General features: G+C 46.7%; 1 protein-coding gene across 1 annotated transcript; it reads right to left on the reverse strand.

Moving 5' to 3' along the window:
• Window positions 1-25673: 25673 nt before the first annotated feature.
• DMRT3 (doublesex and mab-3 related transcription factor 3) lies at window positions 25674-44532 on the reverse strand (the record flags this gene model as incomplete). The annotated part of the gene is made up of 2 exons (XM_081894433.1): window positions 25674-27321; window positions 44034-44532. 2 exons carry the CDS (start codon window positions 44530-44532, stop codon window positions 26357-26359), a joined length of 1464 nt encoding a protein of 487 aa, XP_081750559.1. The 3' UTR covers window positions 25674-26356.
• Window positions 44533-52561: the final 8029 nt, after the last annotated feature.

The raw sequence follows: 52561 nt of genomic DNA on the forward strand, positions 1-52561 counted from the left end.
GGGAGCTTTTTCTGTGGTTCATCTCATATGTGGAGTAGAGGGGGGTGTCTCTCCATATATCAAGGATGGTGATCCTTTGGACACCAGCGCCTATCATGCCTGATCATGCTGGTTGAGTTCTTAGAGTCTTTCCGCTTCTGGAGGACCACAGACTCCCCATCCCTGCTGTACATTGGAAGGTCCAAAAGATGCAATCAGTAGAAGAAAGAAAAAGTATGGACAAGCTGAATGGACCTTGATTTTCTGTGTAATACCCTAACCCTTTAGAACGCTGTTTTTATTGTGTTATGTGAGCTGGTCTTTGACCCTAATAAATTATCTATCTATCTATTATCTATCATCTATCTATCTATCATCCATCTATCTATCTATCTATCTATCTATCTATCTATCTATCTATCTATCTATCTATCATCTATCTAATCTATCTATATCTATCTATCTATCTATCTATCTATCTATCTATCTATCATCTATCTATATCTATCTATCATCTATCTATCTATCATCTATCTATCTATCTATCTATCTATCTATCTATCTATCATCTATCTATCTATCTATCTATCTATCTATCTATCTATATCTATTATCTAGATCTTTCCCTCCATGGATTTCTTATCCTTTTAAAGAATGAAGTATGGAAAAGCTGAATGGAAATTAATTTTCTGTGTAATACCCTAACCCTTTATGAGCGTTGTTTTTATTGTGTTATGTGAGCTGGTCTTTGACCGTAATAAATTATCTTTCATCTATCTATATCTATCATCTATATCTATCTATCTATCTATCTATCATCTATCTATCTATCTATATCTATCTATCTATCTATCTATCATCTATCTATATCTATCTATCTATCTATCATCTATCTATCTATCTATCTATCATCTATCTATCATCTATCTATCTATCTATCTATCATCTATCTATCTATCATCTATCTATATCTATCTATCATCTATCTATATCTATCTATCATCTATCTATCTATCTATCTATCTATCTATCATCTATCTATCTATCATCTATCTATATCTATCTATCATCTATCTATCTATAATCTATATCTATCTATCATCTATATCTATCTATCTATATCTATCTATCTATCTATCTATCTATCTATCATCTATCTATCTATCTATCTATCTACTATCTATCTATCTATCTATCTATCATCCATCATCTATCTATCTATCATCTATCTATAATCTATCTATCTATCTATCTATCATCTATCTATCTATCTATCTATCTATCATCTATCTATCTATCTATCTATCATCTATCATCTATCTATCTTTCCCTCCATGGATTTCTTATACTTTTGAAGAATGAAGTATGGAAAAGCTGAATGGAAATTTATTTTCTGTTTAATACCAAGAAATAGTAATTACTTTATCAAATGACGATGGTGTTGAATGACTACGCCTGTTCCACCAGAAGTAGGCTTAGTTAGTGGGACCAAAGAAGGGTGTGAACTGGACTGTCTGTGAATCTTCCCGAATGCAGAAGAGAGCATGGACATGTGGAGCCTCAGAATACAAGATTTCGGTGCCCAGCGTTGCTACGAACGCTGAACCCCATCTCCACTTTGCAAGGAAGTTTGCAGGGAAGTTTCTCTGTATTCAAATGAATACAGGAAAATGAATATCGAAAATGGGCATGTCAGAGAGAAGAGTTCTGGCCTAGCCTTCTCTCTGACACAGTGGCGTAGTGTGGGTTGTCAGCACCCGGGGCAAGGCAAATAATTTGCGCCCCCTAACCCGTGGATTTTAGTAGGGGCAGAGAGCTGCGAGTGCAAGCGCGCCCCCCCCAGATGTTGCGCCCGGTGCGGCTGGCCCCCCCCTGCACCCTCCACACTACGCCACTGCTCTGACATGCTGTGGGATGTCAAGTACAACACTTCCTGTTTGCCCAGAGTGGACACGCAGGGGGGTGTTTCAGGTTAAGAACAGTTTCAGGTTAAGAACGGATCTCCGGAACGAATTAAGTACTTAACCCGAGGTACCACTGTATCTTTATTCTTTTTAAGAGGGATAAAAGGGGTCTTACCAGGAATATACGCCAATCTGAACAATGCCAGATTGGATTGCTTAAGTAAAGAGATTCAAACAAATCTACCCAATAGCTTCCTGATATATATTGGGGAATGCACTCTGCTGCTGGCTCACAAGCTTGAGTTAGGAAGGATACTATTTAAATCAATATAGCCTTGGCTAGTATCTACAGCATTCCCACACATGCTACTTTCTTTATTCATAGATGTTTGTTCATAAACTATTATTATTATTATTATTATTATTATTATTATTATTAGCTGTGATTTCCCCCACACACAGTCTGAAACGGAATACCCACGCAAGAAGAAGAAGAAGAAGAAGAGGAGGAGGAGGAGGAGGAGGAGGAGGAGGAGGAGGAGGAGGAGGAGTTTGGATTTGATATCCCGCTTTATCACTACCTGAAGGAGTCTCAAAGCGGCTAACATTCTCCTTTCCCTTCCTCCCCCACAACAAACACTCTGAGAGGTGAGTGGCGCTGAGAGACTTCAAAGAAGTGTGACTAGCCCAAGGTCACCCAGCAGCTGCATGTGGAGGAGCGGGGGAAGCGAACCCAGTTCACCAGATTACGAGTCTACCGCTCTTAACCACTACACCACACTGGCTCTCAAGAGCTGCAAGGCATGATCCTTCTGGTCATGCAGCTCTGCTCCAATAGCTGACAGCATCCGATGGGCTCATCAACAATGCTGATCTTTTATTTGCTCGCATTTAACGTCTTCCGCTGATTCCCTGCCAGCCTCTTGCTTAGGGCCAGCCTGCTCTCCATGTGAGTATTAGAACTTCGGTTTCTGAGCGCTGAACCAGGCAATATGTCAAGTCAGCAATAAATGTAGTTCCTTATAATCTCCACAAATGTCTTAAGTAGTTTGGCAAGTCTCTGGTGCAATAAATTTCCAGCCCAGCCATTTTTAGCATATGGCTTTTTAAAGTAACTCTGCCGTGAGTACTCTGCTGAGTTTGCTCAACGTGCTTCCTCAGGAACTCAGGATGAATGAGATAAAGGTTGCAAAGCCTTTGTGCAGACTGTGGAAGACACACTAGCCTCAGTGAAGTGAAACAGAACATTCATTCATTCATTCAAAACTTTTCTGTCCTCTCTTTCCCAGTGCTTGGAGTTGCTTATAGCAGCTCAATTCATAAAACAATTCAATTAACAAGTGTCTGGAGCTGACTTCCCTTTCAATATGTTTTGCATTATAAAGGTAATAGGAGCTTCTGGGGGTGGTTGATGGAAGAAGTGGTTTTTTTAAAAGCCCTGCCTCTGCTCAGTGTTAATGGTCCAATCTAATTTAGAGCTCCCACTAAAGAGTTGGCTAGTCCTGTCATGGCCTGATGGTCTTTGTCTTATGATGAGGTGGCAGGGCCTTTTCCCTGGTGGCACCAATGCTACAGAATGCTGAACTAGGAGAAGCTGCCTCTGTAATGGCATTCTGCTGACTTTTGAAGATGCACCTTTTACACACACACACACACACGCATATTCCCTCAATCTCTCTACCTGAGTCCTAATTACTGTGTTGGGATTGTTTCATTGCATATTATAATTAGGGATGTTGATATTTTATTCTATTAAACTGCATAGAAGCCTATTCTGGCATTAATTGGCACATTAATAATAATAATAATAATAATAATAATAATAATAATAATAATAATACGATGATGATGATGGTGGTGGTGGTGGTGATGTTGGTGATGGAGAAGAAGAAGAAGAAGAAGAAGAAGAAGAAGAAGAAGAAGAAGAAGAAGAAGAAGAAGAAGAAGAAGAAGAAGAAGAAGAAGAAGAAGAAGAAGAAGAATTGGGAAATCCGTCATAGATTTCCCTTACCTTGAGTGCTTTGGAAAGAATGAATTAACATTTAAAATTCAGCTACAGGATTACTAACACTCCCTGGAGAATGCTTTTGCCAGGAGTTTTTCATATATACAAATCTAATGTGTGAAGGATGAATTGGAGCCGTTTGCTCCAAAGGCAACGTGTGACAGTGTCTGTTTGCAGCGCTCAGTGATCTGGATTCTGTATGTTGGTCTGGGGAGAAGGCGACAGTTGGGTAAATGATGTTGCCTTTGCAGCACGGATTCAGGTGAGTCCACCTTCTGATTCTTTTCCTTTCCATGGCAGTTTGCAGGGCTGTGTTTTTTGGACATCCATTAGGGACAGAGGCTGAGCAAGCAAGTAACCAAAGGGTTTATTCCTGGCAGCTCCCCAAAGGTGGCTGCTTTCCTTGCCAATCCCCCATGATGGAAAACCAGTCCCTTAAGGAATAGCAGAGAGGGACTGTCAGTGCCTTTCGCTGCATCTTCCCTCTTGGGAGTGTGGACAAAGGTGGAGAAGGTGTATCAGGAGAGATGTTGATCTCAAGGGCCAGGCCAGCTGAAGAAAGTGGCTTCTCGGCCCAGGATTGTAGTCCCTGCTATGTTAATTAGTAGCTGGAGCTTGATGGATTGCCAACACGTGTAGTTTGGAAGACTTGAAACAGCCCTGGGTGTTTAGAGCTCCATTCGCTACACCCAGAGACCTGAAGGGTGTGTTTACTTGCAAATGTATCACTTTCCAAGAAGGAAATATTCCCTGTTCCCTCCTGAGATGTCCTGCGGAGAAGGCCTCTCCTGCAAGCACTGAACGCTTTGGCACGAAAGTTTAAGGGATGTGCAGCAGATGAGGAAAACAGATGACTTTGAAAGAAAGGTACAAACACCCGCTGGCCAGTTCCCATCATAACGTTTCGGGAGGGAAGCGCTGGACTAAGTTCTTTGTAAGCACAAACTGGCTTTGCCTTGTTTATTTATTACTTCTCGCTGAGTTTCTGTTGCTGACATCTTTGCGGAGGGCAATGATTAAAGGAACAGGAGCCCCACCCCTCCAAAAAAAAATGCAACTTTTCCTAGGATTACCAGCTTCATTTGTTGACCTTGCTCCTGCGACTTTACCAAAGGGCCGAAAAGAAGAAATTATTCAGGTTAAGTTTAACACACACACCCATCACTTTACTTACTTACTTACTTACAGTCATACCTCGGGTTAAATATGCTTTGAGTTGAGCGCGTTCGAGTTGTGTTCCTCAGAGCACGTTACTTCTGGGTTTCGCCGCTTGCGCATGCGCAGAAGCGGCGAAAAGCGACGTGCGTGTGCACAGACGTGCCGTCGCTAGTTACGTTTACCTCTAGATGCGAACGGGGCTCTGGAATGGATCCCGTTCATATCTAGAGGTACCACTGTACTTTATAAACTGCTTATATGCTTTTAAGCAGTTTACAACTATGAAATCAATACATGATTAAAATGAACAGGAATATATCCATTGGGGCATTAAAAGACCCTTCATTGAAAAATGCAATGAAACAGTTAGAAAATAGTTAAAGCAGTCAAATCGGAAGTTCAGTTCGGGGGAAGGCTTCCCAGCAATAACCGGTCCTTGCTATTTTAGCTACTGTTTTCAATTCCATAACCTTGCTGAAAACTTGGTGCATAAGGAAGTGTGAAAATTATTGGTGTTTGTGCTTTTGGAAGAAAAATTCCCAAATCCATATTAGGGCTTTTATTAGGCGAGTCAGAATGAAACAAAATAGCACAGGCAGATTTTCAGAACTCCTTTTGAGTCCAGATGGTAAACAGAACTGGAGAACTAGTGGGGCTGGGGAGCAAGATAAAAAGTTGGTTGGTGGTGAAGCCGTGAGTTTGTATCTTGTAAGTGTCTTAAGACGGGATGTGGAAGGAGGTAGCAGACATTCGAATGAGGCCGTGCAAATTTGAGGGTGCAAATTTGAGGGTCTTAAGCCTACGTGGTGCAGGGGTGCAAAGGTCCGCCTGGTGCCCCTCACCAGTTGCCCAGTCCCAGGCATGCAGGAGGGCAGAGCCGTCCGGCCGCCTCAGCATCTCACTGGCTCGGTCACCCCCGAACTCATGGCACAGAGCTGCCCGCAGCAGAAGAGCCCGTCGCAGCACTCCAACCGATGCGCGGGCTCTTCCGTGGAGTCAACTCTCGGGCCGCGGACTCTCGGCCTGGTCCCCTGAGAGCCCGGCGCCCAGGTGCCCCACACCCCTCGCACCTATGGGTAAGGTGCCCCTGATTGATGCCATCACTGTGGCAGCGCTGCAAGGCAAAAACGGACACCGACTCTCATGGCCATGATTCAAAGAGACAGGCTACCTGTGATCATTCAAAGGAAATGGCTTTTAAAGGCGTATCCACTGACAGAACCTGCAGTAGATTACCCACCATGTGGCCCATCCAGCTCCCTTGGCTGTTGCACCAAGTCAACATCTGAGCTGTCATAAATAACGCCTAGGCAAAACCAGATGTGATCCCGTGTGCATTTCATGGGGGACGCATTTGTTATTGCTACAGAAATGATGGATCAGCAAGTGATTGTGATGAACGGCAACCTGGTGTATCTCCTCAAGCTATGATGGGGTCTCAGCAGAAAAAGAATTCAAGATGAAGAGGTACAGTGGAAGGCTCAACTTCTCCACTCCGGACCGCATTCCTCCCACCCCCCCAGGGTCAGATCAATGCTCCAGGGTTATTTCCACAGAGCAACAGTGACCTCAAGTGTCCAGGTTTCCATTACCTTTCAGAGCTCTCCTCTGTTTACATTTGCATGTTCTGAAGACACAAGCTGAAGGCCTATTGCTGACATCGGATGTCTGTGGCACCTCTTTGCTGACTGGACTGGAGGAAACTGAGGTCTTATCTACATGGGCAGCAAAACAAACTTGTGGAAAGTGGAGTTGGTAAGGATGGACTGCACCACGTCAAAAAGAAGCCGATATATTTCAGAAAAAAGACCTTCAAGCTACTTAATGTAATGATGGCTTGCTTTCTTGTTACATTCCTGAGCAACATTGATTCACCTAGAGCATGGGTAGGCAAACTAAGGCCTGGGGGCCGGATCTGGCCCAATCGCCTTCTAAATCCGGCCCACAGACGGTCCAGGAATCAGGGTGTTTTTACATGAGGAGAATGAAGAGTCCTTCTGGTTGCGGACTCTTCCGGTTAGGTCGGCAAGCTCCGAAAAATCTATTGTTGGTAATTCTTGGTTTTGCCACTTTTTAGCTAACAAAATACGAGCAGCAAAAATCTGATATTAACAATCCAGACATCTGAAAGGGCACATGCTCAAAATAGGAACTCCTTGGCTTCCTGACTATGCAAACCTTTTCATTTATTTATTTTAAAGCTAATCTTGAATAGCTTAGCTCAAGTAATATAAGAGCAAAACAAAAAGGATGAGGAATTCTCTGGGCATCCTTCCAGGGATGTACTAATAAAATATCCTAAAACCTCAGCTTGAGGTATTGACATTTAAGGCAATTCTGGAAACCATACAGTTACAAGCTTATATATATATTATATATTATATATATATATACAAGCTTGGGGAGCGGGTGGTGCTGTGGTCTAAACCACTGAGCCTCTTGGGCTTGCTGATCAGAAGGTCGGCAGTTCGAATCCCTGCAACGGAATGAGCTCCCATTGCTCTGTCCCAGCTTCTGCCGACCTAGCAGTTTGAAAGCACGCCAGTGCAAGTAGATAAATAGGTACCACTGCGGCGGGAAGGTAAATGGCATTTCCGTGTGCTCTGGTTCCCGTAACGGTGTCCCATTGTGCCAGCTGTCTGCGGACAAACGCCGGCTCCCTTGGGCTGAAAGCAAGATGGCCACACCCCATAGTTGCCTTTGACTGGACTTAACTGTCATGGGGTCCTTTACCTTCTTTTTTAAAAATCTTATATACAAAAGCAAAGCAAGGAGATGATCTCAGCTGCATTCTACATGTTTCTTCCACTAGATGGAGTTAGAAATTCTTCCATCCTTATTTATTATTCCAAACCAAAATATACTGGAATAGAGAGAGTAGCAGTGGAGGAGTAGGAGGAAGGCAGCTTAGCTGTGCAAATATTCCGCAGTTGCTCAGTGGAATTCCCCGTGCTGCCTTCTGCCAGGGAAGGGCGGTTAGGATGGCTGCCTAACATATTCTGCTCACAAAGCATTGGAACCATCAAAGACCCCTATTTATTTGATAAGACCCCTATTTATTTAGACCTTGGTGCTGCTGCTAATATAGGGAGAAAATCCATGTCACATAGCTAACTGCTTCATTAAAGCTGTCTTAGTTTACTATAAACTCCTGGTATTTCAAGTGACATTGCCAAGTTAAGAAAGTGCATACTCACTATTAAATATTCAGCACTATTTTTATGCAACAACAACAGCAAGAATACTTATTGCAAAGTATTGGAAGACACAAGATCTACCCACCCTGGAAGAGTGGCAGATGAAGGTGATGGACTATATGGAATTGGCGGAAATGACTGGCAGAATCCGAGACCAGGGAGAAGAGTTGGTGGAGGAAGACTGGAAGAAATTTAAAGACTATCTGCAGAAACACTGTAAAATTAATGAATGTTAAAATGATGTTGGATTGAAAATAAGTGGCATTAGCAACAAAGTTAATAAGAATATGCAAAAATGAATTGATAATGGATAGAAATATAGAGTTATAATATGTTAAGATATAGAGTTAAGATGAATGAAGAGGGTAAGGATTTGCTGATTTGATTATGTAAATGGGATACAAAAAGGGGAGGTGAGAGGAGGTCAAGGAAACAAGCAAATGAGTTTAAAGTTATAAAAAATGGATTTGTTTTTAATTTTTTCTTATTTTCTTTTTGTCTTTTGTATGTTGCATTTTTATTTTTATTTTTATTTTTCATGTATTTTTGTACTTATGTTTTTGTAAAACTTTAATAAATATTTCTTTAAAAATAAATAAATATTCAGCACTATTTTAAAGTAACCAGATAAACTTGTGCACTTAAATAGAATCATAGAGTGGGAAGGGCAGGGATCTCAACCAAAACATCCATGACAGATATTTGCTTAAAAACCTCCACTGAAGGAGAGTCCAATGAATATTGCAATAAATAAGTGTGAATACTGTTATTAAATATAATATCTCAATTTGGCAAGCTTTGCACCATGCCTGCAGCCCACAGATCCCAGGTTCCTGATGAGTTAAGGATTCAGAAGGAATAAGAGAGACTGAAAGGTGGAAGGCTTAGAGGAGATCCATTGGAGAAGGAGATGGACTCCCTTGTTTTAGAATAAGCCAGTGATTTTTTTTTCTAAAAAAATAATTGTTTAGGGGTACTCTCATTTTCCTACTCATATTGAAATACTGCCCCTCAATGAGGCCAAACTTAGATTCACAAAATGTTTAGGGGTATGTGTACCCCTGTGTCCCCCAGAAAAAAACACTGGAGTAAGCAAATACCCATCTTCCCTCCATGAACACTAATTATATGCTTATATCCTTTCTCAGTATGTGTAATATAATCTTAAAAGGTAAAGGGACCCCTGACCATTAGGTCCAGTCGTGACCGACTCTGGGGTTGCGGTGCTCATCTCGCTTTATTGGCCAAGGGAGCCGGCGTACAGCCTCTGGGTCATGTGGCCAGCATGACTAAGCCGCTTCTGGAGAACCAGAGCAGCGCACGGAAACACTGTTTACCTTCCCACCAGAGTGGTACCTATTTATCTACTTGCACTTTGACGTCCTTTTGAACTGCTAGGTTGGCAGGAGCAGGGACCAAGTAACGGGAGCTCACTCTGTCATGGGGATTCGAACCGCTGACGATCTGATCGGCAAGTCCTAGGCTCTGTGGTTTAACCCACAGCGCCACCCATGTATTTCTTTGTCTAGCATATATATTAGTTACCTGAGTTGCCACCTTTTCTTTCCAGCCAAACTTTGTTAAATGGACATGTTTGTCAAGAGGCTTTGCTTTACAGAGAAGAATCCAGCATTCCTCTATACAGAGGATTCCCCAATTCTGTATCCTGCCTTGCAGGCAGATGTAAAATTCCACTACATTCATTCATTCCAGAGAAGTGAAGAGAACAGGAAGCACAAGTCCTTGTGCTTCCTGTCCTCACACAAACACCTTCATATGTCTAGAGCTAGTGCCAGCCTGCAAACACCCCCTGGAAATTCCAAGTCCTTTATCAGTCTCATTTCTAGAGGATAACAAGTTCCAGATGAACTCAAATGTCAGTTGTATTTTCTTTGAATGCAAGTTTCCTTTATGTGAACCTGGGCTGTGGCATTTCCAAATAATCAGTTCTGATTTATGTCTGATCTTCCAGGAGGATCCCTTCCTAGGGAACTGTGTCTCTATTTCCCTGGTTCAGAATAATAGGGCAGAGAGATTATTGCAAATTGCTCTTAGCCTTTAAAGAAAAGCATGGGCATCCTCTGTAAGTTGGGAAATAAATTACTGGGTGATAAAGGATAGACTCATAAAAGAGCCCCCAAAATGTATGGGTACATTTTTAATGACTTCTGCTGTGCCTTCAATACTTGTCAATACAGTGGTACCTCGGGTTACATACGCTTCAGGTTACATACGCTTCAGCTTACAGACTCTGCTACCCCAGAAATATTACCTTGGGTTAAGAACTTTGCTTCAGGATGAGAACAGAAGTCATGCTCCAGTGGCATGGTGGCAGCAGGAGGCCCCATTAGCTAAAGTGGTGCTTCAGGTTAAGAACAGTTTCTTTTTTTATTAATAATATTTATTAAAGTTTTAAAGGTTACAAAAAGAAAAAAACAAGAAAACACCAAATTAAACAGAAACAAGACAACATATCACAATAAGGAAAAAGAGAGAGAAGAAAAAAAAAGAAAAAGAGAAAAAAACAGAAAAATAAAGTCAATTAAAAAAAACCACAACGAACCTTCCCATAACTTATCTTTCATTTGCTTGTTTCCTTGACCTCCTCACACCTCCCTTTTTTGTATTCTAGTTTGGTTAGCTGTTTCAGCAAATCCTTTCCATCTTTCCCAGTTTTTGTCCTATAATTTATCTTAATATAATGTAACTTTTCTTTCCCTCCTTTCACCAATTAACAGTCTATTTTTTCTTAATCCTCTATAACATTTCTGCTAAAACCAAATAACTTCATTCCAACATCCTTCTAACAAGGTTAAGAACAGTTTCAGGTTAAGAACGGACCTCCGGAACAAATTAAGTACTTAACCCGAGGTACCACTGTATTAGCAAGGAAAACTTTTCACGCCTCTTTGTTTTATGTGCTGGGAAAAGCTTCACATTATATGCGTCTCCATGCAAAGTAGTTGTTAAAGGCACAGGAGTACTGCTAGTACAAAAAGTTGGCAACCTCACTATCTACGTATTGACTCATCGTAAAGTTTAAATATTTTGCTAACAACTGTTGAAAAGCACAACGATGGTCTAGATCAGGGGTCAGCAATTCTTACCGGGCATTGGCCAGATCACTCCCGTGGAGATCCTCTGTGGGCCTGACTGGCACAGTGCAACGCCAAAAACCGTGTCTGTGCATGCCCAAACGCTGGAAATCACGCCTGCGCTGAAGCGATTTTCAGCATCTGGGCATGCGCAGAAGAGATTTTCGGCACTGTGGACATGCGCAGACACGATTTCCAGCATCTGGGCATGTGCAAACACGATTTTCAGCTTCTGGGCATGCACAGAAGTGATTTCTAGAGCCGTGGAAGAGAATACCCGCACCGTGCTGTGCCAGTTTAGCACAGCACGGGGGACTCACCGAGTGGGCAGCTTGGTTTGGGGGCGGTTAAGCGACCCTCATGGGCCACTTCTGGCCCATGGGCCTCAGGTTGCTGACCTCTGGTCTAGATCCCAGAAAAAGGCAAACACTACTATTAGTGTTACCACCAGAGTAGCCCTGGAGTCGGAACAGTTTATTAGTCTTTAGTCTCCATTGGCCATAACGAAATCATAATATGCAATAGCCGCATAGAAAACTTTAAGAGAACCACTTGTCATCGAAACAATCCGCACCAGAAACACTGTACAGTGGTACCTCGGGTTACATACGCTTCAGGTTACAGACTCCGCTAATCCAGAAATAGTGCTTCAGGTTAAGAACTTTGCTTCAGGATGAGAACAGAAATTGGGGGGCAGCAGCGCGGCAGCAGCAGGAGGCCCCATTAGCTAAAGTGGTGCTTCAGGATAAGAAGAGTTTCAGGTTAAGTACGGATGTCCGGAACGAATTAAGTACTTAACCCGAGGTACCACTATTTGCAGCAAGGAACAAAACAGACCTCCTTGGGAGGCTGTGGACTCTCCTTCCTGGAGGTTTTTAAGCAGACACCTGTTATGTATGATCTAGGTGAGATTTCTACATTGCACAGGGTTGGACTGGGTCCCTTCCAACGCTATGATTCTATTATTCTGAACCTTGCTGAAACTAAACTGATCTAAACTAAACTGAAGAATGGCAGATGAAGATGATGGAATTTTCAGAGCTAGCCGACCTAACCGGAAGACTCCACGCCCAGAAGGAGGAGGAGTATCAGGAAGAGTGGATTAAATTTAATGATTACTTAGTTAAATTAACTGAAAACAGCTTGCAGATACTTAATTGGCTTAGGATTTTATTTATGTTAAGTGATGAATTAATATGTTTAATTTCGTAATGTGAAGGTCTAAAGATGTTAATGTTTAAGTTAAATTTTATAAGAACTGTGATTTGGAAAACCTTTAAAGGGATATGCAATGAAATTCAACCAAGAGGAAGCGAGGAAGTCACTTAACAATGTTAATAAGTGTAATTTTCAATAAGGCTATGATTTATGTTTGTTTGTCTTATGTGTTTGTTTGTTTGTTTATAATGTTGTGAAAACCAAAAAAAATTGGGGGGGGACTAAACTGATCTGGGTGTGGTCAATGCCTGGAGAGGAGGCTCCAAAGAATCCTATGTATATCCCCTTCAGTTCCAGCAGGGACTAAAGAGAGAATTTTTTTTAAAAAAATTATTTTTATTAAAGATTTTCTTGATTTACAAAAGTGTGTGCAATGCCTCTCTCTCGTATTTTTTCCCATGTAACATTTTTACAAATCAGTTTCATTTGTTGAGACATTAGAAAGAAAGGGGGGGAAGAGGTGGAGGGGGGAGAGATGAGTGGGGGTGGGGTTAGGTGACAATGTTTCTATTTTACTTAATATATGTAGGGACAAACCTAGACAGTATCTTTAAAAGCAGAGATATCACCTTGCCAACAAAGGTCCGTATAGTTAAAGCTATGGTCTTCCCAGTAGTGATGTATGGAAGTGAGAGCTGGACCATAAAGAAGGCTGATCACTGAAGAATTGATGCTTTTGAATTATGGTGCTGGAGGAGACTCTTGAGAGTCCCATGGACTGCAAGAAGATCAAACCTATCCATTCTGAAGGAAATCAGCCCTGACTGCTCACTGGAAGGAGAGATCCTGAAGCTGAGGCTCCAATACTTTGGCCACCTCATGAGAAGAGAAGACTCCCTGGAAAAGACCCTGATGTTGGGAAAGATGGAGGGCACAAGGAGAAGGGGACGACAGAGGACGAGAGGGTTGGACAGTGTTCTCGAAGCTACCAGCATGAGTTTGACCATGCTGCAGGAGGCAGTGGAAGACAGGAGTGCCTGGCATGCTCTGGTCCATGGGGTCACAAAGAGTCGGACACGACTAAACGACGAAACAACAACAACATGTAGGGTTTGGTGTCAGCATTGCTTGTGCAGGTTCTTTGCTGTTTACTTATGTTCATTTGGTGGTGAGCAAGGTTGTGGTTGGCCCTAGGGTGTGGTTGATCATTTTATTTTATTTTAAACCACCCTGTGCATTAGCCACAGATAAACCTTTTGGTTGGGCCTCATCGAGAATTGCATTCTGATGTGCCACACCACATCCAAATCTCTGCCTTATCCACTTTCACAGTGTAGAAGTCCCACATTATTCTGTTGTAGGGGGAAAAGAATGTCAGGAATATCTCAGGAATACGTAAACTGCTTGCTGCCAAGTTGAGGAGTTTCTGAATTCTTTCCACTGGCTATTTATTCAAGGGTGTTTCTAGCAATCCATTTGTGATCTACACTCTAACTGCCATAGCTTAGGGGATATTAGTGGCGTAGGCAGGGGAAAAACATCTGCACATAAAAAGTAAAGCGCTCATACTGTATCTGAAGTATATTTGAAGCTCTATCTTCCCCAATAAAGTAAAGGTAAAGGGACCCCTGACCATTAGGTCCAGTCGTGGCCGACTCTGGGGTTGCGGCGCTCATCTCGCTTTATTGGCTGAGGGAGCCGGCGTACAGCTTCCAGGTCATGTGGCCAGCATGACTAAGCCGCTTCTGGTGAACCAGAGCAGTGCACAGAAACGCCGTTTACCTTCCCGCCAGAGCGGTACCTATTTATCCACGTGCACTTTGATGTGCTTTCGAACTGCTAGGTTGGCAGGAGCAGGGACCGAGCAACAGGAGCTCACCCCGTCGTGGGGATTCGAACCACCAACCTTCTGATCGGAAAAAGTCCTAGGCTCTGTGGTTTAGCCCACAGCGCCACAGAGCCACCCATCTTCCCCAGTAACATACCCTTATTCCTCTGTGACTTCAGCTGCTCTGGTTAAATAGTAGCAGAAACTGCTGCCATTATTGTGTGATCACTAGGTGGAGCCATTGTCTCAAGATTATTCATAGAAAGTGCAGCAGAGTTTCCTTCTGTTTGTCCTAGAAGAACAAAATGTTTTCACTTCCAGATGATTGTAGCTTTTTGCCTAAGGTTTTTCAGTTTGCCCAAATCAAGTCCATTTAATGTACCCAAGCTGGGATTTATTTTAGGTCTATGTTGCATTCATTTGTGTTTGGTATTCTTTTCAAACTTCGCCAGGGACGTAGTAAGGTATTCTTTCTATTCCAGATTTTGGATGGGGATTCTGTAGCAGAATTTTTACCCAGCATTCTCAAGCACACATTATTTCTTTCTGGGACTGTAATCTTCAGTGTCCAAAAGAGCAAGTTTGGGAGCATGTCAGTTTCACTTTAGTATTGTGAAAGAATACAAATTGTGAAGCAAGGTTTCGAGCGACCACAATATCCAGAACTCATTATCTGGAATAAATAATGTTGAATTCCATATATATATATTCAAAAAAAATTATTGGTTTTCCACAAATTTTTAAACACAAACAAATAAACAAACAACCATAAATCCTAACCTTATTAAAACTAATCTTATTAATATTGTTAATCGACTCCCTCGTATCCCCTTGGTTGAATTTCAGTGTATATCATTTTAACAGTTTTCCAAAACCTATATTCTCATAAAATTAACTTAGTCACTTAACATCTTTCTTTCTTTCCTAATCTAAATTTCAACATACTAATTTATCACATTACATATTTAAATCCCAAGCCTATCTGGTATTTGCAAGCTTTTCCAATTAATTTAACTTAACATATTTAACTAAATAATCTTTAAATTTCATCCATTCTTCCTGGTAATCCTCCTCCTTCTGATCACAGACTCTTCCGGTTAGGTCGGCTAGCTCCAAAAAGTCCATCATCTTCATCTGCCAGTCTTCCATTGTTGGTATTTCTTGTGTTTTCCAATTCTTAGCTAATAAAATTCAAACAGCAGTTGTGGCATACAAAAATAATTTGGCATCTTTCTTGGGCAATTCTAAACCTGTTATTCCAAGAAGAAAGGCCTCTGGTTTCTTAATAAATGTATATTTCAGCATTTTTTTCAATTCATTATAGATCTTCTCCCAGAAGTCTTTCACCTTGGGGCAGGTCCACCACATATGATAGAAAGTACAATGTTGAATTCCTTATAATCAGGGCCGAATGCTGGAAAAATACCAGTTGCTGGAAACCACAGGGGAGGATGTTTCTCTTGTGCTCATGTTCTACTTGTGAGTTTCCCATAATAAGCATCTGGTTGGTCACTGTGAGAACAGGGTGCTGAAGTAGACAGGCCATTTGCCTGATCTAGCAAGCTATTCTTATGGTCTTATGAAACATGAAATATCTGTCTGAAAATAGCACCGAGTATTGCTCTGATCTCTCCTGTTTGAGGACTCTCTGTAGGGTGAAGGAAAGCAATTCTGCAGCTGCTCAGAGACACTGTGATGGCTTGGGAATCTGATTCAGAGGCTGAACCTGAGGAATCCTAGCCTGCACAGGAGTCCCCGCCTCCAGGGCTGGCTGAGCCGGGGCAGGGGCTTGAACCTGAAGGGGCCTCACCTGTGCCGGATCCTCAGGAGCAGACACCAGCTGAATCCGCTCTGGCTCCGAAGGTGATGGAGGACCCATTGCCTGCAGGTGCTCCTCTCCCAGCCCTGTCAGGGGAAGGTGAGGTTGCCTCTGGGTCCAGTAACCCTCCAGCCTCTCCTGAGCCGCAGAGGCTCAGGGCAGAGAGGCAGAGGAAACTAAGTTCTCGCAGGAGGAGTGCTCACCTCCAGGCCAGGAGAGGTGAGTCACCTGTGGACTGGTGCCACCCTATGCCTCAGAGGAGATAAAGGCCAACCCACCCAGTCCCAGGTTGCGGGAGCAACATCGTTGGTTACCTGTTCCTGCCGGCACCCTGTCCTGCTTTCTGACAGAGTTCCTGACCAGGCCCGACTCCCTGCCTTGGACCCCGCTTCAGCCTTGGACTGGACACGGACCACGGCGCACGGTAACCCGCCCCCCTGGACCAGCACAGACACTTTCATCTATCCATACTTAATACATCCTAAGAATATTTATCACCCACCATCTGCCTAGAGGCAGGTTTCCTTCTGCACTCAAGACCGCACATGTGGCGATCCTTCCTGAATGTTGTCGTTCCCGTACACACATCCCCTAATGCAGCGGTTGCCAACATCTTTGGATCAATGGGCACATTGCAGATTTTGAGGGCACCAGTAAAATGCTATAGTTACACAGTGGTCATAGTCTATTTCAACTGGGGGCACATGGGGGCACTTGCTGCTATGTGCTGGTGTGGCATAACACAAATAGCTGCCATCAGGATCATGGCATAACACAACATTAGAAGGACAGCCACCCAGTGGCGTAGCATGGTGGGGGGTGCAGGGGGGGCCGGCCGCACCGGGCGCAACATCTGGGGGGGCGCTCGCACTCGCAGCTCTCTGCCCCCTGCTAAAATCCTAAAATCCACGGGTTTGGGGGCGCAAATTACTTGCCTTGTCCCGGGTGCTGACAACCCACGCTACGCCACTGCAGCCACCCCCAACAATTTTATGTTTAGGGTGGGACGTCTGTGCTGCTGCTCAGGCTGGTTTTGTGAGGGCTTAGCAGCAGGAAGGTTCAAGAAAGGAGCAAAGACTCCTATTGCAAGCCCTGGTCTGAAGTTTGGGCCAAGGCTTCATAAGACTCCAGCCAACGTACTTGTAGGGAGACCAGTTGACGTCTGAGGGCATTCCTCTGTAAGCATGCACAGTCTCGTGTTTAAGAATAGAGGCCTACACTTTGAGTTACCCCTGAATTGTGGTGGTTGTGGTTTCTTCCGTCTTGGTTAATCAGGAGGCAGGTGCTCAGCTAAGAAAGGGAAGACTCCCACTTTCACTGCTTCCAAGGGGTTCAACAACCCTTAGATCTTGCACCAGGTCCTGGGCGCCACAAGATTAAGTCTAGAGTCACTGTCCCTCACAGTTGGCTCCATGATCAGCTCTTCTAGGGCACAGTCATTTAAGGAAGTTGGAAATTGTGGGAATGTTCAGGGATGCAGGAGAGGATATATTGTTTGATTACAGCCTTCCCAACTTGTGTAAACAAGTTCACAATTTAGCAGAGTAACATTCCCCTTTCTAAACTCACAGCTGATGAGTTTGCTCAGGCTCACTAAAGCCTCTATAATAACTATTCTGGTATTTTCCCCTTATTACCTCATAAAAGATAAGACACGACATAGTCTTCTATAAAAGTATAAAAAGCGTTTACTCACTCACAATCGGATCCCAGAAGGCAGACTTAGCTTAGAAAAGTAATGTACACCTGGAAACTAACTCATAAAGAGACAGTTCCTTTGTCCTCTCTTGGCTGGAGGCCAAGAGAGCATCTTTGGCTAAGCAGATGTTGCTTCTTCAATGCATGTGGTCAAAGAGAAAGAGATGGCTGCCTTGCCCTATGCTTTTGTCATTACCTGCACAGGTGAGGCCACGCCTACCTCTAGGCACATGCAGAGAAAGTCTGTCCCAGCCCAGAAGGAAACAGGAAGTTTACCTGCTGGCTGGACAAACATTCCTCCCCATGTGTAAACATGTTCACTCTAGGAATGTTGTACTTGACTGCTCTTGTGTTTCACATCTCACAGGCGCCGCACAGGGGCGCTGCAGCGATCCGCCCAGGGGGGACACAGGTGGCCACCGAGTCTCTTTGGTTTGCTGATCAGAAGGTCAGCGGTTCGAATCCCTGTGATGGGGTGAGTTCCCATTGCTCTGCCTCAGCTTCTGCCAACCTAAAGTTCAAAGGCAAAACAGTGCATGTAGATAAATAGGTACCACAGTGGCGGGAAGTTAAACAGCATTTCCGTGCGCTCTGGTTTCTATCACGGTGTCTCGTTGCACCAGAAGCAGTTTAGTCCTGCTGCCCACATGACCCGGAAAGCTGTCTGGACAAACGCCGGCTCCCTCAGCCTGAAAGCAAGATGAGTGCTGCAACCCCATAGTCGCCTTTGACTGGACTTAACCATCCAAGAGTCCCTTACTGTTTTACCTTTAAACTTGAGGACCCTCTTGACTGAATGTGGCTTCAGATTGGAATGTTGCATTAACAGGATGCTGTAACCTTAAGCCACATTCAGCCATCATTCATCAGCACATTTGAGAAACATTGGACTGGTTGCTGGGGAAAAGTCCCTCTCCTCCATAACCAAGCACTCACAACTCAAGATCAAGTCATAAAACTTTCAGGGCCAAGCAATAAGCAAGTCAGTTTTTGGATATAGCTTATAGCCTCCATAGTCGTTATGGAAACAATTGACATTCACTTATCACAGCATTGGCAGGGACTGTCGCATTGCCTCTGACCCATCATCCTTCAAGCAGATGTCAAGTCATGGTCCTTCCCAAGTCTCAGCACAACAAACACCTTCCAGAGCCAGAGAAACAAATAAATACCTCGCCCATATAAAGGTCAAGGTGCCAGTCACAATATTTCCCAATGGCCAAGAGTCCTGGGATAATGCTAACACGCCATATCAAGTAAGTACATTATAAGGAAGGTTATAAGGAAGTAAGTACATTATAAGGAAGGGGAGTTATGTTATATTATAAGGAAGGGGAGAATATTTGAGGGAGTTATGTGTCCGCTAGAATTGGAGTTTGGGGTAGCTTGCATTCAGAAATAATTTTATTTCCCCGTAATGACAATCTCCAGCACGCCATAAGAAATGAAATTGAAGAATTGATCTTATTTTTCAAACACGGGATGGCTTCAGTATTAAAATTAACATATAAATTTAGCATCCATCTTATTTCTCCTCTCACGTCTGCCAAGCAAAGGCATATAAAGTATGAATCACTGAAACAGTGTAATGGGATGGGAGGAATCAAACTCATTTTTCAGAAATGTTGAGACAAATGCAAACCGAACGTGTTTACCATGAATGCAACAGATGTTCTGGAGGTGCCCCTGGGGGCGTCTTGGGAGGACTTGCTCTGAGGCTTGTGGTCAGATAGGAAAGCCAGACGCACCAAGTGGCAGGTCCTGGAAGAAGGAGAGTGAGAAATGTGGGAATTTGCTCTTTCCAGTCAAACTATTTGTCCATCTAGCTTGGTGTTGCCTCCTCTGAGTTGTTCTCAACATCTCAAGCATCAAATCTCTCTTAACTCCTTATACTTCAGGCATAGGCAAACTCAGCCCTCCAGATGTTTGAGACTACAGTTCCCATCTGTCAGCTTCGCCTTTGAGCCAATGCCACCGACTGGGCTCAACCTCTTCAGCCCCGACTGGGCCAGGCGAGCTGGAAAGCACTTCCAGAGACCTTCCACGCAGGAAGCAGGTCTAAGTGCTGTGGACTCACAACTCAGAGCTGTGAGCACCAAACTCACTTCCAGTAGTCAGCGGAGCACAGCAGAGCATGAACCACACGAACAACAGCTTCTGTAGAATAACTTCTTTTATTCTCTACAGCTACTATACAAACTAACTACAGACTAAATGGAGACGCTGGACTGCACTGAGTGTTACAGCTGCATGAGCAGCGACCTTATCTATACACAGATAACACTCAGACTCCCTTTGAAGTCAGGCTGGAGCTGAATAAGTAATGAGCAAAATCCGCCCCCTCCTTTCTGAAACATCAGCAGATTCTTGCAATGGGAGGGGTGAAATATCCTCACCATCATCCTTGACCACTGGTCCTATTAGCTAGGGATGATGGGAGTTGTAGTCCCAAAACATCTGGAGGGCCGAGTTTGCCTGTACCTGTTCTAACTGGTCCTTCTTAAACTAGAGATGCCAGGGGCACTGAACCCAAGACCATCTTCACCTTGTGACTGAGCAAGGTTGCTTCCCCAAGCTAATTTTTAACAAGGGGATTCTCTAGAGTTGAGTCAAGGTTCTGCCTACTCCTGACTCCCTCCCACAGGCACTGAGAAAGAGGCAAAAGTCTCTTTCAATCCTACCTCCCACAGCACTGGGCATCTCAGCTAAAAGACAACAGGAAAGGGCACTTTCATTCTCACTAGCTCTCTGTGCAGCTCTCATGCATGAGGCAAATGAGAAGGAGCAGCTGAAACGCAGAGATGGAGGACTCTGAGGGCCAAACTTTGCATTACGATGAACACATTTTAGGAGCAAAAAAACTGTGCTTAAACCAGTATGTTTTTGGCAATTTTGGATGCTTCCCAGCCCAGATTCAGGGTCCTGTGCTGCTTTCCTGCCCCAAATCTTTGCCAGTTTGTATTGCCCCAATAGTGACAGCAGCCACGAAATTAAAAGATGCCTGCTTCTTGGGAGAAAAGCAATGACAAACCTAGACAGCATCTTAAAAAGCAGAGACATCACCTTGCCAACAAAGGTCCATATAGTTCAAGCTACAGTTCTACCAGTAGTGATGTATGGAAGTGAGAGCTGGACCATAAAGAAGGCTGATCGCCAAAGTATTGATGCTTTTGAATTATGGTGCTGGAGGAGACTCTTGAGAGTCCCATGGACTGCAAGAAGATCAAACCTCTCCATTCTGAAGGAAATCAGCCCTGAGTGCTCACTGGAAGGACAGATCCTGAAGCTGAGGCTCCAAGACTTTGGCCACCTCATGAGAAGAGAAGACTCCCTGGAAAAGACCCTGATGTTGGGAAAGATGGAGGGCACAAGGAGAAGGGGACGACAGAGGATGAGATGGTTGGACAGTGTTCTCCAAGCTACAAACATGAGTCTGACCAAACTGTGGGAGGCAGTGGAAGACAGGAGTGCCTGGTGTGCTCTGGTCCATGTGGTAATGAAGAGTCGGACACAACAAAATGACTAAACAACAACAATTGCCCCAATATGTGCTGCTTAGTGACGCCACCTTCAGATCACCGCCACCATCTGTAAAGGGTAATTGGGAACCTTGTCAGAAAGGAATCAGGCAGCACAACTTTATGTGGCGAAATGGCTGTGGTTGTTTCTCATTTCAGCATCTGAAAGAGTTGGAGGCAGCGCTTTTGGTTTGTTTGGTCATTAATTTGCAAAGATCCAAACTGCACTTACAAATAATTCTGCCCCTGGCTCCAGAGAAGGTGAGATGCAAGCTTTTGCCAGCATGTGTGAGAGATTTGTATAGACTAATATGAAGGACATTTTTATTATAGGGATTAATCTGTGTTTATTGTTTTCATCACTGTCTGTTGAAGTCTTCTGAAATGGAATATTTTATGAGTCAAAGCCACACTTTGTTGATAAGGCAAAATATAAACGGACTAATCCAAACTATGTGTCATGTGCTGGTTTTAAGGCATCCCATATGGTATAAAAAGTAGCATAAGCAGAAAAACCTGCTTATCTGGGGCCCAGTCGCCAAGTATGTCAGGGATATTGCTTATCAGTGGCAAAACCCCCAAATCTTTACATATGTTAAAACCTTATGCCAGCCCCTTGCTTAGCATCGTATTTTAATTAACAAAAGCATTCACCAGGCCATGCCTTATTTATCATAGGCCTAATAACAAGCTTTATTTGCAGGTAGGACCGTAATTTTATTTCCTGTGCTCATATTTTTTCTCTGATTATTTTATGCAAATTCACATTGATTTTATTACCATTCATACATCGTTGTTTTTTGTGGTGGGAGAATTTCATGCGGAGATTTGTTTAAAATTCTTTAGAAACAAAAAGTTCCTTTAAGTAGGTTCCATTGCACAATATTGACATTTAGGCTACTGTCATGCTCATGAGGATGAACCTAAGCAAATGAATGGGGAATTTCCCCTCATGACAGTAGGGAGGTTTATATAGCCATAGAGCGTGGTCCCTTACTGTGCTGCAGAAGACAGTCGTGAGATACATTGCACTTCCCCCCAGGAACATTCCAGTCATGGCTAGGAGCCAGCAAGCATGCAACCCAGTGGATGCGCTCTTTACAGCAACACTGCTGCATTACAGAGGAACACTTCCAACAAGTTAAAGGGAAAGGGACCCCTTACCATTAGGTCCAGTTGTAACTGACTCTGGGGTTGCGGCACTCATCTCTCTTTATTGGCTGAGGGAGCCGGCGTACAGCTTCCGGGTCATGTGGCCAGCATGACTAAGCTGCTTCTGGTGTACCAGAGCAGCGCACAGAAACGCCGTTTACCTTCCCGCCAGAGCAGTACCTATTTATCTACTTGCACTTTGACGTGCTTTCGAACTGCTAGGTTGGCAGGAGCAGGGACCGGGCAACGGGTTAGTCTGTGTTAGTCCCTTGCATAGGGTTACCAGACATCCCCGGTTTCTGGGGACAGTCCCCGGATTTGCAAATCTGTCCCCGGACAAATTCCATCCCCAGGATGTCCCTAGATTTGCAAATCTGTCCCCGGGAAACGTGGCAGCCTCAGCAGCCCAGAGCCAGCCTGGTAGCGCAGTTGGCTCTGGCTGGCTTCAGGAGCTGCTAGCTGCTGGGCCATCCACCAGTTTTCCTCTCCGGAAGTCCCCATATGATGTGTCATGGGCGCAACAGGCTGCTGAGGCTGCCACTGCTGAAGGGGAACCGGGGATGTCCGGTGGTATAGATCTTCTGCCCCCTTCCCCCTTTGTTTTGACTGATCAGGGGAGGCTCAGGAGTCGCAGATAGCTGGCCGTTGCCCAGTTTAAAAAAAACAGCACATTTATGTTTCACAGGGTGCGAAAGAAGGGCTCTGCACCTTTATACAATATGCATATGTGCTTGGGCCCAGGGTCTTTTGCCTCACCATCCCCACTACTGACTGTTGCTACTCAGCTTCCAAAAAAAGTGTCCCCAGATTCATTGAAAAAATCTGGTAACCATACCCTTGCAGCAAAGGGACGGCATTCTGATGCAGCACGCATTTGCCACCGGAAGCTCATCTGCCGCAACAGCTGCCAGCCAAGGCATGTTGGTGCTGAATTCCTGCACTGAGCAGTTGCAAGTGCACCAGTGAAACAGCGCAGCAAAAGTGCCCTGCAGTGTTCTGGCAACAGGGCTGAATGACAACAAAACAAGATGGGGTGACATTTGGTGTGGCGTGTGCGCCTTTGCCCCCACTCCCCACTGGAGGAGGCAGGCATGCAGGCAGGCAAGCAAGAGAACGAGCTGCCTGGCTCCTCCCCCTAACGGCTTGGGGTATGCTTGGGAGTCACGGGGGGGCCGCCAGGGCACCATTGCCCCCGCTTCTGGCTGGAGGAGGCAGGCAGGCAGGTAGGGGATAGGACGGGTGTCTTCCCTGAAGGGGGGTGACATTTGGCACACCCACTGCCCGTGACTCCCAAACCTACAGTGAGCAGTGGCCCATCAGGGCCGCCAGCAAAGCGGCAAAACTCCCTTCCCCCAGCTCGCTGTAGGCTTGTGAGTCACAGGTTGGGGGGGTGACAAAAAAAAAATTCCACACTGGGTACCACCTGACCTTGCTACGCCTCAGTATGCTTGATTGGTTTCACTTGAATTTAAATCAACTCTTTAGTCCTGAGAAAGTTGCTATCATCAGAAGGTTCCAAGAAGCAAAGATGCCATGGAAAACACTTGGGGTTGGTTCTCTGGCCCCCAGACTCAAATGCTGAATATTGTATGGTTCTAAGGATACAGAAGGGACGTGGGTGGCGCTGTGGGTTAAACCACAGAGCCTAGGACTTGCCGATCAGAAGGTCGGTGGTTCGAATCCCCGTAATGGGGTGAGCTCCCGTTGCTTGGACCCTGGCACCTGCCAACGTAGCAGTTCGAAAGCACGTCAAAGTGCAAATAGATAAATAGGTACCGCTCCAGCGAGAAGATAAACGGCGTTTCCGTGCGCTGCTCTGGTTCACCAGAAGTGGCTTAGTCATGCTGGCCACATGACCTGGAAGCTGTATGCTGGCTCCCACGGCCAATAAAGCGAGATGAGCGCCGCAACCCCAGAGTCGGTCATGACTGGACCTAATGGTCAGGGGTCCTTTTACCTTTACCTTTAAGGATAGAGAGCTGCCACTTCCTAGTCCCCTGACTTCACAAACCAAGAGGGAATAACTTAGTGACCTCATTTGACTGTGCCCAAATCACCTTATATTGAGGAAGGACATGTCACATTTCAAAAGTTGGAGTCCCCTCCGACAATAAGACAGATTAATAGGCCATTTGAGATCTCCCCATGAGAATTGCCTAGTTGGATCAGTCTCCAAGTAGATCTTGTCCATGGTATCGGTATCAACGGTCACCTGAAGTAACCTGCCAGGTGCCCCCAGGAAACACAAGATCTCCTGACCAAGGCAGACCCAACTATCTACTGCTCCCGGCTGCCCTGCGTCATATGGCTACTTCCACCCCCTACTCTATAAAGTACTTATAAGCAGTGGCGTAGCATGGGGGTGCAGGGGGGCCGGCCGCACCGGGCGCAACATCTGGGGGTTAGGGTTAGGGGGTGCAAATCCACGGGTTAGGGGGCACAAATTACTTGCCTTGCCCCGGGTGCTGACAACCCACGCTACGCCACTGCTTATAAGAGAACGATGTGTAAAGGTCCAAGGCATCATGGCAGCAAAGGAAAAGAAGGGAGAGGCTGGCTCCTTTGCCATACACACAAGCCCTCTTTTCTCCCCACATTGCAGTTGGGTAGCATCATCTGTAGTTTAGACTTGTGGTTGCACAGAAGGTCCCTTCTGCCCTTATCTTGTCAGTTTTGCAAGGCTTTATCTGATACACTAAAGGGAGACTCCCACATCTGGAGTGGTGGGTAATTTCAGACAAGCAGAGCCCACAAGAAAATCAGATAATAAAAGAATGGCACGAGGGGTTTTTAACAATTCAGGCAGACGTGTGAAACTTCCCTTAGAAACCCTGCATTGTAACTACATAAACTTACTGGTATTAAAGGCCGCCAAGATATTAAACTGCAGCAATGCAAACATAGTGACGACATTGTGAATTCTCTACCACACTCAGCTAGACCCCAGTCCTTTGTCTCCACATCTCTTCTCATTTGACCCTATCAGTTTATGTACGCACCCAGTTCTCAGTTCAGCAGGCTGAAACTTCAGCTCAGAATGGTCTGTCAATAAAACCAGACTCGTTTATATGCTGTCCACACGTGCCATCTCTCTCCCAAATATAAATGACATGGTTTATAAAAATAAAAAAATTGAGATCATCATCCAAGTTTATTTCCCCCCCTAGAATCCTTAGCATGCTACAATACCCCAACAAATGTTAATCATGAGCTCATTTCTCACAAGACATTTTCATGCAACTCACAGCTGTATTTGACTTTCCATTGACATTATACAGGTTTCTATCTAAGCCATGTGAATCGTGTTGAAGGTGTCTCCAAAAAGTGTGCACACTTCCATTGCACGGGAGCGGCAGACTCTTGGCCAGTCTTTCATGAATCTTGGTTTTAAAACCAGGATGATTGTTGTCATAAAGTCAACAAGGTCCTTCTTAAGTCCATTTGCCAATGAATTATTTGCTTTTGATATCTTATGTCCTGAGGAGTCCTCTTCTCAAACACTGCATTCAAGTACAATATCAACATTCCCAACTGTCTGCAAGGCAAGGCTTATTTGCTCCACTCTAAAATGTTCTGCAATCCCTGGTTCCTCATATCTATGCTTAAAATTAATCTTTCCCCCCCTTTTTTCTGCAATAAACATTCAGCACTAAAGCCATGAAGTGGTAGCTATTTGGCATTTTCCAGTGAAGTGCAAGAAATAAAATAAGTTATGTCTTTATTGCTAAAGGATAGTAACAAGCAAAATCGCCTTTTTTTATAATACAGTAACAAGGGCCGTCATTCCCTCCTCTTGATAACCAGTAGTTCTGCCACATTGCTAAATATCATTGTAAATTGTCGTTCTAAGAGGATGTGTTTAGTATTCTAGAGTCTGAGGAGTCCGATCTTTCATCATAGTCGTCTTCTGTATAAATAGGCTGCTTGGAGACAATTGGGCATCCATCGTCAGGGATGGAGATCCTGGGATCTTCTGACGGCCGCGTAGGAAGCACTGGAGAACTTCGGAAGACGCTGGTGGTATTGGTGGAGAAAGGGCTGACATACTGAGACCTCAGCTGGTACTGCTGCTGGAGCGTCATGGTGTTCCACAAAGTGACATCGTTGGGCAGAAACGGGCTGGATTGGTTTCTTGCCAAAGTATTCCTCAGCATCAGCGGGTACCGAGGTGGCTGTGGGAACGGGTGCTGTAAGGGGACAGCCAGTGGATTGGGCACAACATTACTAGCGTCAGCAGAAAACCTCAGTGTGTCTGGAACTCTGAAGGCAGACCCTACAGACCACTTGGAGGAAGAAATGGGATACGAACCCAACGTGTGTTCAAAGAGGTGACCATTTGAAGGCAAAACCAGACCTTCTGATTCTGCAGAAGTTCGGTCCCCCCCAGCTATGGAGGACCTGCTTGAGAGAAGAACCTCAACCGCACTCACCAAGTCACCCCCACAGCCCTTCAAGATTAATTCAAGCACTGTTGGCTTTTGGTTGGGAAATATCTTTTTTAACACCTCAAGGGGTGGCCGGTTGGCTTTCAAGCCAAAAGGCAGAGAAACTGTCCCTGACGGACCTTCGATCAGGAGGTGGTTTGGCTCTGGCTGGTACTTGGGGCTCTCAGGCCTGCTGTCGGCGCTGCCGCTGTTTTTCTGGACGGCGTAGCCTCCTTCATCCACGGACACAATCTCTGGGCTCTCTGGAGCGAAACCGCTCTTGGCTTTTGTCAAGTCTGGGGTGCTCCTTTGGTCGGCGTCTTTGTCACTGTAGGTCTCGGCACTGTCCACTCCGCTGGCATCTCCCAGTCGATCTTCGGTCATGTCTGTAAAACAGAGGGCAGATTTGTTATGCCAGGAACAGCTCTTAAAAGGAAGGGGAAGTTCCAGTAAGTATTAAAGGAGGCGCTTGATAATAAAGTCAGACTGCCGGTTCATCGACTCTGGGTCCTTCCCCATATCTGCTACCTTGAGGGTTGTTATGAGCACAGCAAATCAGAGATGGACCATTTTATAGTTCAGATCGGGGGAAATAGATACAGTAAATCAACCAAAGTACAAAATTCACAAAATGTTTAGGGGTATGCGTACCCCCAGGGAAAAAAGCACTGGAGATTGACATAACAAAGCTATTCTGTCTGTCTCTGTGTCTCCCTAAAACAATTATTGCAGATTATGCGGAACTAGCAAAACTGACTTGCAGAATCCAAAATCAGGAGGAAGCAAAATTCCAAAAGGATTGGAGTAAATTTATGGAGTACATAAATAATAACTGTAGGAATTTGAAGACTCTGGCAGGACTGAAATAAATCTTACGATGTAGATAGGATTGGATACAATAAGAAAGTGTGGGAAAGTAACTGACATAAGAAAACCTGTTGAAGGGAAGGAAGGAAGTCAATGATCAGCATAGTGTGGGGAAAGAATATGAGTAAATAAGTGTTGAGTTTTACTGTATTTTGTTTGTTTGTTTGTTTGTTTGTTTGTTTGTTTGTTTGTATTAAATGAAACAGCAATAAAAAACAATTTTTTAAAAAACAATTATTTCAGACCAAAACCCCTCGCGCTATGGCAGTACCCTTTCATAGAATCAAAGGGCTGAGATGTACCCAATTGCAAGACTGATTTGCTGCTCAAGATAACGTCAAAATGAAGTACCCCCTTGTCAGCCACACTGGAAGAGAAATTTGAAAAATCAGGCCACTGATCAGGAGTCTAAGAATATGGAAAACCTTCATGCCATCGGTCTCAGTTTTAAACTGTTGTATATCTTAACCTCACCACACTTAACCATCTCTTTGACTCTGTTTTCTGCTCCATTCAGCTTCACCCATATATTTGTGGTAAAAAGGTAAAGGGACCCCTGACCATTAGGTCCAGTTGTGGCCAACTCTGGGGTTGCGGCGCTCATCTCACTTTATTGGCCGAGGGAGCCGGTGTACAGCTTCCAGGTCATGTGGCCAGCATAACTAAGCCGCTTCTGGTGAACCAGAGCAGCGCACGGAAACGCCGTTTACCTTCCCGCCGGAATGGTACCTATTTATCTACTTGCACTTTGACGTGCTTTCGAACTGCTAGGTTGGCAGGAGATATTTGTGGTACATGGCCAAAAAAGCCACACCCACAATATAGGGAGGGAGGACACAGCTTCTGTACCTCCCAAGCAGTGCAGAAAAGGATATTGCAGTAGCCTGCACTCTGAGTGAAACCTGCTGAAATCCCCCATCTTCTTGTTGGCATTCATCTGTCTCGAGAAACATTGGAGTGCACTTCCGGGTGTGAAGTTAAACCGCTGTGTGTTAGCAACACTGAAGTGACCTCCCCGGGGTGCAAGCCTGGGCAATGTGCATGGAGGCTCTGGGATCCAAAAGAAAGCAGAGCAAGATAATAAATAATAATAATAATAATAATAATAATAATAATAATAATAATAATAATTTATTTATTTATATCCCGCCCTCCCCAGCCGAAGCCGGGTTCAGAGTGGCCAACAACAATAAAAGCAACACAGTTCACATAAAATCACAATCAATCAATTGAAATGCATTCTAAAATCAATTCAAAATCAAATTACAGTGGTACCTCGGGTTACATACACTTCAGGTTACAGACGCCACTAACCCAGAAATAGTGCTTCAGTTTAAGAACTTTGCTTCAGGATGAGAACAAAAATCGTGCTCCAGCGGCGTGGCAGCAGTGGGAGGCCCCATTAGCTAAAGTGGTGCTTCAGGTTAAGAACAGTTTCAGGTTAAGAACGGACCTCTGGAACGAATTAAGTACTTAATTAGAGGTACCACTGTAATGGCAACCATTGGGCTAGAATTCTGTGAGGATTACCAAAGGAAGGGGTCAGACTGTGCCTTGGCCAAAGGCCTGGGGGAACAGCTCTGTCTTGCAGGCCCTGTGGAAAGATGTCAAGTCCCACAGGGCCCTAGTCTCTTGTGACAGAGCGTTCCACCAGATCGGGACCACAGCCGAAAAAGCCCTGGCTCTGGTTGATGCCAGCCTAACCTCTCTGTGGCCCGGGACCTCCAAGATATTTTTATTTAGAATCATAGAATCATAGAGTTGGAAGAGACCACAAGGGCCATCGAGTCCAACCCCCTGCCAAGCAGGAAACACCATCAGAGCACTCCTGACATATGGTTGTCAAGCCTCTGCTTAAAGACTTCCAAAGAAGGAGACTCCACCACACTCCTTGGCAGCAAATTCCACTGTAGAACAGCTCTTACTGTCAGGAAGTTCTTCCTAAGGTTAGGTGGAATTTTCTTTCTTGTAGTTTGGATCCATTGCTCCATGTCCGCTTCTCTGGAGCAGCAGAAAACAACCTTTCTCCCTCCTCTATGTGACATCCTTTTATATATTTGAACATGGCTATCATATTACCCCTTAACCTCCTCTTCTCCAGGCTAAACATGCCCAGCTCCCTTAGCCATTCCTCATAAGGCATCGTTTCCAGGCCTTTGACCATTTTGGTTGCCCTCCTCTGGACACGTTCCAGTTTGTCAGTGTCCTTCTTGAACTGTGGTGCCCAGAACTGGACACAGTACTCCAGGTGAGGTCTGACCAGAGCAGAATACAGTGGCACTATTTGAAGACCGTAAGGTCCTCCGTGGGACATACCAGGAGAGGCAGCCCCGTAGGTACAAGGGTCCTAGGCCGTATAGGGCACCAGCTTGGCTGCAGGAGTTGTTGGAAGGAGTCATACAAGGCGCCGTCCGAATGTCTTAGGGGCTCAACTCAGGATTTGTGTTGGGCTTACTCCTTAGCCTTTTCTTCTCCCGAAGATGTCCCACAAGGTAGCAGAGGTTTAGGACCAGAGTTTTCCTTCTCCTAGATGGCCTCCCTTCCCAGGTGGATGAGCCCCATCTGCCCCTCACTTCCCTCTACAGCAGCCTTTCTCAAGCCATGGGTCCCCAGATGTTGTTGCACTACAACTCCCATCACCCCTAGCTAGCAAGGCCAGAGCTCAGGGATGATGGGAGTTGTAGTCCAACAACATCTGGGGACTCACAGGTTGAGAACCACTGCTCTACAGCATGTGCAGAAACCGCCTTCTTGACCCTTAGACCCATTCTTGGTCTCGTCCACTCAAACAGCCAAAGTCTGTCTTTGCATGCAGGGGAAACCCCTAACTTACCTGGTCTGGCTAACTCACCTGCACACAGCTCTTAAAGGTACAGCAGTCCTTCCTTCTCTCTCTCTCTCTCTCTCTCTCTCCTGCATCTGACCAGCCTGAATATATTGACTACATAAGTTACTACTATATGCTAATCCTGTCCTTTTCCTTCATTTGATAATAAAGGAACAACAAGCCACACCTTTCCACAGGGCCTTGCAGAGCCAGCCCCCCCCCTTTTTTTTTACCCTGGGGATAACTGAAGTCTTATAAATAAGTATGAATAATTTTCATAAAAGTTATGCTGACAAATAATTTTGGTTCAAGGCTTGAACTGTATCAGCATATAAAGACAAAATGGAATATATAGATAAATATGCTGGCGGAGGCCCCCTTTGGAATCGGAGGCCCGGGCCAAGTGGCCCATATGCCCCCCCCCCTCTGTCTGGGCCTGCCTTTCCATGACAAAAACCACAGACGTGCAGAATGAGCTTGACAAAGGGGATGTTCTCTTTTTCTCCTCTCCAACTTTCCTTCATTTAGGCAAATTCTGTGGAGCTCATATCTCGAGGCAAAACTCAGTTTAAATAACCAGGCAGCAGCAGCAAAGAACCTGTGAACACTCATGCCTTATGTTCTAACACACTGAACTCTATACCTACCCCAGCACAAAAATGTTTATTTCCAAGTTTGTAAAATATGTACTCTTATTTAAGCTCATGTACCCTGGGACTCTCCCAACCACCAAATTTCTGGGGACTGGAGGGTGAAGACTCATAAAACTATGAATCACAATGGTGAATCATTATTAGGTCTGGAACATTTTCAGTGTGGTTTGAAAGAAATGCTTTATGTTAAAAATTCTGCTAATATTTTGGCTGTCCTTGAAATTACACATCCAGTGCTTTGATATTAAGTGGGGCGTGATTAGGGATGCGGGTGGCGCTGTGGGTTAAACCACAGAGCCTAGGGCTTGCCAATCAGAAGGTCAGCGGTTTGAATCCCCACAACGGGGTGAGCTCCCGTTGCTCGGTCCCTGCTCCTGCCAACCTAGCAGTTTGAAAGCACGTCAAAGTGCAAGCAGATAAATAGGTACCGCTCTGGCAGGAAGGTAAACAGCGTTTCCGTGCGCTGCTCTGGTTCACCAGAAGCGGCTTAGTCATGCTGGCCACATGACCCAGAAGCTGTACGCCAGCTCCCTTGGCCAATAAAGCGAGATGAGCGCCGCAACCCCAGAGTCATCCGCAACTGGACCTAATGGTCAGGGGTCCCTTTACCTTTACTTTTTACAAACCATTTGCTGCACCCCTGCAGGCCAATGCATTGTGTGTGTGTGTGTGTGTGTGTGTGTGTGTGTGTGAGAGAGAGAGAGAGAGAGAGAGAGAGAGAGAGAGAGAGAGAGAGAGAGAGAGAGTGTCTTACGTACCAGAAATAGTTTTGATAAGATTAGTTAAGATTTACAAGGTTGGTAAAATAAAATACCGGTAACAGTTTTTATTAGAGCCAGTCAGTATTCAGAATGCACTCTGCAAGTTTCCATGTTGCATAAAACACTTTCATATAGATGTTTCCGAAAGAAAGTGCGTATTCCACACTTCCATGAGTCCCGTGTGTAAATCGGAACAAGGGACAATCCACAGAAAACTTGATTGCCATTTGTTCCAACTTAGCACAGGGCAAATGCAAAACCACTCAGACACACGCCTAGAAAACAAGGGGCATTTTTGCCATTATTTACAGGGAAATCAAGGAAGTTCCTACAGGTCAAGTTGGGAACTTACATAGTGACTGAAAGCATTTGCATGCCTATATGATTCTATTCTGTCTTATACCTGATAAATCTATACACCTTAACTCTCTGGATAGCAGTTCTAGCTGAAGGACTTAATGTTTAGTTACGATTTATTGCTCCGTTATTCATTTTTATGTTGCCTTGCATATATCAAACCGTATCCTAGTTAATTCTTCATTGAAACTAGAAGTCATCCAGAGTATAAGTTGAAACCTAACTTTGCTTAGAGGTCAAGCTGATTAAAATATATTTTGTTTTTTATGAAATGAAACTGCTTTGCACCTGGGATTCCACACATGCCTCTAATGGCTGTGCCGGCACACTTCAGTTTTGCATTTTCTAAAACTGAACGCTTGAAAAATAGCAAGTTTGTTATTGGACTTGAGGCAGGTTTGGAGTCAAGTCCACAAGCAGTTTCCTCAAAAGTAGTGGAGCATCTCCTTTAGCTAAAATCATGTTAATAATAACTTGGACAGATTAGACCCTAACAATAAAACATTGTGCAATGTTATTTATGAGCAACAGAAAGAGCAAAGACATCTACTGATTTCCACTATCACTTTTTATTTTAAAACATTGCACTTGATCGCTTTCTTTCTTTTAACATTTTACGCATGTCAGCCTCAAATTGTTGTTTCTCATTGAGGTGACAGTTCTTTGACACTGTGCATACTCCTGGATCTGCCAATGAAGCACAAACGATTTCTGGCTGAATGAATAGCTGAATTTATCCCAAATGAATTTATTCATTTTGTTTGTATTGGCTGTCGCTTTTCTGGTAAACAATTTGCAGCCTTCATTGTTGCTTTCCACCGTTCAGGGACTCACCTTCTATGCAGCTTCCTATTGTAGTTTAGAATATGGATATATTCACACTCACCCATAAAACAGCCTGTGCAGATTTGACGCCACGTGCCAAAGTCACGTAATACTTTGATGGTTCTGAATCTGCCTCAGAGAGGCAGACCTCCAGAGCGGCTCCTCTTTTCAAGAAACAACAGTCTAGTTGGAGGGAGTTCTCCAGGACATTTGATGGATGAAGATTTCCCCCTCCCCTCACCTCAAAGCCGTTAAGCAGAAAGTGCTGACTAGCTGGCAGGGAAGAATTTCTCATCAATGCTCTTTGATTGTATTTTGCAAACAAAATGCCTGCTGCCTGGTAACATTTCACTTGAGCCTGACCTTCCCCAAAAGTTATTGCTATCAGATTCGATTTACACTGTCCTCCCATGATTACTGTAATCTTTTAAACTGGGGAGTTCATTTATCAGGGAGGCAGGGAGTGCGAGTCAATTGTGCTTCTATCCATCAGATTTATAAGCTTCTTGCAGCTCAGAGGAGCTTCTGTTCTCAGGCCACGTCCCTCCCCAAAACAGCTGGATATGCCGAACCACCTCTGGACTTCAGCAGTACTTTTTCCTGTGGGAATGTTCAGGGAGGCAGGAGAGGATATATTGTTTATTGATATCCTTCCTAACTTGCACTAGCAAGTTCCTTTACTGAGCAGAGTTTACATTCCCCTTTTTAAGTGCACAGCAGGTAGCTGGTTGCAGGCTTATGTGAGCCTCTCACTATCATACAATTCAGTACAGTCATACCTCGGGATAAATGTGCTTCAAGTTAAGTATTTTCGGGTTGCGCTCGCAGTGACCCGGAAGTAACGGAGCACATTACTTCCAGGTTTCACCACGCGCACATGTGCAGGTAGTCAAAATGAAGTCACCACATGTGCGGAAGCGGCGAAACGCAACATGCACACGCACAGGCGCAGGTTGCGTTCGCTTCAGGGTGTGAACGGGGCTCCAGAACAGATCCCGTTCGCATCCCGAGGTACCACTGTATTGAATTGTATTGTTCCTGGTAAGTTCCCTTTCATCCCTCTTAAAAGAATAAACACACCACAATCTTGTATAAAGTATATAAAAGTAGTTTACTCACATTCTGTTCACAGTTGGATCCCAGAAGGCAGGCTTAGTTATAAAGTATATACATGTGGATCTATCCCAGGCTTCCTCAACCTCGGCCCTCCAGATGTTTTTGGCCTACAACTCCCATGATCCCTAGCTAGCAGGACCAGTGGTCAGGGATGATGGGAATTGTAGTCTTAAAACATCTGGAAGGCTGAGGTTAAGGAAGCCTGATCTATCCCATATGAGAGTAATCCCAGGGTCCTGGGATTTTTAGCATATCTAGGTAGAAAACTGCTACAACAACAGAGGAAGTCAAAAAGGGAGAGAGTGCAGCGTGCCCTGTACTTTTGTTACCTGGACAGGTAAGGTCACGCCCACCTCTGAAAGGTAAAGGGACCCTTGACCATTAGGTCCGGTCATGGTCGACTCTGGGGTTGCGGCGCTCACCTCGCTTTATTGGCTGAGGGAGCTGGCGTATAGCTTCCGGGTCATGTGGCCAGCATGACTAAGCCTCTTCTGGTGAACCAGAGCAGCACACGGAAACACCGTTTATCTACTTGCACTTCGTGCTTTTGAACTGCTAGTTTGGCAGGAGCAGGGACCAAGCAACGGAAGCTCACCCCATCGCAGGGATTCAAACTACCGACCTTCTGATCGGCAAGCCCTAGGCTCTGTGGTTTAACCCACAGCACCACCCGCGTCTAGTCACATGCAAAAGAAGTATGTCCCAGCCAGGAGGAAACAGGAAGTTTTGACTGGCTGGACCAAACTTTCCCCTGCATGTCCACTCTAGGAAAACAAGGGATGTGGTACTTGACTGCTACTTAGGTATCACATCCCACGTTTCCAAAGTGAAGGAGGGGCCAATGAAGCCCTCCAGGGTTGTGTTGCCTGGAATGCAGGACACAAATCTCAGAGGATGCTTAGGGACTCACGAATGCAGGGCTGGGGACCGTTCAGTCCCAGAAAGCATGGCCAATGGCCAAGGGAAGTATAGCAAAGGTGGATCTAAGGGAGCATGGCCGGTTTGGTTGCACCAGGTGCAAAGCTTCTGGGGTGCTGCAGGAGACGAGAGGCAGGGGTGCCAGATTTTTGTGCTGTACATGGCGCCACTGGCATTTGAAATGCCAAGGTCCGCCACTGGTTGTAGTCCCACACCGATGGGTAGTGGGGCAGGCAGGGACAAAATACCACCACTTTTTCCACAACATGATGTCATCTCATGGGACACTAGTTGCCAGTCCTCTGCACTGCAAATAAACAAGCTTTTCTCTGGGAGAAACCCACCAAATCACTTAAGCAGAAGAAGAGGAAGGTTACATTAGAAGAGGGATTAAAGTGCTACTTTTATTTGGGAAAATCCCCAAGTCATTTTACCATGACCAACCAAATTGCCAACTGATTTTGTTGGGACTAAAAAAAGAAAGAAAAATGACTAAGGTTTTCTTTCAGCTGCAGAGTTTATAATGATAACTCATCGAAGCAATTCTATTTTTTCCCCAGAGACAGATGCTATCCATACTGTTTAAGTAAGATACTGTTTAAGTAAGTTAAGGGACCAGCTTTCATTTAAGCAGATGTCGGCATTACATGTTATGAATTCTGCCTTGCGATCTGTTGGAGGAAGATGGTAGTCATTGCTTCTTTAGCCCAGAATCCTGAATGTGTAACCTGTTATCAGTAGTACCTGTGGGCGGGGGGTGGGGAGCACTTGCTCAGATATCCTTAAATTTCCAGGAGGGAAAAAAGAGATTTATTCAGCCTTCAATCGGCCCATAAGGCAAATGAGTCCAGAAGCTGACTTCGTGGCTGCAACATCTGCTTAATTTTTTGTACACATACACTCCTCCTGACTCCCTGCTTTGTGTTAACATCTTGCCCAATGAAGATTTCTGAAGAATTTGAAAGCTTGCCACACTTTTATGATATTTTGGTTGGTTCGAATGAAGGAATTGCCCAGCTGTTGATTTCACAGGCCTTCAGTTTCAAAGAACTTACGCAGGACAAAATTGGCTTAATTGTAAAACAAAAAAATTGTCCAAGAATAATTCTAATTACAGCACTGACACTTTTTTTGTAAAAGCAAGGCACTGAACGGAACGTCACTTGCAAGAGCACAACTTTCTTCTGAATTTCGCTCCTTCTCTTTAAGCCCACAGAACAAGGGGTGCTGCAGATGATGTTTTGTTATATAAACCAAACCAGGGCAACAGAAAGCCTCTACCACTCCACAATAAAGGATTTATTACATTGTTTTAAATCTTTAGATGGATGTTCAGGACAAGAATATAACAAATATAAAACCTCAGAACACGTAAAAATCGTTTAAGTATTATATTTCCATTCATTCTCGCTGGAAAAAAATAGAATAAAAATAGTAAACACATATCTGAAGAAGGATGCAAGCAATCTCTGGAATCCTTCTCCCTCTTCTAAGACTTTTGGATTGAATTTAAATGTTTAAACATACCTCTCCCTTTTCAGGGAGAGCGACTACATTGAGACGTCTGTGCAAGCACAAATCAACCCCCTTCGATTAAACTGTTTTCTTCTTCTTCTTCTGTTTTATTAAATTTTTATTTAAAGTCAGCACCAAAATACTGGAGGGGTGGGGGAGAATTGTGGGTCCCATCGCAGAAAGAAGGGAATCAATATATCATGGGTCCTAAAATACTCAGCGGAGGACTTAGAAGCAGGAACCACATATAATAGAGAAGAAAATCTTTAAAACAGCCATGTGTCTGAGTTATGTACGTGTAGATTCGTACTCCAGAACTTTGCACACATCGTTTAGAACCGGACTGGAGCAGCAGGAATCGCGCTAAGGCGAAATATGCAGGTAGCAAGTTTTCTTTCTATCTACAGGTCTCGCTATTTCATTCTCCCCACACCTTAGCCGCTTGTCGGCTACCTTGTTGACAATTGACAATTTGACAACTGACAATTTCTCAGTGAGAAATCCCATTTAAATCAAGAGGTCTTCGTCCCAAGCAAACTGGGACCGGATAATTGCAGCCTTAGGGAGAGCAATCCTAAATATGTTAAGCGGGAGTGAACCCCATTGATCGTACAAGGCAACCCTCTACATTTTTACTCAGAAGTAAGCCCTGTCGATCAGACTTTCTCCTAGAACTGCAGCCTTACTCCGCAGTGCGAGGGCTTAGAAATGCAGCCTCGCTTTGCTTACTGAAAACTTTAAGGCTGCGAACCTGCTAAGCACATTTACTCGGGAAGGGGAAAAAGAGTCGGGAATGAAACCCCCAAGAACACTCTTAACGCTTTCCCCCTAAAGTCCTACGGAAGGTAAAGGTAAAGGGACCCCTGACCATGAGGTCCAGTCGTGACCGACTCTGTCCTACTAGCTGCAGTCAAAATGCTTGCAGATTCGGAGGCAAAACTGGAGAAGGAAAAGCTCAGTCCGTAGGTAGACCATTTGACTCTTAATATCAGGGCCGGATTTAGGTTTGGTGAGGCCCTCAGCTACAGAAGGGAATGGGGCCCTTTTTATGTCCAGCTGTCCTTTGTCAACAACAAATGGTCGCGATTTTTTGTGTTGAATATATGCTATATGGTAATTTATGGACCTAAAAGGTATCTAAAGCCATTTGCACATAACAAAATATGCATTTTATCAAAGTTTTTGATCCAATACATCCATGTGTTTCTTTCCTTTACATTTTTTGGGGGTCCCAAGAGAGTGGAGCCCTAAGCTATAGCTTGTTTAACTTATACGCAAATCCGGCACTGCTTAATATTGATGGGATGTTTATAGAAACTAGGAGAGGGTATATATATATATATTTAGGTAGTGTATTATCGTTCCTTTCTCACGTTTGTAAATTCAGCAGAACGTATCCCTTTGCATCTTAGAATGAGGAAGCTTAGATAGGCCAGTAACAGTTTTAGCCTGTTGGTTTAAGTAATCCAGGATTATTTTAAGGCAGACTGGATTCCCATTTTCTTAAAACAATAACCACGCAAACTGCCTTGCAAAAGGTAAAAATAACATTTACTCACTCGGAATACTTGTTGAAGAGTAACAGGTAAAGCAGCTTTGTTCAGGCAAGCTTAAAATGGTAACCAGGTTACAAAGACATAGTTGAGTCTGGTTTAAAATGGTGTCTGAGCAATGCAGCTCGGACATCCAGATGTTCTACATTGCTGAGATGAAGTTGAAAGGGCAAAGGGCAGAGAAGAAGTGCCCAGCCAGGTGAGGAGATTATAGGAATGGATACGCCTTCCCCTAACAGGGCACTGTGGGAGCGTCTCTCAGAGGGAACTTACAAGACTCTGAGCTTCAGTTCCTCTCGTGCGCCTATGTAGCAAACATGCATCGTTGGTTTGACTGCATTGTAAAAATCCCACAAATCTCAGGTTCGTGGGTTCGAGCCTATTTGGCAAAAAGTTCCCTGCATTTTAGGGGGTTGGACTAAATTACCCTCGGATTCCCTTCCAACTCTACAATTCTATTATTCTATTTTATGCCAATTCTTTTTTATTGATTTTCCGTAATTTTCAACAAATTGTCACCAAGCTGTTACAAATTAAGAGAATTGTTCTAAGCATCACACAAATCTTTAAATTCATGCTTATTGAGTAGCGCGCATTTCCAAAAGTGGGGCTGGAATCAAGTGGGAATATTTATTCTGGATCCATAGGGAATGGTGACTATTCATTCCAAAGAACCCTTTGGAACTGGAGTGTGGAACGCGATGCGCTGGGCACGCAAGTCTGCAATCCTATCCAGAAAACAACATTCATTCGGATTTTCGGAAATTAAAAATAAATAAATCCCCAACTTCTTCCCAGTGCATCGCTTATAAAAGTGGAAACCGAAGAGGACTAAGTCGCGCGTCCCTCCTCCCCCCAAAAAACCAACAGTCGAGGTTTCGCCGTGTGTTGCAATATTCTCTTTGGCCCCGAAATATCTAAATACCCCGGAGACGCGGCGACCTACATTAATTCTCCCCACCTCTGCCCCGAATAGTAAGGATCCTGGGCACCAACTTCCCCTTCGTCTGCCTCGCCCTTCCTAATCTAAGCGCCTTTACGCAGCGCCGCCGTCCAGGCCCCCTCGGAGCAAGGTCGACGGCTCCAGGGTTGTATTCGAGTTCTGAAACCTCTCCCTCTCTTACGCACAGAAGCAGCCTCGTCTAAGACGACCCGGTGTTTGTATGGGGTGGAGAGGGCACGCCACACTATTCTTTATATTGTATGTATCCCATCCCAGCCACGCTTTCCAGAGGCCGAAATGCGCGCAGGTACCCAAGGTCCGGGCGGAAAGTCTTCGAGGAAGGGGTCGAGCTGGGAGACCGTCCCGCTGTGTCCGCAGCCCCTTTCCGCGCTCCTTCGAGGAAAGGGTCTCGTTCCCAAGGGGCTGGTGCGCTGGATAGTCAAACGAATCTGCGAGTCTCTCCTTTCGGAGAAATAGAGTCGCCGCCAGCTTTAATGGGAGAAGGAAAATTCCCAAAAAGTTTCCTGACACAATCCGCCACGAAAGGGCCACGGCAGTTGTCCAAAAACCAGCATTCCGTGTGCTAACTCCGCACACGTACTCAACAACGTCTAACCTTGAGAAGGAACGCGACGCAGCGTACTCCTGAACTGTTGTTACACGAAAATAACCTCGCTTCATTTCGAAAGAGTCTTGGAAAGCGAGGAACGTCTGAGTTTAAGGTCGCCAGGCCTAAGAGGAGGCAGGGAGGCCCCGAGACCCGCCACCTCGAAGCCAGTTCCGGATCAGGCCCACTTCTTAAAGTCAAAAAGCGCTCGTTTCCCACTCAACGGGCGTCGTTGGGGATCGAGGTATACTATAAGTTGACTTAAACGAGGAACATCCAAAGCGCAGGGCAAGATCCGGCGGCGCGCCTCAAACCTTTGCTTCCAAGTGCAACGGAACTCCGGAGAAGTCCATTGTCTTCAGGGGGTCTTCTCTGAGCAAGACTAGTGTTAGATGCCACCCACAGATCTTCATGCGAAATCTGCACGGTTCTATTTTAAATCCCCGCACCTGGAGCTCAGAGCCACTGCGCATCCTGTTCCTCTGCATGTTTACTCGGAAGTCAGACCCACCAAGTTTAATAGGCCTCTCCCGAGGAGAGGATACTGTTGATACAATTTTTGTTTCTTCCACTTCCTACCCCTTATCACATAAAAAATAAACGCACATTGGCGGCTTCCTAATTGTTTGATGGGCTAAGAGAGGGAAGAGTTTAATTACCTATTTTAGGGGGGGACAAAACTAAATTGACAGTTTTACAACAATTCCAGTCGGCCCAGAATGCAGCAGGTATGATAGCCAGCAGAACACGGGGCTGAGGGCATACGAAGCCTATTTCAGAAGCGCTCCCGTCGTTTGTCAACCCTTCCTGGCGCTCTTCGGAACTGGATATGCTCTCCAAGCCTTAAACGTTTGGTCTAGATGCCCAAGAGGGCCTTTTTCGTGCCGGCACCTCAAGAGTAGGACTCCTGGCTACGGGAGAGACTCGCTGTTCCCACTGTCGAGGGAAGAGGATTCTGCTTAAGCGAGCTTTTTATTAGCCTTTTTTTGTAATCCAGACTCTGAGAAATTTTAAATGTTTGGTTACTTTAAAAAATTGTAATCGTTTTGTTATGACTGTTGCATTGGTTAGTGGGGAGTGATGGTCAGCTGTTAGCTGTCCTGGAAACGCACCAGATAAAGTTATTTAAAGAAATAAAGATTAGGAGGGTTAAACGTTTAATTCATAATTATGAAGGTGAGTGTGAGTTTGGAGACAGAGGACATCACCAAGAAGAAAACTGTCTACAACGAATATACTCCGGGGTTTATACACTCGTTTCCCCGCCTCCTCTTTCATTTTCCAATTAAGCAGCAAAGGTTATTTCTACTAAGTCCCCTGCAAGCTAGCAGAGTACTTTGAAACCTGATAAAAGTCGCGAGAGGGGCCTTGATCTTGCGGGGAGCCGGCTCTCTCCACACACCCGCGCGCACACAGCAAAATCACATTTGACAAAAGGAAAACAGGGCAATAGTCGTTTCCTGGTGGAACAGGGGGGACCAGGGCGGCTTGTGAGTCTCTCTGAATTTCCTAGAATGGGCTGCAGAGGTGATGGCGCAGGTTCCGCGCAGAAACAGCTGCCGAGATGGCAGATAAACCCCATAAATCCACTCCCAGGGAGCTGTGAGGTCCTGTGGGGATTTTCCCTGCTACCCTTATTAGCTCGTTACAAGCCTTTATTGCAGCGCCGCAGGACTGCTGCTGCTGCAGCCGAATCAGCCAGACCGAGCGCCGAAGGGTCTCCAATTTCACCAGAATGTTGTATATTTTTAGGACTCTCTATTCGTCGCAGTCTCCTCGCCGATTTGACACAGGTCGGGGACTTGTGGCCTGAATCTTTCCTGATTCCACCAAGTTTCTGCAGCAGAAAAATCTGGCGGTGAGTAAAAGCCTACTCGGGCTGCATAAACAGGGCAGAAAAAATTGTGATTCTAAGCGCACACCTGGCTCCCCAAGTCCAAGGGGCCTTTTTTACTCAGGATCCGTTTTAAGGACCGAACCTGCTTACATTACACGGGATCTTCTTCCAGAGCACAGCAGCTCAGGCCACTACAGCCAAACAAGATAACCGTCCGTTTCTCACGCTAAAAATAATGGCTTCGAACGATCACTAACCCGCATTTCACAGCTCAGTGTCTCTGGTTACGCTCTTTGATATTTCCTCCACTTCTTCTAACTATTAGATTCCCTGGATCGACAGGAATGTATATTGCAGTCTCCTCCTCTTCATCCCAAAACAGCATCTCCTCGCCGGTCGTTTCCGACTAGCTAAGTGCTGCGGTCTTTCCAAAGCCAAGCCATCGAGTCCCTACTTTTGAAAAGGGTGATATTTCTATGGTAGTTTTTGTTACGTGACTCGCACCATGCCCCCCCCCCGGTGGGTTATGCGGACTCGCCGGGGCTCACGGACCACCAATTGGGAATTACTGTTAAGCACTGGGAAGAAGCAGACTGGACCGAGAGGGGGTCGGGCTGGTTTTATTTATTTATTAAACGAACCCGCAAACAGCAGCTGCTTGGCCCCCGAGGACCAGCAAAGTTACGGATGGGCTCCCTGGGCCAGAAGGTCCCTATCCCTGGCTCAGTATTTATGGATCCCCTGGATCCTTGACTCCAGTCACCTTGGGATAGGTCCCCCGGGATTCCGCTTCACAGGGCGAAGCGCGCAGAGCAAAGGGAGGGTCAGCCTCTGCAGTCAAGATCGCGGCAGGATCGAGCAAGATCGAGTTGTTATTCGAAGGGGAGGCCCCACAGAGCTCACGAATACTTACTCCCCAGTCGGCGAGTCTAGAGTTCACCCTGGACTGATAGGGACACCTCATCTGTACCGCGGATCTGTTACAAACCATACCGAGGTCTCTGAGAGATGTCGTGGGAGGGGGGGAATCGAAATATTCTGAAATATCAGGTTCCAAATGGCCGGAGGAAGATGTCGCCGGGTCCTGGGAGGCAGGTGAACGAGACCTGATCACAACCTTTATTCAGGGAGGTAGAATCGCTGTGGAGGCGCTGTCCGGCTCCTTCAGCGCCCCTCGACGGCAGGGGGGCTGAGGCGCCTCATGCTTGGTGACCTGGGAGTAAGCATCACTAGACCCAACAGCGCTTACTTCTGGGTAAACACGCGCAATGTTGTACTGTGTGGATATCGCTTCTTTCCTTAAGCTCACAGACGGCCCATCGGGGTGGTTGTCTCTCAGCTTCCTCCTTGTTGTCCAGAAAAGAACTGGCGCCCTTGGGAAAAGAGGAGCGTCCGCGGGTGACGGCGAAGCAGAGACCGAGGCCGGGTCCCTTCCCCTCCCGTCCTGGCCTCGCGCACAGCAGCTTTCCACCCCAAAATCCGGTCCCGGTTGGGAAAAGAAGGGCCTGTCCCGCCTCCGCCTGTCCTCACTGCGCGTCTTGAATGTATGACAGCAGGCGAGCACTCTTGTCCGCTCCCCGGACAACGGGACACGCCGCCCCGCCAAGGAAAGTCGTCGGGGGACCAAAGGCCCCCATGCCGGCGCTTCTAGTTGCCTCCCATGTAGGAGGCGGGGGAAGATGCGTTTCCTCCCCAGCGCAGCACCCACTTCCCGATGGAGACCGTTCCCCCGCCCCCGCTTTGCTCTTCCCCTTTCCTTCCCGACGGCAGAAGAAAGAGGCCGCCGCACACCAGAGAGAAACCTCCCCACTCCCCACCCCCCGCGAAGTTTTCAACGGCCCGGGGAAAGTTGCGGCCCTGCGTGAGCCCACTTGGGCGCGCGGGAATCTCCCGATTCATTACAATACAGTACCCCTTTAGCCTTTGCCTAAGGATCGGGCCCCGACGCCGTAGGCATACAGTTTAAGCCAGAGAGCGACTTGCAACTAAGTCTCCACTAGATTTCAACCGGATTTGTTTTTTATTTCAGCGAAGTTACGACGGCTGCCTACAGGTCCACTTCGGAATGAGCCTCTGTCCTCACCACCTTGTCCCCCGTCTATGTCTGCGGGAACTGCCTGCTTCCTTAGAGTAAATTCCGGGCCCTGCCGCCTCCCCGAGTTCCGGGGCTGAGATGTGGTTCGCCCCCGAAGCCGATGAACCCCGTGGAGAAGTCAAAGCAGCCTAGTTGAAGCCCCTCGCCCTGCTGCTTGTGGGGCCCGATGCGCCACTAGTTGCCTCTGGGCGCCTTGCCCCCTCCCCCCCCGCACTCCCACTTACCTGCTTTGGGCAGCTGCGACGGCTGGACGGCGGCGGGTTGCTCCGAAGCCCAGCGGAGGGCTGCGGCGGCCAGCTCCATCGGCGGGCGATGCGGTGTGCCTGGGGGTCCCTCCGAGGGGGCGACGGCGGCTGCAGCGGCTCCTGCTGCTGCTCCTACTCCGGGGTGTCCCGTGGTCGTGGCCCCAGCCGAGCCGGGCGCGGCGGCGGCAGCGGCGGGCAGAGCGCGCAGGGCGTCGGGGATGAGGCTCTCCAGGCTCTCGTTGGCCTGCTGCCTGCGCAGCGCTACTTGCGCGGCCATGACGCGCTGCCGCTCGATGATGAGGATGCACTTCTCGCACGTGCAGTCCTTGAAGCGGCAGTAGCGCTTGTGGCCCTTCAGCCACGACAGCACGCCGTGGTTGCGGCAGCGCGCGCACTTGGGCGTCCGCTGCAGAGGCGCCCTCGCCGGAGGCGCCACCGGGCCGCCCATGTACAAGTAGGGTGAGCCGTAGCCGTTCATGGCGCGCTGACAGGGCCCAGGAGCGCGGGCACGGCGGCGGGAAGGTGGGCGCGTGCGCAAGCCAGGGAGCGCAGCCTCGACGGCAGTCCCGGGACAACCCCTACGGCCTCTGCCCGCCGCTCGCCCGCCGCATCCTCACGCACAACGGTCTCGCCTGTGCGCGCCTTCGAGGCGGAGCTGGAGTACCGCTGGCAGACGGGCTCCGGGCTTGCCCGCCTCTTCCTCGACGCTCCTCCTCCGCGGCTGCGCTTCTTGCTCTCGTCGACCAGGCAACCACTCCGCCCCTTGCAGCTCCTTCCCTCCGCAGGCGCAGAGGTCAGCGGCGCCCCTCCTTCCTGTCAAGGCGCGGCGCCCCCTGCTCTGCCCTCCGGGAAGCGGCCCTTCCTTTCTCGAGAGGTCGAGGGAGAGGGAGCTCGAGAGGTGGGAAGGGCGCGCGAGGGGCCCCGGTGCGTCCTGGGGAGCGCGGGGTGTTCCTGGGCGACGTTCAGGGCGCCTTTTCCTTCCCACCGTCTGCGCGCAACGGGATCTGCTGACTGGCTCAGCAGCAGCTAAGCGGAGCGGAGATTGCAGCTGCCTTGAGTTTTCCCCGACGCCAGTTCTCTGTCTCTCGCTCCTTCACGCGCGAGCCAAGCACCAGACACAGCCCAAAAGGAGCTCCGCAATCCCACACGATCTCTGGATGCCGCTTTTTGACCGGCGCGCTCTTGGCAGCAGCGCGATCTGCCCGCAAGATTGCAGGCTGACGCGTCTGGCGCGCCCGTCTGTACCCAGAGGATTCCGGCTAGGAAATAAGCGGCGCCCCCCGGCAAGCCTCGCGCGGATGAGTTGCTGGGAAGCGATTGGCTCCGTTCCGCCCCCTCCTCTCAAACTTTGAGGACTAGGGATTGGTTAGGAGCTGCCTAAAGCCGGAGGGCAGCTTCGAGGCTTAACCCTTTCCTCTGGGCCGTCTGTTTTTCACCAGCAACCGCCTTGCTACAAATGTCCAAGTGCCTATTGGGAGGGGGCCTTAGGCCCAGACCAGCCCCTCTGAGTGCTATCCCCTCCGTTGGAAAGAAAGGAGAGGGATGCTTTAAATTGGCACGATATTATCTGATGGGGGTTGGAAATAAGGAGTACATGGCAGGGAACAATGCTTTCCTGAGGAAGAGCGGGAGCCAACATCCACCCGGTGCAGGATTCTTGTATCTTACGCGCTGCATCCTTGAACCAGCCACTCTGGCACAATCCTGCCGACTCCAAACTGACCTGCAGGTTAAAAGAGCTTATTTTTAAAGGTTCGCCGGACCAGCGCCCGTGTCCTTAACAAAATACCTCCTGTCCGAAATAAAATTAGCGCTCATTATTTTATTTTTTTTAAAAAACCAGCAACTGGTTAATAGTCAATTTCTCAAAACGCGCGGCTAGAAAGGCTGTGGGATTCTACAAAAATCTAAATACAGTGACCGCGCGCACGTGACAAGGTTATGGAAATAATTCCGCAGGACTATATATCTTTGTATCGGATTTAAAATAAAATAAAATAAAATGCGCTATTGTGGAAACGCTTGATTTGTTCAGGTAAATACACCAGCCGGTTTTCTTACCAAACGGAAGAGAAGAGCAAACGCTCCCGGTCTCTTTATCTTGTTCGCTGGCTGCCGGTTTGTTTGGTTTTGCTCCACGTTCCGGCTGCCTCCGAATATCAGCCTTTGTTATTTATTAAGCGAATGGTTGTGTTATTCTCTCTGCCAAACGCCTCCAGAACAGAGTGGGAGCGTTTTATTTAAACTTTTATTTCGAAATGCCACCGTTAGGAAAGTTAACAAGGTCTGGTAAAGGCCGGCGCCGGGGGATCTATTTTGTGCAGGCCGTCCAAGCAGGAAACAAGGCAGGATCAGGCCCCTAGACCCACCTGGCCCGGGAACCTGTTCTCACCGTGGCGAAGCAGGTGCCCGCGGCCTGGTTGAGCGAGAAGGTGAAGACTTAAAATCCCACGGAACGGGGAGACGCCTGAAAGGAGATCAATTTAAGTTCAATAACCCAAAAATAACGCCTGCAAATGTGTCGATAAGTGGCTTGAGGAGCGCTCTAAATCGTGTTTTTAAAAATTACTGTGGAAAGATATAGGCAGGAGCATCCTCCTCCACAAATCACAAACGGGCGTCCAAACAATTTTTTTTAAACAAAATACAATACTGCAGCAAAAGTTCCTCATTATATATCCGGCTTCTTTAAGACGAGAAGGGAAAGGAATCAATTTAGCAAAGAAAGAAATATTTCTTGCGAGTGTAATAAAGAGAAGCAGTGTGGCTGAGAGACAGGGGACCACGGAGCGAATGGATGGATGAATGAAACACATCTCTGGCTCCCTGCAGGATATTTCACTGGCCCCGATCCAGCTGAAATCCTGCGCGCTGGCGACCCTCACCGCGCTCCTTTCGACGGCGCTTCTGTTGGAAGCGGCGGATCTTTCCGGCAAGACAGGCGCCCCCCGACGCAGTTGCTGAGCTGCATCGCAGGGGGAAAGAGAGGGAGGGAGATGATCTGGCGGCCCCTGGAGAGCCGGCCTGGCCTCTCCCCTACCTTAGCTCCCGAGGGGGCTTCAAAGGCATGTTACGCGCGGGGAGGGGGGTGCCCTTTCATTGGGGTCCAGCTCACGGCCCTCGGGCCGTTGGATGCCTGGCTGTCCCCTTCGGGTGGGAATGGCGTCGGGGTCCCCCTCTCTCTCCCTCCCAGCCCCTCGTATTTGACAACATCTCCCCACAGGGCCAGGTTCGTATTTATGTTGCTCCGACGTCCCCTGCCTGAGAGTCTATTGTAACCCAACACCTGACGAGAGCGAGTCCCATTGCTGCGCGCAGAAAAGGTTTAGTCAAGCACATAATGGGATCGCAGCAGAAAGCTTTTCAGAAGCGGGGCCCGCGGTAAACTTCACCACATGAACTCCGTTTCCAGGGCTGTTAAGCTTTTAATTGGGGGGAAGAAAATCAGAAGGAGAGAGGAGGAAATTTCAAGGCGACGAAAACGTGTTCGCAGTTAGCGCCCCGAAGAATAGCTTGAAAGGAGATGAATGCGCCAAACATATGGTCCCAATCACGTCGCGGGGAGAGAGAGAGATTTGGCGAGCCCAGGGGTCCTCCGTTGAAGGATGGATGGGAAAGAGCTGCCACGAAGCCGAGGCGAGGGGAAGGGGCGCAGGAATCCGCCCGAGATCCCCTCCCGATCTTTGCCCCGCTCTAACTGATCTCCTCCAGGCATAACCGACGGCTTGTTCCGAACGGCAACGAGGGCGTTTTGGGCTGACTTCACATCTCATTGAGATATTGTTGTGTGGCGATTATTTTAGAGGATGTAGGAAACCTCAGAGAAGCACACGACGGGGGGGGGGAGCTGGGCAGGGCAGCCGGGGAGGGTGGCTTCAACTCCGCGGTACCAGTTGCCCAACTGTCCGCGTGCCAGTTCAATCAACTTTCCTAGGGGAGAAACCCACCAAATTAGCTCAGTAGAAGAAGAAGCAGGTTACATTTTGCACGCCTGGCTAATACGCTGCCACTGTTTATTGCGCCTGATCCGCAAGTTTCTTTGTTGCGTGACTAATAGAAGGTCTCAGGGCGGTTACTGAATCCATAGCAGCTGCCTTGGTCAAAAGTTCATTTTGTTGGAGAGCTACGCCACTTTCCCGCTACGCCACTTAAAGAAGCGGCGGTGTCTCCACCCAAGTCGAGCCAATGAACAGACGCGCTTCGAAGGGGGAGAAAGGATCTATCAGCGTTTTCAGAAGAGGTCCTTTACTGGTGAGAGCGCTATGCAGTCAAACACACCCTTGGCCGCAACAAGCCCCACTGACTAAAATCTCACGAACGTACAGAACTCTCAGAACCCCGTGCGCAACGTGAGACGCGCTCTCAGGCTCAGAGAAATCGGTGGGGCGCAGAGCCCGCAGGATGTTACGCTGCAAGCTGACCCCACAGGGGAGGCGCGATTTACTTCCGAGGAACGGGGCAGGTGCTCTGTCGTCTTTAAAAGGCCACAGTACAGGGCGGAGCATGTATTCGGAGTTCGCTTATCACCACCACCAAACATTTCGATTCAACCGTCAACTTTAGAGGGTGCTAAAAATAATAATAAATAATAAATAAACCCAGGACGGTGGGTGCGCTGGAGAGAAGTAAACGCAACGTTCAGGAAAAGCCTAGGCATTTTGACTGATAACTTTGACTGAACCTCACCAAATTCGGAATAAACATACCCGGGATTCAGGTGTCCTGGTGCATGAGCTTGGACTACTGCAATGCGCTCTACGTGGGGCTACCTTTGAAGGTGGCCCGGAAACCACAACTAATCCAGAATGCGGCAGCTAAACTGGTGACTGGGAGCGGCAGCTGAGACCATATAACACCGGTCTTGAAAGACCTACATTGGCTCCCAGTATGTTTCCAAGCACAATTCAAAGTGTTGGTGTTGACATTTAAAGCCCTAAACGGCCTAGGTCCAGTATACCTGAAGGAGCATCTCCATCCCCATCGTTCTGCCCGGACACTGAGGTCCAGCACCCTGGGCCTTCTGGCGGTTCCCTCCCTGCGAGAAGCAAAGCTACAGGGAACCAGGCAGAGGGCCTTCTTGGTAGTGGCACCCGCCCTGTGGAACGCCCTCCCAACAGATATCAAAGAGATAAACTACTACCTGACATTTAGAAGACATCTGAAGACATGTTCAGGGAAGTTTTTAATATGTGACATTTTTAATCTTTGTTGGAAGCAGCCCAGAGTGGCTGGGGAGACCCAGCCACATGGGCGGGTACAAATAATAAATTATTATTATTATTATTATTAACCTGATATTGCGTATGTTCTCTGACATCGGACCATAGCTGTCAACTTTTCCCTTTTCTTGCAAGGAATCCTATTCGAAATAAGGGAATTTCCCTTAAAAAATAAGTTGACAGCTATGCATCAGACACTTTAGGAATACAAGTCCCACTTACAACCTCAGGGTTTATTTCCAAGCAAATATACGGGCCATTGTCCTGTCGGTGCGATTTGAGCATTATTTGCCCCATTTATTTGACAGAGAATTCACTTCCCTGGAAAATTACTCCTCAGTATAAGGACGTTAGGATCGGGACTCTTACATCGTTCCAGGAGACGCCAGAACGTTCTAGTTTTGCCATAGAACCGGTTTACACGATTCTGACCAGAGGAAATCAATTGGCCGTTTCTCAAGCTGCAGTTGTTGTTTTTCAAAGACTGGGCTGGAAGAAATGGAACAAATGCTTCTCTCCCTGCAAAGTTTGGAAAGGGCTGCGCGTTAGTCCGGTCTGGAGCTCTGGGGCAAGAATGTCCTGAGCTGGAAATGGCTGCCCCGCAGCTTGCCCGTCCCTGGGGGGCGTTTGACTTTCGGGGCACAAAGCAAGTAGCCTCCTCGTTCCCGAGCAGGACTTCGGTGGGATCGGACCCCCTCTGAGCTGGAAATGAGCCACGCATTGAACTGTAAAGGCTGCGTTTATTTTTATTTTCTATTTAGGGTTTTTTGTATGGGAAAAAAAATTCACACAGCCGAGTTTATATAATCTGGAGAACGAATGAGCCCCAGCTGCATAGTAAACAGCCGTGGAAACCTTCGGAAAATGAATAGAATTAATAAAGGTCACTGCTCACGAGCCATTCATAAATATTTGGTGAAACGTTTCTTGTTCAGGTTAACTCGCCGCCCACGCCCGCTTTAATATACAGGGAAATTACTTGTTTCTAGCATGCAAAAAATACAAGGCTGGATCAGTTTCTACAAAAAGCAGGGCTTCCCTTTTCTTTTTGTTAAATATTTGCATTGTTGCTTATTGCTTTTTAAACAGGTTACAACTCCGTATTAGGATCTCAAGAGGCGAATCGGAGGAAGTCTCGGCGTGATTATAGGATGAGGGCCATTAGCCCAGTCCAACTGACTTTTTTTTTAATGGGGTGGTTTAGAGAACAACATTTTCGCTGTGTCCAATAAGGTCTTACTCAGCGCACAGGATTTCAGCCGCAGAGGTGCAAGGAAATCAAGATTTGGAGAAGGCTGCGCGTAATCCAGCCCAAGAGAGAAACTGTTCAGATAGTCACAATTTTTTTAATTTTTTAACGGGACTTCCAAACGAAAAACTGGTTAACAATCCCCCCGCGTTAAAATCCGTTGGTGTTTGTTTGTTTGAGAATGTACTCGAGGTGCTTACGGTTTCAAGAGGACACGAAAAACACCCGTGGTGGCAGGACCAGGTAGGAGGACGACCCGTTCCTTTGGCTCGCCACCAACCCCAAGCCGGGCTGACCTTTCCCCTCTGCACCCAGTTCCGCCCTGTCTCCGCCCCCATCCTCCTTCAGGCGCTTTCCCCGGGGAACGCATTGCACCTCCCGCCCCTTCCAGGTTCCTCCACTCTAACCTTTTTGGACCAACCTGCTAAAGAGACAGTCTGCTGCGAGCAGTATTTGTGCGTCTCGTTATACTTTTATAAACAGGCCGTGGGATATGACTGATGAGTAGACGTTTTGGGCTTGATCGGTCATATGAAGCCATATATTTGCCCAGGAGGAGGGGGTGGAAGAATGGGAAATATATAGAGCTCTAGAGGCCCGGAAGGGAGGGCGGTGGGATGGAGAGAGAACGATCTACGCCCTCCTCACCTCCCCCGTCACTTGCAAGACGTATTGGCGCTAAGAAATCAATGACAAGTTCAGGACTGGCGAGCCCCGAGGTGGCAAGACGGCGTTGAATTCGGAGACGCAGCAGCAGGAGGCGGCCAGGGAACTTTTGCAAATTGCGTAAAAGCGGGAGACGGGTGGGGAGAGATTCCCTGGAACCTGAGACCGGGGGCGAAAGGGAAGTTTCAGTTTTCCAAAGTCTCGGGGTCGAGCTGGTCTTTGGTGCGCGCGCCCCTCCCCGCTCGCCCCCCTGACAGGCGAGGCAGCTCGCCTCTCCACTGCCTTCTGCAAAGCGTGCAAGGGAGCTAATTGGAGAGTCCCGGGAGAAAGGTTTCTCCTGGAGAGGAGACGCGCAGCTCTGCAGCCTCCCTGCTCTGGGCGCACCAAGGGGAAACCGGCAAAACCGGTCGGAACGCGCGAGGAACTTGGCGCAATGAGAAGCAGGCGTTGCAGGCCCGTTTCCGGACCGCTGCTAAGCGTAAGCGCAAGAGATTTGGGCCGAAGATGCAACCAAACCCAAACGCACCGGTCGCCTCTTGCGCGTCGGCTGCAGATCAGGCTGGCCAGTAAAGGAGATGTCCTTTGAAGGCTACTGCATAAGCCACGCGTCAACAGGGTGGGGACATTGCCTGCCCTAAACCCAGGCGGCTGGGGCCGTGGCTACGCAGCACTCTGTACATGCGCAGGGGCAGCCTAAGGCCACTTCAAATGCCGCACGTTTGTATTGCTCATCCTTGGTTTGTATTTGTGTAGGGAAACTTAAAACATTAGCGGTGGGGAGGTCAGTTTTTGCAGCGCAGGAGAAAAGCTCTAATAAGACACTTGAGCAAGTTAGTCCCTTGACAAGATATAGCCGGCTGAAGATCCCTGTTTGCAAAGGAACTCACAGCAACGTTTTACTAGCAAGGTTCTTCTCCATCTGTATTTTTTTCTGCATGACTGATGCAAATCGGCGTTTGTGTTTTGGAATTATGTTTGCCTTTTCAAAATATGCACAATTTTCATTTTCTTAAAACGTAAGCTGATCATAACTGAACAGCTACTTGCGGGAAAGTTCCATTTAAATCTATCAGACCAACTTTCAAGTAAATGCAAAGAGAATCAACTGACGCAGATACCAGAATCTGGCACTAGTGAAAAGTGTAATTAATAAACACACTCTGTCACCCCCCCAAAAAAAGAGAAGTAGTTGCCTCTTCTAACGCAATCGGACAAATTATTTTTCATTCTATAGAAATGTGGAGCAGGAAAAAAGGGGCATTCAAAATGTAACAATAGTGGAATACCACCAATTTCTCATAGACACCAGTGGCAATTTTCAGTCGAAGCATTTTAAGATGCCCATAAAACTTTTGTTTCCCAAGTGCAAGACA

This window comes from Podarcis melisellensis, assembly GCF_964234715.1.
Source record: "Podarcis melisellensis genome assembly, chromosome: 17".
NCBI lineage: Eukaryota > Metazoa > Chordata > Lepidosauria > Squamata > Lacertidae > Podarcis > Podarcis melisellensis.